Source organism: Primulina eburnea, chromosome 13 (genome assembly GCF_022965805.1).
Source record: "Primulina eburnea isolate SZY01 chromosome 13, ASM2296580v1, whole genome shotgun sequence".
In the NCBI taxonomy this organism is placed as follows: domain Eukaryota; kingdom Viridiplantae; phylum Streptophyta; class Magnoliopsida; order Lamiales; family Gesneriaceae; genus Primulina; species Primulina eburnea.
Genome location: NC_133113.1, coordinates 9,354,142 through 9,426,230, shown reverse-complemented (window position 1 = coordinate 9,426,230; position 72,089 = coordinate 9,354,142). Strand labels below are relative to the sequence as shown.

Below are 72,089 nucleotides of genomic sequence, written 5' to 3'. Positions count from 1 at the left end.
GCACAATATCAATATCTAACTCAATTAACTACCTGTTCTGATCAATACTCAAATCAAAATACAATCTGATCAATGTCAATCGATATACGGTACTACAATACAATCTCAACCAATACAGAATTTGATCAATATCAATTTACGGATGTTTTGATGGCATAATAATACAATCTCGATAACCCCGTCAGTCCCAACATCAAAGATATATTACTAGAACTCATAATCACTATCGATATAACTCATAATTTCAACGATAATGCAAATCTGATATCGAATCTCAATCAAATCGACTCTGAAAATCATAACAATTACATAAACATGTTGTTCTTTAATCTGACTTCAAATATACGATGTCCACTGTATCAGAAACACCATATATGATTCATATTCAATTCTGACAATATCATAATTTCAAACAATATCAGAACTCCATAAAACTTACGTCCCGCTGTAGCTGTCGTGGCTAGGAACACGGTGTTGTGCTCGGATTCAAAATCTGACGGACTTATTTCTCGCAAATCACAATTTAAAATCAAGAAATTTTGCTCAGGACGGATTTAGCGCTAAGAAAGTAGGAAGGGGTTTTCCAGCGATCTTGGGGCCTTTCAACCATCTCTTTCTCTCTCGTGCGATGCAACTCGACATATGCGCGCCTTCACGCCGCGCATGTGCGCCAACTTCTCTGCCCTGCTCGCGCATATGCGCCCGTTCACGTCGCGCATATGCGCCGAGCACTCCCCTAGGCTACTGGACTGCTCGCGCATATGTGCGAACCCAAGTCGCGCATATGCGCGAGACCTTTTTGTCACGCATAACACACCTCGCGCATATGCATGAGGCCCTCTTCCTATTTCGCGCATGTGCGCGCATCAGTGACGCGCACATGCGCGAGGGCTTCTGTTCCTCGTATACATTCATGTATTATCTTGTCTTTCCCGGTCCGATCTTTTCTGTCTATAATCATATCAATTAATCAATAGATCATTTCAAATTAATCTCGGATTACGGTAATAAAATCTCGGGCCTTACATTTCTCCCCCTCTAAGATATGATTTCGTCCTCGAAATCACAGGCAATCAAATCATATATAGGAAGAAATGTATAATAGAGGTTAATTCAGAAAAACTCATTCTATAAAACCATTCCGAAATCTCAATCTGATATCAGATTCTGTCTCTTAGGTAGCTTCTTTCAATGCCCTGCCAACTTACTGTATTTTCAACAGCAGAATAGTCTTCACTCTGAATTTTCATTCTTTTACGCATCCCTGATTTCGATCGGAAGAAGAATTCAAGAAGTATAATATCATCATACTACTTAAGATCACTCTAATAAAATCAATTGCAAATACTGGCTAAACAACATCCGTATATACCAATTAATGGCTCCTAACAACTCCATCTCGGCTTTAATTACCAACAGTCATTGCCCGACATTGGCTTATGTCATATCAATTTCCGAACTCTCTTCATTTGCTTTTGAATCAGCTTCATTTTCTTTATCAAATCTCTGATCCTATCAAATCCAATCTCAGGCATCACCGCAGTATCATACTCATACGAAGGAAATCCGCAGTTCTCATTGTACAATACATCGGCTAAGCTATTTCGATACTCATCTAATAGCTATTATTGTACAATAATTCATAAAGTGACGAGACATCAAATTACTAGTGCTAAAATCCAGCACTACAGTTTCTGGATATCCTCCAGTATCTAGATAGTTCGCTCCGACTATCCTTCAATCTATAAACCATAGATGAAAAATCATGCTATACATTCTGCCAAAAGTACAAAATCAATCAAAAATCACAGCATGATATAATCAACTCTGGCATTCAATACAATCTGACCCCTTTTCTGACATACCTCTTAGTCGTCTAGTCATATTTGTACGTCATCCTGTACAATATAACATATACAGATTTGAACAATCGTTTAATCATAACCACATCCTGGTACAGTCCTGGCAAGATTTTTGGTAAGTCTATCACCATATCCATAGAATTGTACTCCTATTTCTATTCAGGAATCGATAATCTGTATAACCAATCTCCTGGTTTCTGTCTTCCTTTCTTCATCTGTCAGCGATTTAGACATTTCAATACAAATTCTGACATAACTGATTTCATTTGTTTATATCAACATTGTCTGTTCGAATTATCACACATTTTCTGTTACCAGAATAATACTGAATCTACTACTGTGTGCATCTGACAATACCTGTCATTTCAAATTCGAAATATTTGGCACAAACAAATCAGCTAATTATATAAAATAAAGCATTACCTACCTGGTATTCTGATTGATACACTGTTCTGGCTATCGGAATCAAGTTCTGAACAATTTGATCAAACTTCTGAACTGCTGTAATTTTCAAAATCAGCCCCGAGTCGGCTTGAACTGTATATAATTCCAGCGGTTCATAATAATCGGTATCAAATACGGATTCAGAATAACAACAATATCGGATCGGATTCCAAACACCAATCATTCATACTGATTTAGTAAACTCATAAAACTCAATTTCTGACATTTCTGAAGTCCTGAAATTTTCCATATTGTTTTCAGCCACTGATCACGGTCTCAACTGTGCTACAATCAATCAGTATACTATCTTCAGATATCACAGACTCTGAATACAATCTGTTGCAATCAAGATTCATACCCGAACCATTCTGTATACCACAATCTCAGTTCCCAGAATATTCCATACAAATATATCAAAATATCATAGATAAAACGAGCATAAAGTCATAACAACACTCCTGAACACCGGATTTATCAACTCATAACCATCACTGATACATCCCAAAGAGGAACAATCAATCCGATGTAACTCTCGACTAATAAATCTTCTATATGATATTTCAACTCCATCTGTATCAGTCTGTATAGAGTTCTAAAAATAAAACAGTACCTGATATCGAATCCAAGCTGAAATCAATTTTCCTGATATAAGACAAACCTGAAATCTCATCTGAAAAACTATAGCAACTCTCCTGCTACTGATAAATCAGTCCCCGATAGGCTCAGCTTTAGTAATCAACTGAATACCTAAGGAATTACTCCATTCTTTTCGATAATCATCGAGTCATAAATAATATGGATATCAAAGGAGTTTTAAATCAAAATCCTTATCGCATATTATTTATTATTTTTCCATTTCAGGTCCGAATCTTACCTTCTCCTAGCAAGAATCTACAATACTTCTGTACTTGCTAACACATCAATACCAGTAATGTGGTTAGAATCGGACACATGTACCATCTAATATAACTCAATCTTATTCTCATTTTACTGGAGTATATGATATTTACAAAATTCACTGATAACAATCTTTTCCCCCAAAAGATAAAGGACTCAATACTAAGGTACACACAGACCCAATAGGTGCAACATATGTCAACGCCATTCATACAAAATCATGTATAGGATGTATGAGTACTTCACAATACATATTCAAAATGATCATAAAAGAACAGTTACCTGTTACAATCTCATCAATTACATCATGGGTCTGTCTCTTGGTTCTTACACCCCAATGATTCAGCTCCATGAGATCTCCGGGAGCCTTTTTGTGGGAAAACCCTAGCAAAATGTCCTTGCTGTTTACAGAAATTGCATCTACTAGTCACTCCATGACATTGCTCCGTGAGATGTCTCCCTCCGCAAGTTCTGCAATAAATTCCCGTATAACTCGGGCTAGAACCGCTGGAGCTAGATGAACCGCTCCCTAACTTCTTGAACTGCTTCTTTTGAACTTTCAACTGCTCTTTCTTTCCACCACCGCTGCTACCAATCTCGATTCTGGACGGCAGTTGTTGTGGTATCGGTGTTGGAAGAACATATGAAGCTTCTTTTTGCCTCATCAGAACGGTTTCTGCTCTTCTGGCTATATTCAGAGTATCAGCAAAGTTACTCGGTTGTTTCACATTCACCAATGTGCGTACCTCTGGATTCAATCCCTGGATAAACTGATCAGATACAGCGGTATCATTTCTAGCCACTTGAGGGGCAAAATGTAGCAAGGTGAAAAACTGGGCCAAATACTCATCGACATTCAACTGAACCTGTCTTAGATTTGCAAACTCTGCACTTTTATCCTGTCGGTATGATAGAGGTACAAATCTTTGATAAAATTCAAATTTGAAAATTTTCCACGTAATCGTTGAACCACGTTGTGCTATGGCTTCCCTGGTTACCAGCCACCAACTCCTAGCGACCTCCCGTAGTTGATTTCCAACCAGTTTAACTCTACAATCATCTGTAAAACCAAGAAATTCAAATAACATTTCTATATCCTCCAGCCAATTCTCACAATCGACTGGCTCCTCAATACCCCTCAGAATCGGCGGTTGAAATGACTGAAATCTCATCAATTATGTTTCCATCAGAGTTTCTGACACATCTATCGGATCAGTCGAAGTACTACCTTGTTCTGGAGTTCTTCTAATAGTAATATCTGATAATCACAAGCATTAGTAGTAATAGGAGACAAATCCGTCTCAATCCCAATCCTGATCAGCTTACCTCTGATCAAGAATTGGTTCTGATCCCGTTTCAAATAATATATATTACCAAATCAACTCAGATATTCAGGTATCATGTAATTTTCTAAACAATAGCATATACAATGTAATTTCAACATTATATTCCAGATATGCCATGTCACTTTAGGCAGTAAAACATAACATCATGCTAGCATACACAATGTAATTCCACATTATAATAAATCACATGCTAGCAATCACATGCAAGGAAAGAAACTACTTCTACCCCGCTCACTAGCTTCTATCTCAGTCCAGGAACCTACTGTTCTAGAACCTAATGCTCTGATACCACCTGTTGTGAGGACCTAGACGCTAATCATTCCTTTAATCGTTTTTAATATCAAATGGAACAATTAAGTAATGTGGGACATAAAGTTTTTTTTTTAACATACACAGCGGAAACATAATGTAAATCAATCTAATTTACATATTAAAGTTAAAGTCCATGTCTAGTACTTAATACATTCCTATTAAACTAGATTTCAATTACTACAGATCAAGTACTGAATCCTAGTCCATTTTTGATTCATGTTTCTGATTTTGATACATGTTAGGAATAGCTGTTATATGCTTTTATATTGTTTTTATGATTGCATGTATACATGGTTTATACTAAGAATGTAATTCTCACAGGAGTTATCCGGCTGTTGTCTTGTTTGTATGTGTGCATGCGCATATGCGCGACGTGAACGGGCGCATATGCACGAGCAGGGCAGAGAAGTTGGCGCACATGCGCGGCGTGAAGGCACGCATATGCGGGAGTTACATTGCACGAACCCAAGTTGTGCATATGCGCGAGACCTACTGGTCACGCACAACACACCTCGCGCAAATGCGCGAGGCCCTCTGCCCATTTCGCGCATGTGCGTGCATCAGTGACGCGCACATGCGCGAGGGATACTGTTCCTCGCACACATTCATGTATTATCTTGTCTTTCCCGGTCTGATCTTTTCTGTCTATAATCATATCAATAAATCATTTCAGATTAATCTCGGATTACGGTAATAAAATCTCGGGCCTTACACCTAGAGAGTGAGAAGGACTGGCTGAGATTTTTCCTCTATTTTTAGATTTTTGATCCAACGGTCGATAAAATCAAATCTTATATCTGTTCCAAATAGAGTAGTCATTGGTCATGTCGTTTTCCACATCATTGTCCTTTATGATAAAAGTACACTGAGAGTAGTACTTGCGAAATTCTAACATTCTATTGGGAATCAAAAATTGTTAGTATGGAGACCTTTATCCGATAATTCAGCTGGACGATGCCTTTTAACACTGAATAAACTGATAATTTTCATGGAATGTTTGGTGATATAAACTAACTGGTAGACGGAGAAAATCTGCTGCATAAGTTGGTCTTTTTGATCAAATTAACTATTAGTGACTTTTTTACGTTCAAATAATAAGCTATCAGTTTGTCTAAGCAATTGTAGGTCTATGATTAGCTTTGGAAACATATGCCTATGAATAGTTATTTTCTTTCCTGTAATTATCCATAGGATTAACAACCTTATAAAATTACCAAAACGTAATTGTTCTAACATCTCTTGTTCTAAAATGGATCAGTTCATTCATGATCCTCGACGCACAATCATCTGTCATGTTTCCATCTTTAGGTACTAACCACCCATATTACAGATCATGTACTTGTTGGATCTCGGTTTTCTACGCGCCCAAAAGCAGCGGAAGTTTTAAAATTTTTTTATTTATTTTGACAATCAAATTATGTTTTGCTTTGAGCGCTCGTATGATTTTATCATAAACATTCATAGGGAGTGAAAATTATACCTTTGTGAATTAAATCACTTGGCTCCAACTAATCTGGTATGAACGGATTAGCTCTTGATAAATCCCTACGAACTTTCTTCGATGATCTCTTTTTTTGATCTTCCTATCAAGTCCACGACTAGATCGCTAGATCCTCTTCCAAATTGTACTAGAGAATATGAAAGAGATTTTACGTAGGAGAAAAATATTTGAGAGCCAACTCAAAATCTTTCTCAAAAGAGGTGGCCGATTTTTATTTTTCTTTGGAGGAGGTGTTCTCGAAATTTTGGCTGTGGTGGTTGCTAGGGTTTTGACATCTCACTTACTTATATTTAACCCATGACCTAATACATATAATTAATATTAATAGGCTTGATTAATTAATTGGGCTAGTCAAACTAGTTTAATTAATTTAATCCAAGTCCATTAAACTTTAATTATTAAGTATGTTGAATTTGTACTCCTACAAGCCCATTAAATACACTTTCCACTAATTTTAATTTAATATTTAATCAACTCAAATTTTGAGCTTAATTAATTAAATTCATTATAAATTCAACATTTAAATTTATTATTTAAATTTTAAATCCAACTCCTTGAACTATATCATCTCCAAAATTTAATATCTAATAAACCCAACATTTGAGTTTAATAAATTAAATTCTCAAATTTTATAAATTCAACTCTTTGAAATTATTCTCTCAAAATTTAATTATCATAAATTCAACTCTCAAATTTACTATATAATATAAATTCAACTTCTTGAATTTATTCTCTCAACGAGAACAAACGATCCAGTACTTGTGTGACCCTCAATGGTTCAGGGATATAGCTAGCCGTGGGTTCACAACTCTTTGTGATTCAGGACATAATTTTTTATTCGGACTTACCCTAGTTAGCCCTACTCATTTCTGATTGCACCCATCGGATAATGGTAAGAGTGTCTAGTAGCATCGCCCCATTATCCCCTAGGTATCACTGATAGTTCCTGCAAGAACCAGTCGATTATGATTAACGCACAGTACTGTCCCTTCATCTCATATATCCCAATCGAATCTGTAACCATTGGTTCATTGAGGGTTGCATATTAATTCGACAACTATGTGATAACTATAATAATGGCATCGTGTGAACTATTGGAGAACTTCCTTCTCCAACGTATGTCTAGTACTCTGGCCAGAGATTCAATGCACTATTATTTCATCAGATCACATAGGATATCCACACCCGCAGGTGAGCGGTGAATCCCCGACTACAATACACTGGATCCTATATTTGTCGCAACTGTACCCAACCTTGCCACCTAATAACTCTCTTGGAGCAGGTAAACGAGTCAAAGCACAGCCCTAGCATATAGAGCCTTAGTGTTGTCCCGGGTCGTAAGGACTAATGGTTTACAATCATAACCACGGACTTATCCTCTCGATGAATGATAACCACTTGGAAAGTCCGGGGGAGGGTTGTTCGGTATAATCATCATATGACTACACATCTGCATGTTTGGACATCTCTATGCTCATACCAAGAAACGGAGTACACAACATCACAGAAGCTAGTCTCGAGCTCAAGCGACCTTTATCCATGTTTTAGGTGCCTGAATCGATTAGGTACGGATTTAGATCATATTGTGTTTACAACGAGTTTCAACATCGAATTACGATTCATTTGTATTAAAGTATAATCAAGGTTTTTATCTATGTTGTTCACATAGGTATACAAATAAAGAAATAACAAACCATAAAATAATGAATTATATTAAAATAAAGATTTTTTATTACAACTGAGTCAATAAAATCCCTAGCCAACAGTTGATTTGCAGGGCATCTAATCTAACAGTACTGCCCTATGATCTTTGGCTCCGAGTGTCATAAGACATCACTTCACAATATTATGGATGATTATTTTCTTTCCGATTGCATGTTTGTTTACGTTGAGTGGGAGTTTGTTTGTTCAATAAACAACATACGAGTTTGATGAGAAGTCTCTTAGAGCGAAACATAGTATCAATGAAATTGTTTGATTGTGCTACCTCGTATCTTTATTATATTTTGACTTATACATTTATATATTTGCTTGAGATAACATTTGTGAAGGCCCGAAAATCCTTGCTTGAAAAATTGCGGAAAATTAAAAATTTTCTTTTTAAAAGAACTTAAATGGCCTCATTCATAAAATCAACTGATGAATCGAGTTCAATGTTTAAAATATAGCAGCGGAAGAAAATAAAGTTTGCCAAAAATGACAATTTAAAAATATCCAACGATTGATAAAATTGTTTGCGGAATAAAATAACAAATGCTGGACTGAGGTCCTCGGGTGCCACTACTGCCGACCCAAGCTGGCTCACTGGTCCCCGCCCTCGGCCCTGGCCTCATCAGTACCTACAACAATCAAGTCTAGTGAGCCTAAAGACTCAGCATGCATATATCGCAGGTAACGAGTAAAAACTGAAGTAAAAAGTGCATGGGATAAAATATCATGTCATGAGGCGTGCTGAAAATAATCTGTACTGAGCAATTATAATACGTGCATAACTGAACTGAAAATCACAGTAAAAATATTTGCTCCTTGGAGCCCTGTACTGAAATAACTCGAAAAATTTTCTGTTGAGATTATGTTTTACGCCTGTGGCCACTGCACTAAGCTGAACTGATCGGTAACTGGCTACCGGGGAGTCTGAAACTGAACTGAGCTGGCCGGTCACTGGCGACCGGGTGGTACCAAACTGAACTGAGCGGTCACTGGCGACCGTATAAAATAATACTCCCACATAGTGAATGAACCACAAGCCATATCGCATAAATCTCAAAAATAATCATTTTCTGTTTTCATGCACGTAATATAATTAACTGGCATAATGAAAAATCCTGTAATTTTACCAACTGGATTGGATTGGATCGTCCCCAGGCTCGCTGCAACCTAACTGTGCTATGAAAAATATGCAATAGCTTAAACATGACCAACTACGCAAATTTACGTTCAAAAGATGCGACTATGATGCCTAATGACTTCGCATTTAATCATGACTCCGAACCAACCTGAACCGACACTGAACCGACATAAAGTCATGATTAAAATACGCTTAAAATACTGAGATAATGCTCCTATAATGATGAGGGTCGAAATCTAGGTGAAATGGAGGCCAAAACATGAAACGCTCTTTCGAGAGTCAATTTGGCACATCGCACCGTAAATTCTCGTATGACCCCAAAAATGATCCGAATCACAAACGGTCAAAAACATGACCTTCCTAACTCAATGGGGCACTGTCCAGTCCAAGGCCATAGGCTAAAAGCCGACCGAGAACTCTAACGAGCTTCCGAACCGACACAGCAACTTGCTGTAATTTTCCAGCAGCTGCAACCTTGCATGCATCGGGTCGTTTGCGAGACTTTTGGCCATTGGGGCTTGAACCACCGACCAAAGCCTCTCCACAATGTCCCAAGGAATGATTCGAACCATGGCTAAGGGCCCTAGGCCAGCCACAATCCGCATCACACCATAACTCAACCGAAGGATCCAACCGAGAACTTGCGTGTATGCGTGTGTAGTGTTTTCTTTTGATCGATGTCTTGTGTCGTTCCAGTGGCCATTTGATTGACCATGGCATGATCCAGACATCTAGGGGCATGGTATGAACCGTGGCTAAGGGCCATAGGCCAACCAAGATCCACACCAAACCAACCAAACCCGAAGCACAAGTGCTGTCCAACCGAAGGGGCGAGAATGGGAGGGGCTGTTTTGATGTTTTGCGTAAAAACCGATGAGCCATGGACCAAGCCACCAAAAGGTCGACTTAGTCACGTCCTAGACATGGTATAGAAGTGATCTAACCATGGCTATAGGCCCTTGGGTAACCAAAATCGGATCCCTTCTCCTTGGACAAAAATCTGAATTTTTGAAGCTCAATATGACACTCATGGGGGATGTGCTGTCATTGACGAATTCTATTGTGTATGGGGCTGGAACCAACATTCTATCATGACCCTAAAATGTCCTAGTACATGTCCATATGCAGCTTTGATCCCCTGGAACGATCCATCCCTGAAATAGAAACAAAACATACCCACACGTGAAGCATGAAAGTCGATAAAAATCTGTGCAGAATTTTCGTTTCTTGTCTACTGAAATTTTAGGTTTTTGCAATGATAAAACCTGACCATGTACTGAAAAATAATTGGTAATATGACTTGATTGAGGTTTGAAAGAAATCTAGACATGCCTGGTTTCGTTTCGAAAGAAAACAAACGAAACGACGACGACGACGCGGCACGGAGGAGTGGAGCGCTTCTCTTCCTTTCCTTGCTCTCGGTTATTCTCTCAACTTTCTAGCTATGGTTCTCACGGTTTTTAGCTCTGAAATACTCTCAGATTTCGTGCAAGGGAGAGGGGAATAAGTGGTTAGGGGAGTGAGGAAAGTGAGTGCAAGATAAAGGGGATAATGCAAGACCAAGTCTCCTCTCATTTGAATTTTGAATTGTTGTTTGATATCAAGTCTTTGTTGGGTGTTTCTAGCATGTGATGGCCGATTATTCCCTTGCTAAACTAGACTAGGAGCATGCTTATTATTTAATTAATTGGTGCTAAACAAATTGGAGGAATTATCCTACTAATTAAATACCAAGAAGGTATCAAAGGTGATGAGTTGGCAAATGAATCATCTAGCAACTAAGGGGCCGAAATTTTAACATTAAAATTGAATGGGAAGTGTTGTTTATTTACTAAATTAATAACTCTTAAAAGCCTCACTAATCTCTTAAATAATTTAGTGAATTAATTCCTTAATTAAGTAACTTAAATGAGCTTATTTCTTATTCACCTCAAGTAACTTAAATAATCACTTAAACTTCCTTTTTAACTTAAATGAACTTACTTGCTAGCTAAAATAAAGTCTGGAAATATTTATCGAATCTTAAATTCTATCTCAAAGCTCCAACTCGAGTTCGGTCTCACTGAATTTAACTGAAATGATAAAAATCAAACTACTGCACTGAAATAATAAAATAATTAAATTCAAAGAAATGCATTAAAATAATCATGCAATGAAGTCAATTTAAATTTAAAAAAATCTAAAATTATGCATGGCTTATACGTAGACTGATTTACGGGTTCTACAACATTCATCATGATATGATATATTTATGATGTGCTTTGATATATTATTTTTATTCAAGTTGTTTTTAGACAAACTTATGATCGGTCCCCATGAGGTAAATTCCTAGTTCCGTCCTTGCCGTTGCCTGTAAAGGTTGATGTCCTTTGGATAATGCACCTGGTTGAGCAAATATGCTATTCAAATGTTGGATCCCGGTTTTCTACACGCCCAAACGCAGCGGAAGTTTAAAATTTTTATTTATTTTGACAATCAAAATATATTTTGTTTTGGGCGCTCGTATGATTTTAACAAAAACATTCATAGGGTGTTGAAATTTTATACCTTTGTGAATTTATCACGTGGCTCCAACTAATCCGGTATAAACAGATTAGCTCTTGATGAATCCCTACGAACTTTCTTCAAGAACTCTTTTCTTCTAATCAGGTCCACGACTAGATGATTTGTTCCTCTTATAACTTGCACTAGAAAGTGTAGAAAGATTTATCGTTGGAGATTAAAAATCGAGAGACGGCACAACCCCAAAAACTATTCATGGTGGCCGAAATACTCATGCCTTTTGAGAAGGAATTTTTGAGAGAAAAAAATTCTCTCCTTGGAAGTGCCGAAAAATCCTTTTTAAAAATGAGAATCTCATTCTCATGATTTCATGTCATTAGAAAAATATTCTAATTATCTTTCTAATCCATTATTTACTTAATTAATCCAATTAATTAAGTAAATATAAGATTCTAAAATGCATGCCTTATCAAATGCAATCTCGATGTATATCTTATGGAGGCTAGGTTTTTAGGTCTCCCATTTAAATAAAACATCTATGGCCTAATTACCATAATAAAACAATTGGACTCATTTAATTAACATTAATGAGCTTGATTAATTGGACTAATCCAACTAGTTTAATTAATTAATCAAAGTCCATTAAACTTTAATTATTTAATATATTGGACTTGTACTCCTACAAGCCCATTAAACATATTACCCATCATATTCAATTTATTATTTAATAAACTCAACCTTTGAGCTTAATAAATTAAATACATTATAAATTCAACATTTGAATTTAATATTTAAATTATAAATTCAACTCCTTGAATTTTATCACCTCCAAAATTTAATATTTAATAAACTCAACTTTTGAGTTTTATAAATTAAATTCTCAAAATTTATAAATTCAACTCCTTGAATTTATTCTCTCAAATTTCATAAATTCAACTTCTTGAATTTACTATCTCATAAATTTAACTACTTGAATTTATTTTCTCAAAATTTAATTATCATAAATTCAACTCTTTGAATTTACTATATCATAATATAAATTCAACTCCTTGAACTTATTATCTCATAATATATATTCAACTCCTTGAATTTATTCTCTCAACGGGAACAAATGATCAAGTTCTTGCGTGACCCTCAATGGTTCAGGGATACAGCTAGCCGTGGGTCCACAACTCTTTGTGATTCAGGACATAATCCTTTATTCGGGCTTACCCTAGTTAGCCCCATTCTTTTCATCAACACCTTGATCAAGAATGTCAGAACTCATTTCTGATTGCACCCATCGGATCATGGTAAGAGCGTCTAGTAGCATCGCCCCATGATCCCCTAGGTAACACTGATAGTGCCTGCAAGAACCAGTCGATTATGATTAACGTACAGTACGGTCCCTTCATCTCAAATATCCCCGATCGAATCTGCAACCATTGGTTCATCGAGGGTTGCATATTAATTCGATAACTATGTGATAACTATAATAGTGGCATCGCGTGTACTATTTGGAGAACTCCTTCTCCAACGTACATCTCGTACTCTGGCCAGAGATTCCATGCACTATTATTTCATTAGATCACATAGGATATCCACACCCGTAGGTGAGCGGTGAATCTCTGACTACAATGCACTGGCTCCTATATGTGTCGCAACTGTACCCAACCTCGCCACCTGATGACTCTCCTGGAGCCGGTAAACGAGTCAAAGCACAGCCCTAGCATATAGAGCCTCAGTGTTGTCCCGGGTCGTAAGGACTAATGGTATACAATCATAACCACAGACTTATCCTCTCGATGAATGATAACCACTTGGAAAGTCCGAGGGAGGGTTGTTCGGTATAATCATCGTATGAGTACCCATCTGCATGTTTGGACATCTCCATGCCCTTACCAAGAAACGCAGTACACAACATCACAGATGCTAGTCTCGAGCTCAAGCGACCTTTATCCATGTTTTAGGCGGCTGAATCGACTAGGAACGAATTTAGAATATGCAGTGTTTACAAATGAGTTTCAACATCGAATTACGATTCATTTGTATTAAAGCATAATCAAGGACTTTATCTATGCTGTTTGCATGGGTATACAGATAAAGTATAACGAAACCATTAAAAGGTAAATTATATTAAAACAAAGATTGTTTTTTACACTTGAGTCGATAAATTCCCCAGCCAACCGTTGGCTTGCAGGGCATCTACTCTAACAATCTCCCTCTTGACCTAGAGCCAACTACCCTTAATCCCATTGCTTCGCGATACTTTTCAAACAATGGTCCTGGCAAGGGCTTTATAAGTGGATCAGCAACATTATCTGCAGATGGGACTCTTTCAACTGATATGTCTCCTCTTCCCACCATCTCCTGTATGATGTGAAACTTCCTTAGCACATGTTTGGATCGCTGATGAGACCTTGGTTCCTTTGCTTGCGCAACGGCACCAGTGTTGTCCCAGTACAACGGGACTGAATCAACTCCATTAGGAATAATGTCCAACTCTTGGACCAAATTCCTCATCCAAACTACCTCTTGGGCTGCATCAGATGCAGCAATGTATTCGGCTTCAGTGGTGGAATCCGCAACGATGTCTTGCTTGGAACCTTTCCAAGTGACAGCCGCACCATATAGCATGAATACAAAACCAGAGGTCGATTTCGAATCATCTACGTCACATTGGAAGCTAGAATCAGTGTAGCCTTCCGATTTCAATTCTCCACCCCATAGACCATGAACAAGTTCTTAGTCCTTCTCAAGTACTTAAGAATATCTTTCACGGCCTTCCAATGCATTGGATCAGGGTTTGCCTGATATCTGCTTGTAACACTCAGAGCGCAAACAACATCAGGACGTGTCTATATCACACTATACATGATACTACCAATGGCTGACGCATATGGAATACATGTCATCATCTCTATCTCTTCATCAGTTTTGGGACACATAGCTTTAGATAGAGTAATACCATGACACATTGGTAAGTATCTTCTCTTGGACTCTTCCATAGAGAATCGTTTAATAATGGTATCGATATAGGTGGCTTGGGTGAGTCCGAGCATCTTCTTTGATCTATCTCTATAGATTTGTATTCCCAATACGTAGGATGTTTCACCCATGTCTTTCATGGAGAATTTACTTGCTAACCATACTTTAGTTGATTGCAGTAATCCTACATCATTCCCAATGAGCAGGATGTCATCAACATAAAGTACTAGGAATGTCACTACACTCCCACTAATTTTTTTGTACACACACGGTTCCTCAGGATTCTTAGCAAAATCAAACCCTTTGATAGTGCTATCAAATCTGAGGTTCCAACTCCTTGACTCCGGCTTGAGACCATATATTGATATCTGAAGTTTACATACCTTATGCTCACTTCCTACTGATGTGTATCCCTCAGGTTGAGACATATAAATTTCCTTTTTGATGTCTCCATTGAGGAATGCAGTCTTTACATCCATTTGTCATATCTCATAGTCATACCATGATGCTATGGCTAGTAGTAATCTAATGGACTTAAACATAGCAACTGGTGAAAAATTTTCTCATAGTCAACTCCTTGCCTTTGAGTATAATCTTTTGCAATCGGCCTTACTTTGAAGGTCACTACCTTCCCATTCGTCCCAAGCTTTCTTTTTTAGATCCATTTGCACCTTATAGGAATGATTCCCTCAGGTTGATCCACCAATTTCCAGACTTGGTTTGAATATATAGAGTCCATTTTTGACTGCATGGCTTCAAGCCATTTGGTTGAATCAGTATCGGATATTGCTTCTTTAAAGTTCATTGGATCATATCCAACACAAGACTCAACATGGCCTTGTTCATGAAGAAGCGTATATCTTGCAGGTGGTCTAATAACCCTATCAGACCTTCTAAGAGCTTGTACTTCAACTACTGGTTGTTGGGGATTAGGTTCAACTACTATAGTTGAGGGAGTATCTTGAATTTCTTCAAGTTCTATCGTCTTGCCTTTTTTATCCAATAGAAATTCCCTTTCCATAAAGGTGGCATTTCTTGAAACAAACACTTTTGCTTCATTGGGATGATAGAAATAATATCCAACATAATTCCTTGGATATCCTACAAAGTAGCACTAAGTGGATCTACTATCCAATTTGTCTCCCACTATCTGCTTCACGTAAGCAAGACATCTCCATATTCTCTCGTAAGAATATTTGGGAGTTTTTTCCCATCCATATCTCATATGGTGTTTTATCCACTGCTTTAGTATAAACATTATTCAACAACATTGCCGCAGTTTCAAGCGCAAAGCCCCAAAACGATGTAGGCAATTCAGTGAATCTCATCATTGATCGAACTATGTCCAACAAGGTTCGCTTACAATATTCAGAAACACCATTCAATTGTGGTGTTGCTTGTGGAGTCCACTGTGAGAGAATCACATTCTATTTTAGATAACCCAAACATTCAGCACTTAAGTATTCTCCACCTCGATCAGATCGAAGTGCCTTAATAATTCTTTTTAGCTGGTTTTCTACTTCAGATCTGAACTCTTTCAACCTTTCAAATGCTTCAGATTTGTGTTTCATAAACATACCCATACCTCGAATGGTCATCAGTAAAGGTAATGAAGTAGATTGCCCATATTCTGTGCTAACACTTAGCGGATCACAAATGTATGTGTGGATCAAATCCAGTAGACCATGTGCACATTCCACGTTTCCATTGAATGAAGTCTTAGTCATTTTTCTTTTTAGACAGGATTTACAAGCAGGTAGAGAATTTATGTCTGACGAGTCAAACACGCCTTCTCCCACTAGTTTGTGCATCCTTCTTTGGGAAATATACCTAGTCTAGCGTGCCATATTTGTGTGGAATTTGGATCATCTAACTTTCTTCTGTTTGTTGTTGAAATCATGTTTATTTGGACATTCACTTATAATTTCCAGAACATTTCTGGCGCATACAATTTCTCATGTCCTGACTTCTTGCAGTGCAATAAATATGTTCTGACTTATCGAGCTTTGTAGGCCCTTTAAGTGTACTTCAGAGTTTGCCTCTTATTGGGTTTGTTTTTCTTGTCAGGGGCAGAACATTTCTTTTCCTTACCTTGTGGGCCATTTTTCGTCTGACGAGAGGCCCACAAAAAATAATGGTTATCTCATAAGTTATAAGCGTATTGACTAGCTCTTCAAGGCTATCATCTATCTTATTCAAATTGAAGTTCACCATAACCCCGTCAAATGAGGAAGAGAAAGACAACAAATTGATGTTATCTAGTAACTCGTTTGAATCACATATTCTAGGCCCACCACATTCTTAATAAGCTCAATCATACGCACACCACGCTCATGGGCCAAAGCTCTATCTTGCACAAGTGTAGTTATGAGTTCCTTGAAAGTGGTGTGCATCATCGTACGACTTTCATGCACCATGCAACTCTTGCACATGCATTCGAATGTTAGCAGCTTTAAACATTTTCTCAAACTGTCCCTACAGTTCATTTGACATAGAAGCGAGCACATCACACTTTAGCTTGCATACTATGGTCCTACCTTCTTGCATGCTTCGTCAGTTCAGCAGGACTGACATTAGTGTGTATGTCATTTTCTCTGAATTCAGAACAATTTTCCCAACCAGTCTTGAAAATTAGATTTGATTAGCTTGTTAATAATAAAAATTTATTACGTGACGAAATCGAAAATATACTGATACGGAAACAGAATAATAGTTGCTGATTATTTTAAAATAATTTTAAGATATAAAATATGGATTTTTATTTTATAAATTCCCTCCCACTATTTTGGCATTTCCACCACCCTCTGATGAAAAAGGGAAATCGTATTTCTTTAGTAGGCACGTAGAGTCTAATTAGCCAATTATAATCCCGAATAATATCAGCCAATTATAATTTCTAAAAGGTAGAGTCCAATTGCATCCCTATGCAACCTCCGCGTGTTTTGCCTCATGTTTAATAAGGACCCAATAATATGACGTCGTTTATTTTTGCGTGTCAAACCAACCCATCAATATTGAATTGTAGTAGACGGTCGCCATCCCCAATAATATAAGCCGAAATCATGGGAGTTCCACTCAATTCATATCATATGTCCGGTGGAAGTCACAGCTTCCGGCGTGCAGGCCTCCCCAATAATATGAGCCAGACAATGTCCGCGGGTAGCGATCAACATGCAACCACGGTTGATGGAAGGCAAGGAAAAATTAAACTCCTATAATTTTTACTTTTTCGGTTTGATATAAATTTTGAATCTTATTCAAAATGAGGGATTTTAATTTTTAAAATTGTCTCATCATTTTAATTTAAAAATCGCGTGCCACGAGTTTGTATGTTTGCCGGATTCATGCAACTATATTATATAATAATATACATACATGCATACTACTATATATCACATATATCATAATATGACATTCAATAATAATTAAGGATGATCGATCGCCAACACTATTAGATCAATGTGAGCCATACATGGATCCATGTCCAAACCTAGGTGAATGCAGGGATGCAAATGCAACTATTACAAGAGCTTCCAATATTTTACATGTCTTCATCTCGTTCATCGGGCCCACCATCTTCCAGTCTTGATCTCCCACTATTTCTAATATTACATTTAAATAGCCATGGCACATAAGGGATACATCTCATGGGGTGGGAATGTGGGGACCCGGACGCTAATCGTAATCATAATCGTCATTGGGACTAATTAATCAATTCTAAAACAGGGTCTAAATTTTTTTCTTTTTAAAATGTGAAACGTAGTGAAATCAAACTAATATACAATTCAGTATAAAATAAAGTACATGTCCTGTACCGTCTACAAACTAGTAGAACTAAGGTTCAATATCTATATATCAAGTGTCACACCCTATATACATCAAAGTCCGGAGCCTCCACTCTATCACGATCTCTCCTCATCTCCTGGACCCTGATCATGTCCCACCTGTTGTCATGTACACATACAGACAAGACAACAGCCGGATAACTCCGGTGAGAATAAATCCCAGTATAAATCAACGAAACATGCAATCATATAACAAATATAAAGCATGTAATCCGGTAACAGATATATGTATCCAAATCTGAAACATAAACAATCATAGACTGACGACAATGCTCATAACTCTATCATTCAGACTAGACTCAATCCTAGTCTAGGGATCCCGGTTTCCAAATGTGGTGTTCCTGTATCGAATTCCGTAATAGAAGGAACTCTGATCCTATTACTCGATATAACCAAATTGTTAGAGTAGGTGCCCGTCGAGCCAAGTGTTGGCCGAGTGTTCAAAATGAAACTCTATGTATAAGCAATCTTTATTTTAATAATATTTGAAATTATTGTTTTGGCAAATCTTTATCTGTATACCCATGCTAGTTGCATAGATAAAGCCCTTGAATATACAAATAATAGAAAGAATATGAGATGCTCATATGATGAGTATCATGAAACTCATATTTGGAATACTGTATATTCTAAACAGTTCCTAGTCGATTCAGCAGCCGCTAAGAAGGATATAGGCCGCTAGAGTTCGAAACTAGTATCTGCGATGTGAGTACCATGTTTCATTGGTAGGGGACATTGTGATGTCCGAACATGCAGATAAGTGTTCCTTGTAGAGTGCACTGAACAACCCTCCATAAAAGGACTTTCCAAGTGGTTCTCACTTATCGAGTGGAAACGTCCTAGTTTATGGTTGTACACCATTAGTCCTTATGACCCGGGACAACATTGAGACTCTATGTGCTAGAATTACACTTTGACTTGTTTACCCACTCTCATGGGGTCATCAGGTGGCAAGGTTGGGTGTTCTGTCGAAACATATAAGAGTCGATGCATTGTAGTCGGAGATTCACCGCTTACCTTCGGGTATGGATATCCTATGTGTTCTCATGTATGTGTAGGTTGAAATCTCTGATCAGAGTATGATGGTAATTATGAAAGGGGTTTCATAGATTACACCATCGATGCAACTACGACATGACACATAGTATCGATTCATCGACAACTCTCGATAAACCAATGGTTGTCGAATCGGTCGGGATATATGAGTTGAAGTGACCGTACTGTACGCTAATCATAATTGAATGGTTCTTGCAGGCACTATCATTTGATACCTAGGGAATCATGTAAGCGATGCTGCTAGGCGTTTAACATGATTGGTTGGGTACAATCAGACTTGAGTTCTGACGTTCTTGTTATCAAGGTGTTGATAAGTAAGAATGGAGCAATTGGGGTATGCTCATATAAGGACATGTTTAGTCCGAATCACATGGATATGTGAACCCACGGCTAGTTGTATCAGTGAACCATTGAGGGCCACACAAGTACTAGCTTTCTAGATCTCGTTGAGAAGTAAAAATAGTTCAATGTGTTGAACGGCTTATAAAGGAGTTTTTAAGCGTAAGGAAAATTTGAAGTATGACTTCTATAAAGGACAAAATAGTTCAATGTGTTGAACGGCTTATAAATGAGTTTATAAGCGTAAAGGAAAAATAGAAGTATGACTTCTATGAGAGAAATATAAATTTTAATTTATGGAAGTGTTCCTAAATTAAAAGTTGGCCAAACAAATAATGTATTTGAAAATTGTGATTTTCATAAACATTATTATGGACTAAATTAAATTAATTCAAGTGTTGAACTAATTAAACACTAGTGGGCTTAGTAGAGTCCAAATAATTAAATTAATTCAAGTGTTGAATTAATTAAACAATATTGGGTCTTGTAGAGCCCAATTAAAATTAATTATTAGACTAGTGGGCTTGAGTAAAATCAAGCAATGGTTAAATGGTCTCAAATGTGTTTGGGACATTTAAATAAAAGTCCATGGGCTTTGTAATTGTTACAAACCCAAATAGAAAGGCATGCAAGGGAGGTGAAAGGTTGGGAGACAACTTTTTGTATAACCAAGGCTTGGCATGCAACTTTTTTACTTTAAATTTTCCCACAACCAAAAAAAAATGTCTCTCCTTCTCTCCTAGCATGAATAGTGGCCGAAAATACTATTCATCCTCTCCAATTTTTCTTTCTTCAATTGTTGAGGAAAGCCTACACTTCTCAATGAAAAATACTCTAATTTTTATAGTGCAAAATTAGGGTGGTTCTAGCTAGTTGGTGGTGGGCCTAATTTGAAGGAAAGATTCAAGAACAAGGAGAGCTTGTAGATAGTTTCTACCATTGAAGAGCTAAGGTGTTTACACCTTAGTTGGAGCCATACATCAATCATTGTGATTGATAGGTACATTTCTTAACACACTATGAATGTCATTTTGTGTTTTATTGTATTTGCTACACACTATCCTCATGGTGGCCGAAATTTTTCTTGTAAAAATCAAATTTTTTAACTTCCGTTGCGCTTCCGGTCAACGTAACCGATCCCCTTTCACAAATATGGTGTTCCTATATCGAATTCCGTAATAGAAGAATTCCAATCCTATTTACTCGATATAACCAAACATCCGGTGTCCTGACCTAACCGTCATGGACTGTAGCTCTATCGCTAATATCCTATCTTGAGACATCGTGCAATGTACCCGTGGCGATCCCGCCACTATCAGGCACCTCCGTCCCAAGATTTCTATACTATCTTGTGACATCGTGCAATGTGCCCGTGGCGATCCCACCACTATCAGGCACTTCTGTCATAAGATTACTCGTCTAATACCTGCTATCTATAATTCAAAAGAACAAGTACATCAGTCAAATCAATGCAAATATCAATGCAATAAAGTAAAGTATGTGATCTAGGGAAACTCAAGTCTAACCGACTCAAGTCGATCTCTCAATACCACATTGACTTATACCTTTCTTTCGTCTGTTTCTGGCTCAGTCGAAGTCCCGAACTCACAGCCTGTCTGGCAATGACAATACCAATAATCTCATGTCAATATACCTTTCAAATCAATAACAATCTGGATTTAATTCAAAATCAACGGCATGTCAAAACGTAGTAAAACTTACGTCCAGTTGTAGCCTACGTTGCTAGGAACTCGGTACCGAAGTCTTCGAAATCAGACGGACGGATTTCTCGCAGAAGGCGTAGGGATTTTCAGCAAATTCCCTCATACCTTTCTTGATTTTTGCTGAATGATTTCGAAGGAGTTATGTTCTATATATATCGGTGCATGCATGTTATGAGGTGTCACAATTTTCGCAAAACACGTAGCACCGCGGGTGCGGTAACTACATGACCGCGGGTGCGCTCATGCCTCGGCAGTATTTCCATTTTCTGAAATTCGACGACCGCGGGTGCGGTCTTGTTTGCACCGCGGGTGCGGTCCTGCACCGCGGGTGCGGTCTTGTTTCTCACCGCGGGTGCGCTGAGGCTACTGGAATTTGCCCCAACTTTCTGTCCATGCACCGCGGGTGCGGTGTCTTCCTGAGCGCGGGTGCGGTGTTGCTTCGGCAACACATTCTAAAATTCAGAATAAATGGCCGCACATTATCTTAAATCGTGTCTCAGTTGGCCCTTTCATAATCACGTTAAATTATAAGTCATTAATCTTTGATTGACAGTGATTAATTCTCGGGCATTACAGGGAACGGGCCATAAACCAAGCCCACTTTAATAATATAAAATATTAAAAAAAACGAATAAAACAGTAAAATATCCTAACATAGACCTAACACATTGGTCAAGGCTCTCGATCATCCTTCATACATTTAATATCAAATATTAACATCAATTAATTAAACAAATTTAATTAACTGATAAATCATATATCTAATAATTTTATTACTAACCACCACAATTATTAAAGAATTTAATAAATTAAATAAATTCTTTTATTTAATTTTCAATTAAATCAATAATAATTGATTTCTTGTAAAAACTCATTTTTACCATAAATAATTAAAATCATATTTTAATTATTTATTTCATAAGAAAATTATTAATTTTCTAAAAATCAATTTTCCAAAATAAAATTAAATCAATTTTCAAAAATATCAATTTTACCCAAAAATTTGAAAAATCAGAAAATCGTACCCTAGGCCCAAACAATTCAAGCCCACTATTCAGCGCGCTTCCCGAGATGCTCCCGGGCAGCCGTTTGGGCAGCGGCAACGGCCCTGTGCGCGCAGGCGTCCGGCGCCTGCGCGCGGACTGCCCGGAACAATTCCGGGCAGATTTAATTTTTTTTAAAAAAAAATTTCGAAAATCTGGAAAAAATAAATTTTCGTGGTGCTAAATTTTCTGAAAAATTTTCTTGTGTGGTTAGAAATAAATTATTCAATATCAAAACCATACGATTTAGAAAAAACTGGCTCTGATACCACTGTTGGATCCCGGTTTTCTACACGCTCAAACGCAGCGGAAGTTTAAAAATTTTAGATTTTGACATTCAAGATATTTTTTGTTTTGGGCGCTCGTATGATTTTAACAAAAACATTCATAGGGTGTGGAAATTTTATACCTTTGTGAATTAATCATGTGGCTCCAACTAATCCGGTATAAACAGATTAGCTCTTGATGAATCTCTACGAACTTTCTTCAAGAACTCCTTTCTTCTAATCATGTCCACGACTAGATGATTTGTTCCTCTTCTAACTTGCACTAGAAAGTGTAGAAGGATTTATCGTAGGAGATTAAAAATCGAGAGACGGCACAATTCCAAAAAACTATTCATGGTGGCCGAAATACTCTTGCCTTTTGAGAAGGAATTTTCGAGAGAAAAAAATTCTCTCCTTGGAAGTGCCGAAAAATCCTTTTTAAAAATGAGAATCTCATTCTCATGATTTCATGCCATTAGAATAAAATATTCTAATTATCTTTCTAATCCATTATTTACTTAATTAATCCAATTAATTAAGTAAATATAAGATTCTAAAATGCATGCCTTATCAAATGCAATCTCGATGTATATCTTATGGAGGCTAGGTTTTTAGGTCTCCCATTTAAATAAAACATCTATGGCCTAATTACCATAATAAAACAATTGGACCCATTTAATTAATATTAATAAACTTGATTAGTTGGACTAGTCCAACTAGTTTAATTAATTAATCAAAATCCATTAAACTTTAATTATTTAATATATTGGACTTGTACTCCTACAAGCCCATTAAAGATATTACCCATCATATTCAATTTATTATTTAATAAACTCAACCTTTGAGCTTAATAAATTAAATACATTATAAATTCAACATTTGAATTTAATATTTAAATTATAAATTCAACTCCTTGAATTTTATCACCTCCAAAATTTAATATTAAATAAACCCAACTTTTGAGCTTTATAAATTAAATTCTCAAATTTATAAATTCAACTCCTTGAATTTATTTTCTCAAATTTCATAAATTCAACTTCTTGAATTTACTATCTCATAAATTCAACTACTTGAATTTTTTTTCTCAAAATTTAATTATCATAAATTCAATTCTTTGAATTTACTATATCATAATATAAATTCAACTCCTTGAATTTATTATCTCATAATATAAATTCAACTCCTTGAATTTATTCTCTCAACGGAAACAAATGATCCAGTGCTTGTGTGACCCTCAATGGTTCAGGGATACAGCTAGCCGTTTTATTCGGGCTTACCCTAGTTAGCCCCATTCTTTTCATCAACACCTTGATCAAGAATGTCAGAACTCATTTCTGATTGCACCCATCGGATCATGGTAAGAGCGTCTAGTAGCATCGCCCCATGATCCCCTAGGTATCACTGATAGTGTCTGCAAGAACCAGTCGATTATGATTAACGTACAGTACGGTCCCTTCATCTCAAATATCCCGATCGAATCTGCAACCATTGGTTCATCGAGGGTTGCATATTAATTCGATAACTATGTGATAACTATAATAGTGGCATCGCGTGTACTATTTGGAGAACTCCTTCTCCAACGTACATCTCGTACTCTGGCCAGAGATTCCATGCACTATTATTTCATTAGATCACGTAGGATATCCACACCCGTAGGTGAGCGGTGAATCCCCGACTACAATGCACTGGCTCCTATATGTGTCGCAACTGTACCCAACCTCGCCACCTGATGACTCTCCTGGAGCCGGTAAACGAGTCAAAGCACAGCCCTAGCATATAGAGCCTCAGTGTTGTCCCGGGTCGTAAGGACTAATGGTGTACAATCATAACCACAGACTTATCCTCTCGATGAATGATAACCACTTGGAAAGTCCGAGGGAGGGTTGTTCGGTATAATCATCGTATGAGTACCCATCTGCATGTTTGGACATCTCCATGCCCTTACCAAGAAACGCAGTACACAACATCACATATGCTAGTCTCGAGCTCAAGCGACCTTTATCCATGTTTTAGGCGGCTGAATCGACTAGGAACGAATTTAGAATATGCAGTGTCTACAAAAGAGTTTCAACATCGAATTACGATTCATTTGTATTAAAGCATAATCAAGGACTTTATCTATGCTGTTTGCATGGGTATATAGATAAAGTATAACGAAACCATTAAAAGGTAAATTATATTAAAACAAAGATTGTTTATTACACTTGAGTCAATAAATTCCTCAGCCAACCGTTGGCTTGCAGGGCATCTACTCTAACATCGAAGGCATTAAAGGATCCATTTTTGTTCTTATATTTTGTTTTTCATTATTAAAAAAATACTATACACATTATATATAAATAAAATTTGATTTTACAAAAAAAAAGAAAAAAATTTAATTCAAAACTAATAAAAATGATGCATTCTCCAATCCCATTTGATATAAACTTAATTGGATCCAAAATTGACCCATTATTAATTTTCCAAAAACAAATATATCATAATTTCAACGTTCATTTTAAAATCACGCAATTTCTCAAAAGTTATTCCCTAATTGTATGAATTAATCAAAGTGGATTCTTTATTCCCAACACAACATTTATGTAATACTTAATTTTTAGCCTGAATTTCTAGAATTCAAGCGATAAAGCTAAATAAATCACTTGCAAATGCCTTTTTGGGTTATTAGAAAATTATTAAAATCCAGTCAATTAGATATCATTTTTTTTCGAATTTTCAACTATTTAAACTCAATTAATTTCCAACCGTAATTAGTATAAGAATTCGATCGAGAAGAGTTTATATCCTATCCATGGCAAGAAACATTAATCTCTCTTCTTTCGCTGCAATTGTTTATGTATGTCTTTGTTTATACTTGAGTACAATTCATACAACATATGTCTACGCTATACGAGAAAACCCTAAACTTGATGATAACGAGAAACACATTGTAAGTAAATTTTTTACTTAAATTCAACGATATTTTCTGTACGACATACGAGTTAACTAGGTATTTTCTGTTATTTACTAATGCAGCAACTCGAGTTTTGTGTTGCGAAAGAAACTGCACCGGTTAACTTGTTACAAGCAATTTTAGACTACGCTTGCTCGAGTTTCGATTGCAGAGATATACAGCCGGATGGTCCGTGTTTTCTTCCCAACACATTGATAGATCACGCATCATATGCGCTCGATCTCATCTACAGAGCTAGTGGAAATTGCAGCCCCGATATTGCAAGAAAAACGTTTATGAGTCCTTGTAAGTTAAATCTATATTTCGTTCCGAACTAAAATATTAACCATGTGTTTGGAAGCAAGGATTGGGGGGATTTGTGAGGATTTGGATTTGTAAATCTTGGTTTTAATCGTTTGCAAGGTTAGTTGGATTTTAAAAATAGAAATGGATTTTAAAGTATTTGACTGAACTTCATTGTGTATAAACAAATATTCTCAAAACTGGTCAGATTTGATGTGATTTAAATTTGAATAAAACAAAAAAAAAATCATAATTTTTTTAATTATTATCAGTCTACCGTCTTTATATGCAATGGTTGGATTAAAAGACCGATTTATTTATTTTTTATTTTGTATATTTGATTCTTGATATCTATTTTTATAGTTGTCATGAATATTGAGCAATTATTTAATAATAATTTTTTTCTATTTATAAAATTAGGATGTGGTTGAATATTTAATTTTGAAATAATTTATTTCGTAAAATTTAAATTTGAAAATTTAGATTTTAGGTTTGATTATTTTATTTGAATAATTCATTTTGTCTTCTTTAAGATTAATTAATTAATTATATAAGAGTTTATGTAATTTGTATAACACAAATATATAATTGAAATGATACAGAGAAATATATGATAAAATTAATTTTATTTCTTCAGTTTTTAATCATGTGAATAATATGCTTTAAATCTTGATTTTTGTAAAAAATTATTGAGATTATTTTAGTAAATTATAAAAAATTTCATATTTAAATTTTGTTTTTTTCAAACAAGAAATATTGTATAAATAGTTCCATATAATTATTTTTTTTATAAAAAATATAATTTTTATATATCAAATTAAACTTAATCTTTTTTTTTTTTGGCTTTTAAATACCTTTAAACAACTCGATTATATTTATATATATCAGTACGCAATCAATTAATGATATAAATTTCATTTGTTATATTACTTTTTTCGTTTTAATTTCCAATATAGTTTTTGAGATGTAATTGTACATTTACCATTTTGGTGCAGCTCACGATAAATGCCTCTTCCCATGAGTGGCGTGGATTCGCACAAAGACAAGGGTAGAACCGTCTAAACGCATTATATTCGTGATGAGGAGCGCTGGCTCTTGATTTAATAAGCATAATTAAATAAATGTACCATTATGAATACAATTCATTTAAACTTTGATCAATTTGCAGTAGTTGCATACAAATTTAAAAATTCTCCATGATAATATGATGATATTCGAAGACATTTTATGATTTAAATTCTTTGAGTGAGTTTCATGTGAGACCGTCTCACGGATCATAATCTATGAGACGGATCAACCCTACCCATATTCACAATAAAAAGTAATAATCTTGACATAAAAAATAATATTTTTTATGGATGACCCAAATAAGAGATCTGTCTCACAAATACGACCTGTGAGACCGTCTCACACAAATTTTTGCCAAATCCTTTTACATTTTATCTATGGAAAAGTTTATTAATTTTTTATTCATTGTATACGGATGTTAGTTTATATTAGCATGATTTTTTCAAAATAGTGAAGTAAATAGGAAAGTGTTTAAATTATAAAAGAATTTGAAACCATAATAAATACTCCCTCCTTCAAAATTCTATAGCTCGCTTAGGTTTTTCACATAGATTTAAAATGCTATTGGGAAAACAAATTATACAAATAAATTTTCAAATAAACTTTTAATTAATGATATTTGGAAAATAAATTATACTAATCAACAATGAATTGAATATAATTATGCGCATTAAATATGGGTATAACTGTGAGAACCTCGATTTTTTAAGGAATAAAATTATTTATTGTATGATCCAAAATGCGATAACGTAACATAAATGCATGCGAATATAGGGAAAATTGAAAATTTCTAATTAAAGGATTTTAATTACATGAATTAATTATAGGGTGCATGTTTATATGTTTAAAATACGCATTTCGACACGAATGCATGAAAATATGTTTTAAAAACTATTCGAGATGCGATCGAGGAACGTAGACCGATGACTGAAAAAGGAAAAATATTTTTATTAGATAGTTATTTAAAATATGGCATATGCTATATGTTATTTTCGAACGTGGGGGGTGTTTGGAGGCGTTTTTATACGCTGAGTCTTATTTTTAAACGGTATTCGATTTTCGACGAAAATATGAATTTTTTGAGAACTCGGAAAATATTTTCACGAATTTTCCTAAACAAAATATTTTAAAAATTACCTAATGGGCTTAATGGGCCTATTATACTATGTTAATGGGCCTAAACTTACACCACTTGTTTTATATCAAAATAAAAACCTAAAACCCTACACATAACCCCGTTAAACCCCTACACATAACCCCGTTAAACCCACGCCCCACCCCTGATAATCATACAAGGACTCCCCCTCCCCCTCACCACACGTACACATGAGATTTTGAAGAAGGGAAGCCATGGTTTTGAGGAAGAATTCAGCTTAGGGTTTCTACGTTGACGTTCTTCGCATCGCCAACTCGTTTTCGCGCTTAATAAACGGAAAGGTACGCCTAAACTTTATTTCAACATCCTTCACCATATTATGTAGATTTGATTATATTTTCATGACAAATATGTTGCCTTGCATTTATTTTTGTTTTATGCCATGCTATGCCATAAATTCATGTTTTTTATGATTCAAAAACTCATGCTAAGGATACCTAAAAGGTCTGCCATGATAGGGACACAAAAAATGATGAATTTTAGAGAGTTTAGGAGCCACATAGGAGTCGGCATAAGTCCTGGACGTGAGGGCTTCATGGCTGAACGTAAATAGATACATTGAGGACTAGGGTTCGACTTTTCTTTCCTAGGGGAACACAACACTTAATTGTGGTTAGGGTCACGTCCATGAGGCTTAAGGGGATTGTATGAGGGTACTAGGGTTGCCGTGCAGGGGCTGGAAGCAAGCTAGGAGAGGGACCTCACGGTGGTGGGACTCCTAGATATAGTCGCGGCTTTTGAAGAACAAAGGGAAGGCGGCTGCGCGGGACTATTTCATGGTGAAGGGCTGGACTCGTGAGAGTCCTATCCATGAGCCAAGAAGGTCCACACATGGTTGGAAGGACAGGAAGGGGAGGCGCGCATGGCTAGGACTCTTCTTAGCCGCGGCCGAGAGCTTAGGAGGAAACCTGCATGTTTACGTGCACGGGCTAGGGGGCTGGTCTAATAGGGTCATAGAGGATTTGGTTGGAGTCCTAGGAGGGTTGAATAGGGTCTGGACCGAATGATTAAGGGCTGGAGTCAAAATAGCATAGGTACGGATCACAATAGAACTAGGACTCTTGTGCAGGAAAATTCAGCAGCTTCATAGGCATGTTCAAGGGACTGGATTGGCTTGGTTTGGGTTGAATATGTTTTATTTAGGTGTTATTAAAGTTTGTTAAGTTTTGGTTAAGTTTCGATTCAATATAAGAGTCAAAATCGGGATGTACGTCTAAGTTAAAAACGAATCGATGAAATTATCAAAAACCTAAATTTTAAGCCTAAGGAATATTTAAGGGAGTGTTTTAAGGTAATACATTAAGTTTGGAATGATTTGGGACATTGTTTTGAGGTCTAGGGATAAATATGGAATGTTATGCTTCTAAGGGCAAAACAGTCATTTTACACCTAAAAATTATTAGACGCCCTGGTAGTGAAAATACGTGTTTGTTGGAAACTGAATTCTGGAGTTTGACAAAACATAAACCAATTAACTAAACCAACTAATCCTTGAAAGCATATTCGGCAGCTGAACATTCAACTAAAATCAGTTGACACAAACTGATCAGTTGAGAACTGATCAGTAAAACATTCAGCCGAATATATTAAAGCTTCTCGACTGAAGATACCTCGGGAAAGATCATTCAAACAGACAAAAAGACATATCAGATAGCAACTGAATGTGGAAAGCCGCACTGCATAGAACAATGTGTTTCGGCTATCAAGATTTATACGCCGTCTTGTGATAAATGATGAAGCGGCAATCAAGAACATTGTCCAAGAAATAATAAAGTGGCAATCAACGGATACGAGAATTCAAAATTACCGTTGAAAGAGAAGTCTATAAATATGACAAAAGAGCAGTTGACAAAACAACGCCATTGACCAATCTTAAACTTGCCATTACTCTGTCAAAATCTCTGCTCACTCGTATCAGATCTATTCGTAGCAATCAAGGCTACACATTGAGCAAATTAGCACTGTGAAATATTGAAAATTCAATTAAGTGCTAAGTTCAGTTACTTACAGAGATCATTGTATTATACTAAGAGTTTCAGTTCAGGCAATAGATAAGTCCTAACTGAAGTGGGTCTGTACAAGCGTTGTACTCGATCAAAGTCTTTTAGTAAATATCCTATCCTTGAGATAGAAGGGGTGACGTAGGAGTTATTCAATTCTCCGAACATCCATAAACATACCGTGTCATCTTTACTTCAGCTTTTCATTTTCAGTTAGATATTCTATCTATCAAACAGTTTATTTTCCGCAACTGCTTATTCAGTTTAACTGGTTGATATTGACTGACGGGATACTTAGTTCAGTTTGTAACAAGACTAAACTATCTTTTTCAAAAAACATTTAAATTCCTATTAGTGTTTATTCAACCCCTCCTTCTAAACACTAATTAGCCAATAACCGATCCTAACAAGTGGTATCAGAGCAAGGCATATCCTGTCAAAAGATTATCTATCCTCAATCTAATCATTATGTCTTCATTCAATAAGATTCCAATGTTCTCCAGGGAAGATTTTGATGATTGGAAAATCAGAATGCATGCTCATCTAGCTGCACAAGACGATGACATGTGGTACGTCATAACTGATGGACCCATGAAAATTTTGAAAGCAAACACAGCTGTTGCTATTACTGAAGGGGCACCTCACCGAATTGAAAAGCCTCGAGATGAGTGGACTACAGAAGACAAGAGAAAGGCAAACCTAGACAACGTTGCAAAAGACATACTGTATAAGACGCTGGACAAAGTAACATTCAGTAAGATCAAAATGTGCAAAACCGCCAAAGAAATTTGGGAAAAGTTAATTCAACTTTGCGAAGGAAATGATCGAACTAAAGAAAACAAACTCTCAGTCGCTGTGCAGAAGTTCGACAACATCATAATGAAGATGGGTGAAACAATGGATGAGTATGATGAAAGAACAAGTTGTATTATCAACGAACTAAATGCACTTGGAAAGGTGTATACAAATAAAGAAGTAGCGCTGAAAGTAATCAGAGGACTTCCCAAAGAATGGGGTGTCAAAACTATGGCAATGAGGGAATCCAAAGATCTTAACAAAGTTGAACTTCATGATTTATTTGCAGATTTAAAAGCATATGAGTTTGAACTTCAAACTCGAGAAGGTGAACCATCCACTCCAGCAGCAACTACTGCCTTGACTGCTGTTAGAAATGAATCAACTGGTTCAGTTGAGAAAACTGCTGATCAACTGAGCAACGATGCCATGTCTCTATTTATTAAGAAATTTGGAAGATTCATGAGGAAAAATCAAGGAAATTTTCAGAAGAATTATCAAAGAAACAACTCAAGAGAAGAATCTAATGTATGTTTCAACTGTGGCAAATCAGGACACTTTATTGCAAACTGTCCAAAGCCTAAAAAGGACAATCAAATCTCAACTGAAAGAAAGAAGAAGATATATGAGCACAAAAGAAGATCTAAAGACGAAAAGAAGCCTTACAAGAAGAAACATGAAGTACTGCTAGCTGAAGACAGCAAAGCCAAATGGGCAGAAACTGACAGTGAAGAGTCAGATCCAGAAAGCTCTTGCAGTTCAAGTGATGAGGAAGAAGTAACATGCTTAATGGCAGATAACATAGAAGATCAATCAAGCTGCGAGCAGGTATTTGATTTCAGCTGTATTGATTTTACACGAGAAGAACTCATTTCCACTCTTCATGACATGGTCAATGAGTATCAAAAGCTTGCTTCATCATTTGAAAAACTCAGAGCAAAGAAAGATGATCCCAAAGACGATAAAACAAAAACTGATGAATCAGTTGAAATGTTGAGTCTAAGAAGGGAGATTGCTGAACTAACTGATGAAAGAAGCAGGAATCAATCAATGATTCAAAAATTGTCGCTTGAAAATACAAAGCTCAATGAGCTCATTCAAGTCTGGAACAAATCATCAAAAGCTCTAACTAATATACAGAACTCTCAGAAATCAGTTGATGATAAAACTGGTTTAGGATTCTGTAGTAACGATGATTTGTCTTCCCAAGATACTCAACCAAAACTGGATACGAACAAAGGGAAATATATTCGCTTTGTAAAATCAGTTATGGTACAAAATCAAGAAGAGTCGAGCAAACCGATTGAACAGCCATCTCAGAATATGAATAAAGGCATGAGATGTGGCATTGGATATACTCCAAAGGGTAAGACTGATTCATGGAATCAGCAACCAAAAAATCTCAGCAGAAAATATTCATATGGCTATTCAAACTATCACAACTGTAAGCCGGTTCAGAAAAGATATCGACTGAACAATCAGTTGAAGAAGAACAAAACACATGTAAAATCATCCACACAATATACACCAAGCACACACAGACAGGGAAGGACCATATGGAATACAGCAACAGGACAGTCAGTTAAACTGATTCAAGTCTGGATTCCAAAAGGACTAATGAACTATGGACCCAAATAGAAAAGGGTACCAGAATCTTATTTTGTGTTTAATTGCAGACAATAGGAACAAGCATTGGATCAATATGGTACCTGGACAGTGGATGCTCTCGACATATGACAGGAAATTCAAACTTATTGTCCCAACTGGTCAAATACAATGGTCCAAACATCAGTTTTGGGGATAACTCCAAAGGTAAAACCGTGGGTAAGGGTAAGCTTATCCATGGTAATTTCACCATTAATGACATTTTATTAGTCGAGAATCTTAAGTATAATCTGATAAGCATTAGTCAGTTATGCAATAATGGATTCTCAGTGCAGTTTGACAAACATTCTTGTTCAGTCAAAAACTCAACTGAAGAGATTATTCTAACTGGCAAAAGGTGTGGAAACACTTACAAAGTCAGTTGGAATGATCAACCTAATACGCCAGTATGCTTTATTGCGTCTAAATCATCTCAAAACTGGTTATGGCATAAACGATTAAATCATTTAAATTTTAAATCTCTTGCCTATCTGAGTAAGCATGAACTTGTAACTGGTTTGCCTAAAATAAATTTTTCAAAAGAAAAACTTTGTTCAGCATGTCAGTATGGAAAACAAGTTCGATCATCTTTTAAAAACAAAGGCTGTAAATCTTCATCCCGATGCTTAGAACTATTGCACATGGATCTCTTTGGTCCAATACCAGTCATGAGCTTAGGGGGAATGAAATACACCTTAGTGGTAGTAGATGACTTTTCAAGATTCACTTGGGTTATATTTCTCAAATCCAAAGACCATACTGCTGCACAACTGATTAAACTTTTCAAAAGACTTTTAAATGAAAAATCAGTTGGGATTGATCGAATCAGAACTGATCGAGGAACTGAATTCATCAATCAAACACTTTCAATTTTTTAGAAAATGCCGGAATCAAGCATGAGCTCTCAGCAGCAAGAACACCTCAGCAAAACGGTGTAGCTGAGAGAAGGAATCGGACTCTTAAGGAAGCTGCTAGAACAATGCTTGCTGATTCAGGTATTTCTCAAAGATTTTGGGCAGAAGCAGTAAACACTGCATGCTACACTCAGAACAGATCGATGATTAACAAAAATCACATGAAAACACCATATGAGATCTGGCATGGAAGAAAAAGCATAATCACTTATTTCAAAATATTTGGCTGTAGATGTTTCATTCACAACAATGGTAAAAATTATCTAAAAGCATTCGATGTCAAATCAGCAGAAGGAATATTCTTTGGATATTCATCGGTTAGCATAGCTTACAGAGTATTTAATAAGCAAACTTTGAAGGTTGAAGAATCTGCACATGTTAATTTTGATGAAACTGCACTAATTGATAAGCCAACTGATCCAGTTGAGCTAGCTGATCGTTTTACAGATATCAGTCTGGAAGATGATGACTCAGACGAAAATCGTAATAATCAGAATATCTTTCATACACATGAACCTGAGATATTGGATCAACCAGCTGAATTAGAAGCAAATCTTGACAATCAGCTCATGGAGCAAACTAATGGAAATCAATTATCAGCTGAATCAGTTCCAAATGAAACTGAGAACATTCAGTTACCCAACGAAGAATCTGCTGGCTGTGAAGCAACAAATGCTGAATATAGATGGAAGAAATCACACCCTCCAGAACTGGTAATAGGTAACCCATCTGATCCAGTAAGAACCAGAAATCAGATGCTTAATCTTTTTATTCATTCAGCTTTTGTATCTCAATTAGAACCAAATAAAACTGACGAAGCTCTTGCTGATCCTAATTGGATTAATGCAATGCAAGAAGAGCTAAATCAGTTTGTTCATAACAATGTCTGAAACTTAGTTCCAAGACCAATTTCTAAAACTGTTATATGTACAAAGTGGGTATACAGGAACAAACTAAACGAAGACGGTTCAGTTGTGCGCAACAAAGCCAGGCTCGTAGCACAAGGCTATAGACAAGAAGAAGGGATCGATTATGATGAGACATTTGCACCAGTTGCAAGACTGGAGGCAATAAGAATATTTCTTGCTTATGCATCTTTCAAAAACTTTAAAGTCTATCAAATGGATGTGAAAAGTGCATTCCTAAATGGCCAATTGCAAGAAGAAGTTTACGTTGAGCAACCCCCAGGTTTTGTCAATCATAATTTTCCTAATCATGTTTATCATTTGAACAAAGCATTATATGGTCTCAAACAAGCCCCACGGGCTTGGTATGAAACCCTATCAAAATTTCTAACTGATCATGATTTTACTGTTGGATCAGTTGATAAGACTTTGTTTAAATTCTCGAAAAATGATCATATCTTACTTGTTCAAATTTACGTTGATGATATTATTTTTGGGTCAACTAACCCCAAATTATGCAAGAAATTTGCTAAGTTGATGCAGGAAAAGTTCGAGATGAGCATGATGGGTGAGCTGACATTCTTTCTTGTTTTACAAGTGAAGCAACTGGATTCAGGAACATTTATTAGTCAAACCAAATATACCAAGGAATTACTAAGAAAATTTGGCATGGAATCTTGTTCAGCAGCAAGCACTCCAATGAGTTCATCAATTAAATTAGACACTGATCAAGGGGGAATATCAGTTGAGACGACACTATACAGAGGATTAATAGGTTCTTTATTGTACCTAACTGCTAGTCGCCCTGATATTATGTTTGCTGTATGTATATGTGCAAGATTTCAAGCTAACCCCAAGCAATCACATTTTTCTGCGGCCAAACGTATTTTGAGATATCTTAAAGGCACAGAAAATGTTGGTTTATGGTATTCAAAAGACTCATCTTTCAACTTAGTTGGCTATTCAGATGCAGATTATGCAGGATGCAAGCTTGATCGGAAAAGCACAAGTGGATCATGTCAGTTTCTAGGAGACAGACTGATCTCTTGGTTCAGTAAGAAGCAAACATCCATAGCAACTTCCACAACTGAAGCAGAATATCTTGCTGCTGGAAGCTGCTGCGCACAACTGCTTTGGATTCAGCAACAACTGAAAGATTATGGTGTCGATGCAAAGGAGTCACCGATATTTTGTGACAACACAAGTACAATCGCTATAACATATAACCCAGTTCTTCATTCCAGAACCAAGCACATAGATGTCAGACATCACTTCATCAGGGATCATGCACTGAAGAAGAACATCAGATTGGAGTATGTCTCAACGGAACAACAAGCAGCAGACATCTTCACAAAATCGCTACCAGAGGCTAAGTTTTCTTATTTTCGAAATATTCTTGGTTTAATTGATATATCTTCTATGCCAGAATTAAATACAAAAAATAAGAACAAAACAAATTAAGAATAATATTTTATTAAGAATACCAACGTTCCCAATTTACAGCAGAAATCATAGATCCAACTGTATCTAGCCATTCTCTAACCCAATCATTCAACTCATAGATTCGAACTCTGGCAAATGCCCTAGACTTCGAAATCTTATCAACAACATGCCACTCCTTCCATAGCAGTGCCTCTAAAAGACATTTATCTTCTACCAACTCTCTAACATGGCTAACCTCAAAACGAGCAAGAAATTTTTGTGCTCTCCTTTCCTGAGCACGAGTAGGAATGACACCACTGTCACTCACATTCTTCAAATCTTGAATCTTCTCCCAGGTTGTCAACACCTTGTGAAAGACATATTTCTCCATTTTTATTTTAATCTCAGCTAAACGATGGGCTGACTGTTCAGTCATATGAACATGAGTGCTACTGCCCGTATCAGAATCAGACATATTGAAAGTTTAACTGATAATATATCACATTGTGATCACTACTTATAGGAAAAATGAAGAAGCCGAAGCGTTTTAAGTCATTAAATATGTCTTTCCTATTTACCAATGACTTTAAGTTATTAGTTAATAATTAATAACTTGTAACCAAATTATTAAAATTAATCCATTATCAGTTTATCTATTTATCACAACTGATATCAGTTAGCGTTTAAGCGTTTATATCTCATACCAGATCATTGTGCACAAAAACAAAATAAAATGATACATTAATCAAAATAAATATTTCATTTATCCATAAATATTGGACAAGATTACATGATCATAAGTTTCTTGCACACTACCTATCCACATTCTCATCCAAACAGCTAGTGCTGAGGATGAAGTTTTGCAGAAATTATGAGAAGATGCGATGCTGTTAAGAGTCTCCAACTCCTTACGCAGCATCAATTCATAAAGGTGGCCCTCCTTGAAGGCATCCACCTCAGCAGAAATTTTTAAGTGCTTTCGCACTTCTCTTAACTGGGCCATCCGCCTAAAGGTGGTGACCCTTCCTGAGTTGTACAGGAGCTCTAGCTCCTGTAACTCTTCCCAGTAGGGAAGATTAGCATAGAAGACCTCGTCTTCTATCGCAGCTTTTTGTGCCTCAAGTGTAACTGGAACGACGCTTGAACTACTTGCTCCTGCCATTTCTTCTTAAAAGTTTTCTGCTGATACTTGTGACTAACTTTTCAGTCTTATTTATAGGCCATGACAAGGAAAACGAAAGGACACTTCTCTCTGTGACGTTTGATATGCCAAGCACTATACTCGTCTTTAATCATTACTGTCTATTGCCGTCATTTTGTTTTTATGCATTTATTTAGGGGGAATGATGGTTTAAGAGATTAACTGAGAAGACAGTTGTTAGTGAATTCCTAACTGAAAAGACTCAGTTTTTCCTAACTGATCGTTCAGTTGAAAATTCTACTAATCTTCTCATCAAAGTTAATAAATTAAACCTATTATATTCCAAATCATATGACGTGACTATCTGCTAAATCATGATGAATTTTAAGTTTACAACGTGTACACGTTTTTAACCGCTCAAAATTGCACACACATGGCACGCGTACACTATTTTGAAAAACACAAATTACTTCGGACTGACACGTGTCCAAAAATTTGAATAGTCACAAACATATGTACAAATGCCCGCCTCATTTCAGTTCGATTATTCACAAACTGCCGAAAGAAAGAACACATATTTTCTCCAAATTTCTCTTTCAGCAAATTACCCAGTACGAAATGACGACTCAGATTCCCGCTTACATGCTTAATGCTATGACAATCAATTTTGGATCCATTTTATCTTTCGGAGATGAAGAAGTCAAAAAAGTGTTTCAAAAACTCGAAAATGCTGGTCTGAGAAAATTTCTGGGACAACAATCGCAGGATATATCCAAAAGAACTTCAAGATTTCTATTCATCTGGCAAGGTTAACTCAGAAGGTATAATAAATTCTACTGTCAATAATCAGTCGCTGACTATATCTGAAGATTCTTTTGGGGAATTATTCTCTTTACCTTGCGATGGATTAGCACAACTTTCTGATGTCAAAACGTCTGATATTGATGAAATGCAAATCCTTTTATCTGCTGATGGACGGAAAATTAAAGTTTCTGATCCAAAGAAGGAACTGAAACATGAAATTCAGTTGCTTGCTGATATAATTGCTAAAGGGCTCTTAGCAAAAGCAGGATCATTTGCTGCTCTTACATTGGAAAAGTTTCAAGCTATTACCGCTATTATGACTGATCAAAAATTCAACTGGAAACGGATCATCTTCAACATACTGAAGAATATGTTTTTGTCGTCAAAACAATCCAAGGGTTTTGCCGTACAAATCAGTTATCTTTTTAAAGTAAGAGGTTTAGTGGATGCTGATTCTGAAAGATTATCGAAATTCAAGGTGTTCAATGCAAAGAATACCATGCCACCAAAAATCACCATGGACATTTCTCCTGCCAAATTCGTCAAGATTAAGAAGGAGATTGGAATTGATCAGACGACTACAAAATCAGAAAAGAAAGTAAAAAAAAAAACTACCTCCACGGAAGATCACTAAAAGAAAATTGATTTTTAGTACAACTGATTCAGAGAGAACCCCATCACCTCAGATTGTCAAGAGAACAAGAACTCAAAGAGTGAGGTCAGTTGCTGAAGTCACCATTGCTGCTGATCAGTCAATGCCTACAGAGAGTCAGCAACCGATAGAAGCTGTTCCCTTGAACATCATTCCACCTGATGATTCAGCTAGCACAAAGAGGGAATCAGTTAGGGCCAAAGCTCCCTTAACTCAGATATCTCGACCAATTGGTGTCGCACCTGCACGCCCGAAAGGCATCAAGTTTGTAGAAGTGGTGGATTCAACTCGAACTGGATTAGAAATTCCACACCTCATGAGTTCTGACAAAGGAAAGAGGAAGATGATTGAAAAATTCCGACCAACAAATCCGATTCAGACCCACATTGACCTTGTTTGGGCAAAGGTTAATGATTTTGCAGCTTCAAAAATCCAAGTCTATGATGATTGGAAGGCCTACCGAACTGAAATTTTTGCCAAGAAACTGAAGAACAAATCTCAACTGAATAAATTTATTAAACTGGAAGATTATGTTCTGAAAACAGTGAAAGCAGCCTCCATTACTCTGGCTATGCAAAGGAAAAACTACTTATTTGATCAAGTGCTAGCAAAGAAGTTGGCTCAAATTATCAGCAAATTGAAGAACAACTATATTCCTACAAATCCAACTGCCTATGCTGATCAAGCAGTGATCACTCAACTAGATTCTGATCTGGTTGGGTTGCTATCTCAGATAAAATTTTGGGAAATGGATCAGAAATTGGTTATTCATCAAGGAAACTAGACACTGATGATGAAAACGAAGATGACGAATCACTCACTGAACAGCAGCAACCGTCGTCTGAACTGGCCCTTATTACAACTGACGTACCAGTTATAGAAAAGCTTCAGTCACCTCCGACTGAACAACAATTATACACCGAAGCTGAGCTTTCTTTTGCTCCCATCGACGAGATCATTTCAATAATCGTTCAGGATTCTCACTTGAGTAAATCTACAAATGACAAAATTGATCATCCAGTTGATCAAACTGATGAAGAGGCTCCTATCTCTGCAAAAGAACCAATTCAGCAAGCTTCATCTGCTGACATAAATACTTCAACAGAAAACCCTCAGGCTTGTCAAGATCCTCCGCTACAAGAACCGGTGCTCAATTCTCCACCATCTGTTATTCTTCAGACAAGTCATTTTACTGAACAGAATTCATCTCCTCCCCTTACAGTTCAAGGAGAAATAATTGAAACTGATGTTTCAATTCAAAATGTTGATGATCCAGTCTCAACTGATCACACACTAGTCGTTTCTGAACACATCACCAAAGAAACAGGATCATCCTACCAATCTCCTCCTCAAAATGCTTCAGATATTGATCTTATTCTGGAAGAAGTTCAGCATTTACACAATAATATGGAGCAAATGATCTCTGCCATTTCTAAAATTCAGAACACGCAACTATCTCATACTCTAAAATTGGATCATCTACATGAGTCCAACTTAGAGAAATTAAATGCTCTTAGAGTCAAAATGGACTCTCTTGTCACAACTATGGATCAAACAAAGCAGGGGTTACTCGATTCCTTATCGACAGATCAAAATGTAAACAGTCAAAGATTTCAGCGACTGGAAACTTTTGTTTCAAAGCAAATGGAGTTACTACAGATCTCCTTCAACACTTTTACTTCAAGCATCACATCAGACGTCAAAATTCTCTCCCTTCACGTTCAAAAGCTAACGGACAAAATGGAGGTATTTGACAAAAAGGGGGAAAACAGCTAAAGAATTATCTGAATGAATCAGATTATCAACTGATGTTATTTTCTCCAACTGATGTTATTCTCTCAGAATTTATATTATCTACAAGGAATTCTGTTATCTTATGATTCAGTCGCACAATCCATTATCAACAAAGAGCTGAGTCAAATCTCTTGGTTTTGTCAAACACCATAAAGGGGGAAATTGTTGGAAACTGAATTCTGGAGTTTGACAAAACATAAACCAATTAACTAAACCAACTAATCCTTGAAAGCATATTCGGCAGCTGAACATTCAACTAAAATAAGTTGACACAAACTGATCAGTTGAGAACTGATCAGTAAAACATTCAGCCGAATATATTAAAGCTTCTCGACTGAAGTTACCTCGGGAAAGATCATTCAAACAGACAAAAAGACATATCAGATAGCAACTGAATGTGGAAAGCCGCACTGCATAGAACAATGTGTTTCGGCTATCAAGATTTATACGTCGTCTTGTGATAAATGATGAATCGGCAATCAAGAACATTGTCCAAGAAATAATAAAGTGGCAATCAACGGATACGAGAATTCAAAATTACCGTTGAAAGAGAAGTCTATAAATATGACAAAAGAGCAGTTGACGAAACAACGCCATTGACCAATCTTAAACTTGCCATTACTCTGTCAAAATCTCTGCTCACTCGTATCAGATCTATTCGTAGCAATCAAGGCTACACATTGAGCAAATTAGCACTGTGAAATATTGAAAATTCAATTAAGTGCTAAGTTCAGTTACTTACAGAGATCATTGTATTATACTAAGAGTTTCAGTTCAGGCAATAGATAAGTCCTAACTGAAGTGGGTTTGTACAAGCGTTGTACTCGATCAAAGTCTTTTAGTAAATATCCTATCTTTGAGATAGAAGGGGTGACGTAGGAGTTATTCAATTATCCGAACATCCATAAACATACCGTGTCATCTTTACTTCAGCTTTTCATTTTCAGTTAGATATTCTATCTATCAAACAGTTTATTTTCCGCAACTGCTTATTCAGTTTAACTGGTTGATATTGACTGACGGGATACTTAGTTCAGTTTGTAACAAGACTAAACTATCTTTTTCGAAAAACATTTAAATTCCTATTAGTGTTTATTCAACCCCCCTTCTAAACACTAATTAGCCAATAACCGATCCTAACAGTGTTGTATGTTTTATTTAAAAGAAAATGATTTATATATAAATATATATGCATGAATTTTTATAAGTGATGAAAATATGAAACGTTGGAGGAGGTGAACTGATTGTGACTGATATGATGATATGATTAGAGATATTGTGAGGGAAAAGGCCCCAAAGGAAGCCCGTTTACGAGAGGGAGCCCGACGATCGTATTTCCATCGACATGATATGATGATATGTAAGACCAAGGCTCAGTTGACGGGTGAGAGTGTCGCTGATGTCCCCGCCGCCCAATACCGTGGTTACACGTAGATGGATCCATCGATCTTCAGCTGAAACGAAAGTCACAATTAAAGATCCGAATTCAATAAAAGAAAAACATATATGTTTATGATGAAAAAGAAATGCATATGATGAAAGGAAAAATTTATAAGTTTATCCAAGTTCATGAAAAGTTAATTTAAGTAAAAGTATTTTCAGTGTTGCATTTGAATGTATATGTATTACTTGTTATCATGGTTAAGGTTTCCTGAGTCAATAGACTCATTGGGTGTAATCGATGCATGTGAGCATGATGTTGATGTTAATGAGGGACTTGATGGTTTATCTTGCTGGACTGAAGGTGCACATAACGCGAGGATCATTGCTAGTTTTCCGCAAATAAATTACGTTTATGACTTGCGTTATGACTTATCCGTTTGAGGATGACAAGTAGTAGAAAACAAAAATTTTGTGCCAAGTTTAGCCCACAAAGTTTTACAAATTTAACTTAAAAATTTAACATCACAGTCAGAAACAATAGTCTTAGGCATATCATGCAACCTAATGATTTCTCTAAAGAACAAATCCGCAATGTTAGAAGTAGAAGCATCATCAGTTTTGTGACAAGCAATAAAATGTGTCATTTTTGAAAATCTATCCACAACAACAAATATAGAATCCCTCCTATTCTTTGTCCTAGGAAAACTCAAAACAAAGTCCATTGAAATATCAACCCAATGTTCACTAGGGACGGGAAGTGGTATATACAATCCACGTGGTTGTGTTCTAGACTTAGCTTGTCTATATGTTATGAACTTTTCACACACTCGTTCAACGTCACGCTTCATATGTGGACAATAAAAATGTTCATGTAAAGCATTCAGAGTCTTTGCCACACCAAAGTGTCCCATCAAACCACCCCCATGTGCCTCCCTAACAAGTAATTCACGAATGGATGACTTAGGGATGCACAACCTATCTTCTCTTACATGATTCAAAAAGAATTTGTCATGTGGACCATGCATACATGTTTCAAACATAATCTTAAAATCCTCATCTAGTACATATAACTCCTTCACATGCTCAAACCCCAAAATTTTAGATTCCAAGGTAGAGAATAGTATGTACCTTCATGATAGCACGTCGGCCACTACGTTTTCCTTACCTTGCTTATATTTGATCATGTAGGGGAATGTCTCTATAAATGCCACCCATTCGGCATGTCTTTTGTTCAAGTTCTACTACCCCTTAAGATGCTTTAAGGATTCATGATCCGTATGAATCACAAACTCCCTAGGCCTCAAGTAGTGCTGCCAAGTCTCTAGCATCCTCACAAGTGCGTACAACTCCTTATCATACATCGGATAGTTCAGTGCTGCTCCATTGAGCTTCAAACTAAAGTATGCCTTCGACCGTCCACCCTGCATCAAAACTCCATCAATACCTACACCTGAAGCATCACATTCAATTTCAAAGGTATTAGCAAAGTCAAGCAAAATAAGTAAAGGAACATTAATTAATTTTGTCTTGATAATATTAAAAGACTTCTCTTGCTCCTCGCCCCAATGGAATGGAACACTCTTCTTTATCACTGCCGTCATCGGTGCTGCCAGTGTTCCAAAATCATTTACAAACCTCCTATAGAAGCTTGCAAGACCATGAAAACTTCGGACTTGACCAACAGTAGTAGGTGTTGACCAATCTCTAATAGCACTTATCTTGTCTTCAGCCACTTGTATCCCCTGTGAACTTACCACAAAACCAATAAAGACAAGTTTGCTTATACAAAAATCACATTTCTTCAAGTTAGCATATAAATTTTCATCCCTTAGTGTGATTAGCACAAGCCTCAAGTGATTAACATGCTCATCCAAGTTTTTGCTATACACTAGGATATCATCAAAGTAAATCACAGCAAATTTCCCTACGTGTGAACGCAAAACATGGTTCATTAACCTCATAAAGGTTCTAAGAGCGTTAGTTAAGCAAAAAACATGACCATCCACTCCTATAACTCGTATTTGGTTTTAAAAGCTGTTTTCCACTCATCACTTTCCCTCATTCTAATTTGGTGATAACCGCTATTTAAATCAATTTTGCTAAAAATACATGCACCATGCAACTCATCTAACATATAATCTAGTTTAGGCATGAGATGCCTATACTTAATGGTTATGTTATTGATTGCTCTACAATCCACGCACATACGCCATTAGCCATCTTTCTTAGGGATTAATAAAACATGTACAACACAAGGAGGCATGGACTCACGCACAAATCCCCTGTCTAGCAACTCACTTACCTGCCGTTGAAGCTCCTTAGTCTCCTCCGGATTGCTTCTATAAGCTGGACGGTTTGGCAATGCACTCTTGGGTACAAGATCAATTTGGTGCTCAATTTTCCTCAATGGTGGTAGTCCTTGAGGTAGCTCCTCCAGAAATATATCATCAAACTCCTGCTAAAGTGAAACAACAATGCTCGGAAAGAACACGGCTATATCACTTGTGTTAAAGAGGATCTCTTTATAAAGAATCAACACAAGTGGATCATGCGTAAGAAATATTTGTTTCAAATCACTCTTTTGGGCCATATATGTTTTCTTTTTTTGCCTCTTTCCCCTCATTTGACTCTTTTGATCACTCTTTTTTTCAACCATTTCTTTTTTGTTCTCAAAGGCCATCTCACGTTTGTATTCATTCTTTTTTTCAGCCTCATCTCTGTTCTTTTTTTTTCAATTGGTCCTCCAACACTTACTTTGGGTACAATGGAAGCAATACAATGTGTTCCTTCTGCAATACAGATGAATACCTATTCTTGAACCCGTCGTGAGTCACTTGCCTATCATATTATCATGGCCTACTTAGCAAAACGTGACAAGCATGCATTGGCACCACATCACACAATACCTTATCAACATACTTCCCAATTGAAAATGCAACTAAAACTTTCCTATTAACCTTCACTTCGGCACAATCATTCAACAATTGAATCCTATATGGTTGAGGATACATCAAGGTAGCTAAACCCAACTTCTCTACCATCTCAACACTAGCCACATTAGTACAACTTCCCCCATCTATGATAAGATTGCAAAGTATTTGATTTACAAAACACCTAGTATAGAATAAGTTCTCTCTTTGGTTAGTCTCCTCCTCCTTGACTTGGGCACTCATGATCCGCCTAGTCACTAGTGCTTCACCTACAACCGCTTCATATCTCTCATCAGGATCCTCTAATGTAGGCATCTCATCGTCATCACCCTCACTTTGCGACTCATATTCACCATATCCATTATATATCATTACCCCGTTATTAGGATATTGACTAGCAATATTACCAGCCTCTTGACACCTAAAACATTTAATATCCTTAGAACGACTAAGAGGAGTTTCAGATTTACTTTGCACTCCTTGTTTAGGCGTCTCTTTTTTTGTCTCAATCTTGGGCTTGGTCATCACCTTATTCTCCTCACGTTTAACCACATTTGATCACCAAAAAGATGATGAACTCCGAATTTGATTGGTGCGGCCAACTCCTCGTCTCTTGAGTTGTTGCTCCACCTTTATGGCCATTTGCATCATCTCGTCTAGATCCTAGTAGTGTCTAAGCTCCACTTGATCTTTAATCTCTCTGTTCAAACCACAAAGAAAACGTGCCATCGTCACCTCACTATCTTCCTCTATGTTTGCCCTAATCATGACTACTTCCATCTCTTTATAGTAGTCTCAACACTCTTTACTCATTGTCTCAAAGTTTGTATCCTCTTAAACATCTCTCTATAATAGTGATTGGGCACAAATCTCTTCCTCATGACTCTCTTCATCTCATCCCAAGTTTCAATGGGTCTCTCATTATATCTCCTCCTAGTGGTCACTAGTTGATCCCACCAAATGAGAGCGTAGTCTAGAAATTCAACCACCGCCAACCTAACCTTATTTCATTCGGAGTAGTGGTGACATTCAAACACAAAATCTACCCTCTTTTCCCACTGTAAATATGCCTCCGGGTCAGATTTCCCATAGAACGATGAAATCTTCATCTTAATACTACCCATGCTACCATCTTCACTATCATCGTATCTACCCCATACGGATCCTCCTCTTCCTCTGCCAAATCCTCTACCTCGTCTATTCCTACCCCAATTTTCATTTTGGCTCTCCTCGTCTCCTCCCAAATCATACTCTTCCTCTTCTTGTCCTCTACCCAAATCTTTAGGCTTAGATTTACCTCCACTATTACTAACTTCAAGCCTACTCATCCTCTCATATAACGGCTCCAACTCAACCCTCATCATCCTAGTGAAATGTCCAAACAACGCCTCCATTTTAACCTTAGATAACCTTTGGTTCAAACTATCTCCTACATCCCTCTCCATTTTACTTTCAGATTTTGTACATGCAAGAAACGTTAGTAGAAAACAAATTATTCCTCACTCAAATTCTCTCGGTCACTCCAAAAAAAATTCGCTCATCTATCCTCTATTTTTTTTCTCACTACAAATACTCACCAGTCACTCCAAAAAAAATTCACTCGCACTCAAGTATTTTCACTCGAATTCGAGAGTTCCTTTAAATGGCTCGAGCTTTGTATTTGTGTATATCAAACTATCAAGCTCAACTTGTGGTTAATTGTGATCGACTCACTTACACTGCGTAGACAAGAAATTTGAAAAAATAATTTTTTTTGACTGTGAGAGACTATTGAATATGACTCACACAAGAGAATAGAACAAAATATCAAGACCAAATTATGGCAAATTTTCGCAATTTTTGTACTATTTTTATTCCTTCTTGCACAAGGCTGATTTGTGCGCACGAAAAAATCACAAAATTTCGAGAATCACAGTTTCACGAAAAGGACGGAGAACGATCAAACGACGCAAATCTGACAAACAAACGAAGGATAATTGCAGATCTGAAAATTTTAGAACGAGATACTTATTTGAATTCAATGAACCAAAGTTTTGATACTAAATAATATGAATCCTCGTACGAAGAAAGGCAAACACGATTAATTAGAATCACGTCCTCAATTCAATAACAAACAAGGATCATTGTTGTGTCCCGATCTTTTGAATCAAGTGTGAGTTTTGTGATCTTCACCTCTAAGTTAAGAAACTTAGAAACAAATATTCACGACTAGACAATTGAGAAACAGACAAACCTTCAAAGAACTGGTCCGTGACAATCTGTATGAGATGAATCGACAAACGCCACAAGAATTAAATCCTTGATAAGTTTGATTTGAAGAACAAAGCAAAGCTTCGAATGTTTTGAGAGAAAAACTCTAAAACTTTTGAATAAGTTCAATAATAATCTGAATTGTGTGTAAAAATTCGTCCAAAATATGTTTACATACTCAAAAGATATCAATATGTAGTTGCAAAAATAATTAAGACTCTAATCAAGACAACAAGAATTTTCTCGTAGCTAAGGCGCGCTCGGGCGGTAGGACCTCCCAGCTCGAGCGCCGAGGGTTCTGGACAATTGGCGCTCGGGCGGTAAGATTTAACCACTCGAACGCGAGTTGTTCTGGAAATTTTCTTCTTGGACAGTGGCGCTCGGGCGCCGAAGCTTCTGGACTCCACATCATTTAACACTTCAATAAGGTTCCTATGACTCCCAAACTCACTCCCATGCATCACGAACCCTTCGGCACTTTGCACCTCGTTTGTAAGCCTTTTTTGATTGCTCATAAGCCCATGCAATGCTTCCTTGAATTTTTTCAGGCGCACCCTCGTGATTGGTCCCTCCGACAACTCTAAAGAATCCGATACCTTCCTTGACGCTTGACCATCCGTGTTCGCATCAGAAATTGTTTGATTGTGATACCTCGTATGTTTATTATATTTTTGACTTGTACATTTTTATATTTTCTTGAGTGATATGATATATTTATGATGTGCTTTGATATATTATTTTAGTCAAGTTGTTTTTAGACAAACTTATGATCAGTCCCCATAAGGTAAATTCCTAGTTCCATCCTTGCCGTTTCCTGTAAAGGTTGTCAGGTTGATGTCCTTTTGATAATGCACCTGGTTGAGCAAATATGCTATTCAAAGGCATTAAAGGATCCATTTTTGTTCTCTCTCAAGCGTTATATTTTGTTTTTCATTATTAAAAAATACTATACACATTATATATATAAAAAAATTGATTTTACAAAAAAAAGAAAAAAAATTAATTCAAAACTAATAAAATGATGCATTCTCCGATCCCATTTGATATAATTAAACTTAATTGGATCCAAAATTGACCCATTATTAATTTTCCAAAAACAAATATATCATAATTTCAACGTTCATTTTAAAATCAAGAAATTTCTCAAAAAGTATTCCCTAATTGTATGAATTAATCAAAGTGGATTCTTTATTCCCAACACAACATTTATGTAATACTTAATTTATTACTAAATTTCGAGAATTCAAGCGATCAAGCTTAATAAATCACTTGCAAATAATGCCTTTTTGAGTTATTAGAAAATTATTAAAATCCACTCAATTAGATATAATTTTTTTTCGAATTTTCCACTATTAAACTCGATTAATTTCCAAGAAAATAAAACCATATACTTAGTACAAGAATTCGATCGAGAAGAGTTTGTATCCTCTCCATGGCAAGAAACATTAATCTTTCTTCTTTCAGTGCAATTGTTTATGTATGTCTTTGTCTATACTTAAGTACTATTCATACAACATATGTCTACGCCATACGAGAAAACCCTAAACTTGATGATAACGAGAAACGCATTGTAAGTAAATTTTTTACTTAAATTCATCGATCTTTTCTGTACGACATACGAGTTAACTAGGTATTTTCTGTTATTTACTAATACAGCAACTCCAGTTTTGTGTTGCGAAAGAAACTGCACCAATTAACTTGTTAGAAGCAATTTTAGACTACGCTTGCTCGAGTTTCGATTGCAGAGATATACAGCCGGATGGTCCGTGTTTTCTTCCAAACACATTGATAAATCACGCATCGTATGCGCTCGATCTCATCTACAGAGCCAGTGGAAATTGCAGCCCTGATATTGCAAGAAAAACGTTTATGAGTCCTTGTAAGTTATGTCAATATTTTGTTCCAAACTAAATATTAACCATGTGTTTGGAAGCAAGGATTTGGGGGGGATTTGGATTTATAAATACTGGATTTAATCGTTTGGTTAGTTGGATTTTAAAAATGCAATTAGATTTTAAAGTATTTGACTGAATTTCGTTGAGTATAAACAAATATTCTTAAAACTGGTCAGATTTGATGAGATTTGGATTTAAATAAAACAAAAAAAAATTCATAACAAAAAATTAGGATGCGGTTGAATATTTAATTTTGAAATAATTTATTTCGTAAAATTTAAATTTGAATATATAGATTTTATGTTTGATTATTTTATTTTAATAATTCATTTTTTCTTCTTTAAGATTAGTTAATTAATTATATAAGAGTTTATGTAATTTGTATAACACAAATATATAATTGAAATGATACAGAGAAATATATGATAAAATTAATTTTATTTCTTCAGTTTTTAATAATGTGAATAATATGCTTTAAATCTTGATTTTTGTAAAATATTATTGAGATTATTTTAGTAAAATATAAAAAATTTCATATTCAAATTTTGTTTTTTTTCAAACAAGAAATGTTGTATAAATAGTTCCATATAATTATTTTTTTATAAAAAATATAATTTTTTATATATTAAATTAAACTTAATTTTTTTTTTTGCTTTTACCTTTAAACAACTCGATTATATATATCAGCACGCAATCAATTAATGATATAAATTTCATTTGTGATATTACTTTTTTTATAGTAGTGATATAAATTAATCATTTGTTATATATATCAGCACGCAATTAATTTTAATTTCCAATATAGTTTTTGAGATGTAATTGTACATTTACCATTTTGGTGCAGCTCACAATAGATGCCGCTTCCCATGAGTGGCGTGGATTCGCACAAAGACAAGGGTAGAACCGTCTAAACGCATTATAGTAGTGATGAGGAGCGCTGGCTCTCGATTTAATAAGCATAATTAAATAAATGTACCATTATGAATACAATTCATTTAAACTTTGATCAATTTGCAGTAATTGCATACAAATTTAAAAATTCTCTCATGTGAGACATTTGCAGTAATTGCATACAAATTTAAAAATTCTCTCATGTGAGACCGTCTCACGGATCTTAATATGTAAGACGGGTCAACCATACCCATATTCACAATAAAAAGTAATATTTTTTCATGTATGACACAAACCAGAGATCCGTCTCACAAATACGACCCGTGAGACCGTCTCACACAAGTTTTTGCCTATGATGATATTCGAAGACAGTTTATGATTTAAATTCTTTGAGTGAGTCTCATGTGAGACCGTCTCACGGATCATAATTTGTGAGACGGGTCAACCCTACCCATATTCACAATAAAAAGTAATACCCTTGGCATAAAAAATAATATTTTTTTCATGGATGACTCAAATAAGATATGCGTCTCACAAATACGACCCGTGAAACCGTCTCACACAAGTTTTTCATAAATTCTTTTACATTTTATCTAAGGAAAAGTTTATTGCTTTTTTATTCATTATATACGGATGTTAGTTTATATTAGTATGATTTTGTCAAAATAGTGAAGTAAATAGGAAAGTGTTTAAATTATAAAACAATTTGAAACCTTAATAAATACTCCCTCCTTCAAAATTCCATAGTTCGATTAGGTTTTTCACATAGATTTAAAATGCTATTGGGAAAACAAATTATACAAACAAATTTTCAAATAAACTTTTATTTAATGATATTTGGAAAATAAATTATACTCATCAACAATGAATTGAATATAATTATGCGCATTAAATATGTGTATAACTGTGAGAACGCCGATTTTTTAAGGAATAAAATTATTTATTGTATGGTCCTAAATACGATAACGTAACATAACTGCATGCGAATATATGTTTAAAATACGCATTTCGACACGAATGCATAAAACTATGTTTTAAAAACTATTCGAGACGCGATCGAGGAACGTAGACCGATGGCTGAAAAAGAGAAAATATTTTTATTAGATAATTATTTAAAATATGGCATATGCTATATGGTATTTCCGAACGTGGGGGTGTTTGGAGGTGTTTTTATACTCTGAGTCTGATTTTTAAACGGTATTCGGTTTTCGACGAAAATATGAATTTTTTGAGAACTCGGCTAATATTTTCACGAATTTTTCCTAAACAAAATATTTTAAAAATTACCTAATGGGCTTAATGGGCCTATTATACCATGTAAATGGGTCTAAACTTACACCACTTTTATATCAAAATAAAACCTAAAACCCTACACATAACCCCCTTAAACCCACGCCCCACCCCTGATAATCAAACAAGGACTCTCGCCCCCCTCACCACACGTACACATGAGATTTTGAAGAAGGGAAGCCACTGTTTTGAGGAAGAATTCAGCTTAGGGTTTCTACGTTGCCGTTCTTCGCATCGCCAACTCGTTTTCGTGCGAAATAAACGGAAAGGTACGCCTAAACTTTATTCCAACATCCTTCACACCATATTATGTAGATTTGATTATATTTTCATTACAAATATGTTGCCTTGCATTTATTTTCGTTTTTGTGCCTAGCTATGCCATAAATTCATGTTTTTTATGATTCAATAACTCATGCTAAGGATACCTAAAGGTCATTCATGGTAGGGACACAAAAAAGGATGAATTTCAGAGAGTTTAGGAGCCACATAGGAGTCATCATAAGGCCTGGACGTGAGGGCTTAGTGGCTGAGCGAAAATTAGATACATTGAGGACTAAGGTTCGGCTTTTCTTTCCTAGGGGAACACAACACTTAATTGTGGTTAGGGTCACGTCCATGAGACTTAAGGGGATTGTATGAGGGTCCTAGGGTTGCCGTGCAGGGGCTGGAAGCAAGCTAGGAGAGGGACCTCACGGTGGTGGGACTCCTAGGTTTAGCCACGGCTTTTGAAGAAAAAAGGAAAAGCGGCTGCGCGGGAATCTTTCATGGTGAAGAGCTAGACTCGTGAGGATCCTATCCACGAGCCAGGAAGGTCCACACATGGCTGGAAGGGCAGGAATGGGAGGCGCGCACGGCTAGGACTCTTCTTAGCCGCGACCGAGAGCTTAGGAGGAAACCTGCATGTTTACGTGCACGGGCCAGAGGGCTGGTCTAATAGGGTCATAGAGGATTCGGTTAGAGTCCTAGGAGGGTTGAATAGGGTCTGGACCGAATGATTAAGGGCTGGAGTCAAAATATCATATGTACGGATCACAATAGAACTAGGACTCTTGTGCAGGAAAATTCAGTAGCTTCATAGGCATGTTCAAGGGATTGGATTGGCTTGGTTTGTGTTGAATATGGTTTATTTAGGTGTTATTAAAGTTTGGTTCAAGTTTGGTAAGTTTTGGTTAAGTTTCGAGTCAATATACGAGTCAAAATCGGGATGTACGTCTAAGTTAAAAACGAATCGATGAAATTATCAGAAACCTAAATTTTAAGCCTAAGGAATATTTAAGGGAGGGTTTAAGGTAATACATTAAGTTTGGAATGATTTGGGATGTTGTTTCGAGGTCTAGGGATAAATATGGAATGTTATGCTTCAAGGGGTAAGCAGTCATTTTACACATAAAAATTGTTAGACGCCCTGGTAGTGAAAATACGTGTTGTATTTTTTATTTAAAATAAAAAGGATTTATATATATATATATATATATATATATATATATATGCATGAAATTTTGTAAGTGATGAAAATATGAAACGTTGGAGGAGGTGAAGTGATTGTGACTGATTCGATGATATGATTAGAGATATTGTGAGGGAAATGGACCCAAAGAAAGCCCGTTTACGGGAGGGAGCCCGACGACGGTATTTCCATCGACATGATATGATGATATGTAAGGCCAAGGCTTAGTTGACGGGTGAAAGTGTCGCTGATGTACTCGCCGCCCATTACCGTGGTTACACGTAGATGGATCCATCGATCTTCAGCTGAAACGAAAGTTACAATTAAAGATCCGAATTCAATAAAAGAAAAACGTATATGTTTATGATGAAAAAGAAATGTATATGATGAAAGGAAAAATTTATAAGTTTATCCAAGTTCATGAAAAGTTAATTTAAGTAAAAGTATTTTACTGTTGCATGTGAATGTATATGTATTACTTGCTATCATGGTTAAGGTTTGCTGAGTCAATAGACTCACTGGGTGTAATCGATGCATGTGAGCATGATGTTGGTTAATGAGGGACTTGATGATTTATCTTGCTGGACTGAAGGTGCACATAACGCGAGGATCATCGCTAGTTTTCCGAAAATAAATTTTGTTTATGACTTGCGTTATGACTTATGCCAAGTGATTTAAGTTGTTTTTTTTAAAATTTTATGGCTTGTGATGATTTTGAGAGGTTTTGGAGATGATAATAGAGTTAAGTTATTGTGAAAATGTTAAAATTAGGATGGTAGACGTTTTACGAGTTTATGGTTGAATAACTTTTTTTTGGATCTTCAAATAATAGTTGGTTCATTTATTTTTAAATAGTGTCAAATGATTTTAAAAATTAATTTATATATAGATATAGTTCGACCGAAGCTTTTAAAATTTTAAAAAATTTCTAGTATATTTTTAAGAAAAACGAGTAGTAGATGTTTCAGTTCGTATTAGACCAATGTTGCTGCAAAGGGTTGTGCCACCGCAAGTTCCGGAAAGCTCAGTCATCAAGCCTCAAATCTGTAAGTTTAATTGCTTCACATGCTTATTATGATGATACCTGCATGTTTATATGGTTTACATGCTTACATTACATGTTTAAAATCTTTTTGAGGTTAAATGTTATATATATGCTTAAAATTTGCTCATATAGGGATTTGTACATGTTGCATGATTAGAAACTTAGATTCAAATGCATGTTGGTTACGTTTAAAGTTTGAAAAACATTCAGATATAATGCCTCCTAGACGCGCACCTAGTACTGATAGGCAAGCCGAGAATACTAAGGTTTGTCAAGGGAATGCACCCCCACCTTTTAATGGGGATGATGCTATTCGTGTAGTGGAAGGTATGACACGTTTCTTTGAGCAAAAGTTTCAGCAGGCTCCAAGGCCACAACACGACGTTTATGATCAGTTCCGAAGGCTAGGTCCGAAGTAATTTTCTGGAACCACCAACCCATTTGCTGCTGAGGGTTGGAGTCGATCACTTGAGGCATACTTTCATTACTTGAATATGGGAGACGCTGACCGTATGTAGAGTCCAAAATCAGTACACGTAAACCCTTGCATTTATTAAATGGTTAAAATTATTTATTTAATTTTTAAAATGATTTTAGCGATGCATGATTTATGATATTTGCATTATTTTAAATTATTATATGTTTAATTGATGCATGTTAAAATGTTTTCTTGAGTTTTATGTTTCAAACGGATATTTGATACAGGATCGGGAAAATAGACCGTGACGATTTAGGCGATTATTGAAAATGTGGTATTTTATTTCAAGTCAAGAAAATTAGTATTTTGAATGATTTATGATTTTTTAAAACATTTTTAATCATAAATTACTTTATTAAGTGATTTTAAAATTTTAAACTTTTAAAGTGTATCACATGTGTATTTTATTTTTAATTAGGAGATTTTAGTAAAGTTAGTATTGGGTTAGTATTCTAATTAGCATGTTAAATAGTTAATTAAGCAATTTTTAACTTAATCTGACTCATTTAATTAACCACTACACACACACACACATTCTCACGCACACACACCTACACGACACCCACACACACAATTTTCTTGTGTTTTGTTTGTTTGTTTTTGTTTTTGAGAAGTAAGCTTGGGTTCTAAGTTCTTCAGCAGCCACCCTTCCCCTTCGAATTATTTCAGCGAATTCACGTCCTTTTTCTTCAGAAATCGTGCCATAAATCTCCGCAGATCGGCCCTCTCATCTCTCCGCTTCTGTATCATCGAGTTGTGAGTTTTAAATCATCAAAGGAATGTATATTTTTTCGTTTTCATATCGATCTTGTCATAGTATATGTTTTGATGTTTATTGGGTATAAAAATTCATGTTTGTTATGCAAAATCTGAGCAAAAAATGTTTGGATTGCTTTTGAAACGATTTTTAGATCTCAAAACCAAGTTTGCTGTCATTTTGAATTCTGTGAATTTCTGGTCGATTTGTGGAAAACCTTTAAATATATAAAACGTAGTACTTTTTTATGTCTTCAAATTGACAGTAAATTCATAATTTTTGATCAAGATACGAGGGAGTTATGATCATTTTCGTGGGACTTCTCAAACTGCGATGATATAAAAATGTGTCATTTACGTGTTCTTGAGAATTGTTTGTTGCAGGCTTCGTTGGGAACCGACGAGTGGTCACTGCTGCATTTAGGTATATTGTGTATGGTGTTCAAATATATTTTGGTGCTTCGTTTCGTGTCATTAAGCAATTGGTTGTATTAGAATTTGTAGGAAACATTTTGTGTCAAAAATTTGTGTTTATGGGTTTTGTTGCGTTGCATGTCGTGTGTCATTGTTTTGGGGCGTCGGCGAGAGTTTTAATCACGGCTGTAGTGTCTTAGGATGTCTCTCGTTGCATCAGTTCGAGTCGGTTGGGCGTGGCATAGAATTTGCATCAAATTTGTTCTTTAGGGATGAGTTAGCCGATAGTTAGCGCCTCAGCGCTCTATGGGGAGCGCCACAGCGCCCGGCTTTCGCAATCCTAGCGCCGTGGCGCTGCCCTGGTGGTGCCGTAGTGCTAAATATGTGGCAACCGCATCTCCACGGTGATGCCTAGTGCCTAAGTTATGGAAATTAAGTGCTTGAAATTTAGTTATTATGTGCAGCAGTAGCCCAAGAGATATCCAACGAATCCCTCAACGCTATGTAAGTATGTTTGACGTGCAAAAAAAATATTTTATGTTTTTGAGGTATGCTAATTGTCTTGTGACCAAATATGAACGGGGTTGGAAGCCGGAGAACGTGTCCAGGGACCTCTCCAGCCCGGTAAACTATGACCGGGTTTGTTCATGATTGTAAAGTGGTAAAGCATGACCAGAGACCAATCCACCCAGTAAATATGACCGAGGATCTTATGGATGTGGTAGTGGACATCCCTGCCAGCACAGTACTGTGGTTTAGTATGATTAGGCACAATATGTTATGAGTCACTTGCTTTGAAACATATCTCTATGTAAAATGATGATGATGATGCATGTGTAAGTATGTAGATTCAAGTACGTTATGAAATTTTTTATGAGTTGATGACACATCTATGTTATGCTAGTATGTTCAAAGTTAAGTATGTATGTGTAATTTTATTGCATGTGGATTTTATTACATAATATTTATTATTCTCGGTTTGTAGATGTTGAGTCTTTAGACTCACTAGATTTGATCGATGAAGGTAAGGACGAGTTTAAGGAGACAAGAGGTGGGGATCAGTGAGCTGGCTCTGACTGTGCGGTGGACTAACCCGAGGACCTCTTAGTTTTTCAAGGAATTTCGTGCATGTTATTTCAATTACTCTGATTTTTAGAAAATTATTCCATGTTGTTTAAAACAATTACTTGTTGCAAGTTGAGTACAATTTCAAATATTTGTTCAATCATTTTAATTATTCGGCATTTTGAATGAGAATTTCTTATTTAAGAAAAAAATTTATTTTTGGAAAAATTTAAGTATGTTTAAAAGTACGGTACGGTACACTGTATTAGGTGTGCTACTTATATGCTTAGGGATGATGCTTCCCTTTGATGGGTAGGGGCAGAGCATGAGATTGATTTGGCTACACTTACCTGGGCACCATTCAAGGAAATATTCTATGAGAAGTACTTTACTGCCGATGTCCGAGGGCACCTGAAGAGGAAGTACATGAGTCTCCGCCAAGGGTACACGACTGTTGCTGAATTTGTGAAGAAGTTTGATAGAGATTGTCACTTTGTGCCCCTCATTGCTAGAGATGCTGCGGAGAAACTAAGACACTTCATGGATGGCCTTCGACCTACCATGCGCCGTGATGTGATGATGATGCGACCGGCGGACTATGCAGCTGCCACTGCCTATGCATTCCAAGCTGAGCAAGCCATGACAGACATCGATTATGAGATGCAGCGCAAGAGACAACAACACCAACAGAACTCCTAGCCGAATAAGAATCCATTTATGGTACCTCCTAGAGCTCAAGATCAGCAGAAGATCCAAGGGAAACTGAAGAAGCCATGAACACCAAAGCCACCACAACCAGGAGCACAAAAACCTGCAGAGAGACCACTGTGCAAAGAGTGCAATCGCTCACATTTTGGCAAGTGCATGTGGGGGGACATATAGGTGCTTCATATGAAAGGAGTAAGGGCATAAAGCCGCTGATTGCCTAAAGAAAAAAGCATCCATTGTGGGGAGAGCTTATGTTATATATGCCGAGGAAGCAGAGGAGGAGCCAGACACAAATTCAATCACTGGTAACTTATTATTTAACGTTTTTATATTGATTTTATTGCATGAAATGTTAAATTGGTTATGAGAATTGATTTGGGATGATAAAGAACATAGAAAAAATTAGGTTGCATGCTCTACAATATATGAATGTAATGAATGAAATTAGAAATTATGGAAATTGAGCATGAAATATGAGCCTTAATAATGCAAAAGAGATAATTAAATCCAAATAAGGATTTTAAGGCTTAAAATTGATAAATAATCAAGAATAAGGACGTGCATGGAATTTTCGAAAATTTGAGGACCAAAAAACAAAATCCGAAACTTAAGGGACTTAATTGCACATAACCAAAATTCAAGGGGCTAATCCGAATTTTTGAAGAGTCCAAGGTATGTAATTGAGAAAACCGAAAATATTGTGGTGAAATAGGGAATTTTTGAAAAATTCAGGGACTAAACTGCAAAGTTTAGAAATTTCAGGGGATATTTTTGAATACTTAAGTATATAGGGATATTTTCGCAATTTCTGGATTCCTAAGGGTTAGAATCATGATTTTTGAAAGTTTAGGGCTCAAAATGATGAAATTCGAAATTTATGGGGTAAGGATAAGAATTGTCGAAAATCTTGGGGGCTAAAATGTAATATTCGAAACTTTTGAGGATGATAAAGCTATTTTCGAAAAAGTTGAGGGGCTAAAAATGCAATTTTTAATAGAATATTGCGATCCAAGCATAAGATATTCAAAAAAAAACTTTCGAAAAATAATGATTGAAATTCCTTAAGCACCAACTCAAATAGTTTTGACGATGTATTCGTCGCATGAATGATATTCATACTAGGTGTAGCTACCTACGCAATTTTGGATTCAGGAGCTACACACTCATTCATATCCGAGGCATTTGTCAAACAACTAAATATTATACCCGAGGATATGAGTTTGGACTTCAAAATTTTTATTCCTTCTGGTGATCTAATTATCACTTCGAGCATTGTGAAGAATTTAGAGCTTCATTTGCAAAAAGATGTGGTTCAGACATATCTTATCGTACTCTCAATGCCTGAATTTGACATCATACTTGGCATGGATTGGCTATCATTGAATGGATCTTTGATAGATTTTCGGCAGAGGTCAGTGTCTATTCGACCGCCCAGTGAAAAATCTTTTGTCTTTGAGGCAGCAAGGAACAAGCAAATGCCGCACATTATCTCTTGTATGTGTGCGAGGAAACTTATAAGACGTAGATTTCAAGCTTTCTAGACAGTCGGAGGCTAGAGGATGTTGAGGTCGTCAGAGACTTTCCTAGCTTCTTTCCTGATGACGTTTCTGGAATTCCACTGGACCGTGAGGTTGAATTTTCTATTGAGTTGATGTTGGGCACTATACCAAAATTTCTAAAGCATCCTATCGTCTAGCACCCACCGAGATGAAAGAGTTAAAAGATCAAATTCAAGAATTGTTGGACAAGGGTTTTATTCGCCCTAATTGTTCTCTGTAGGGCACGCCGGTATTGTTTGTGAAGAAAAAGATGGTAGTATGCGACTTTGCATCCACTATAGAGAGCTGAATCGGGTCACTATTAATAATAAGTATCCAATGCCTAAAATTGAAGACTTATTTGATCAATTACAATGATCATCGATATTATAAAAAATAGATCTTCGTTATGTATACCATCAGTTAAATGTTAAGGAGTCGAATGTTTATAAGACATCGTTTAGGATTCGATATGTGTATTATGAGTTTATGGTCATGCCATTTGGGTTGACCAATGTACCAGCGATCTTCATGGATATCATGAATTACGTATTTGGATAAATTTTTTATAGTCTTCATCGATTATATTTTGATTTATTCGAAAAGTAAGGAGGAGCATAGTCAGTATTTTTGAGAACTACACTGCAAATACTGCAAGATAGGAAATTATATGTTAAGTTCAGCAAGTGCGAGTTTTGGCTCGAGAGAGTGGCGTTCTTAGGTCACATCATTTCTAGGGATGGAATTGAGGTGGATCCGAGTAAAGTTGAGGCAGTGAAAGAATGGCCCGTACCTAATATCGTAACCGAGATCCATAGTTTCTTGGGACTAGCTAGCTATCACCGAAAGTTCATATAAGGATTCTCTCCTATTTCAGTACACTTGGCCTCCTTGACAAAGAAGAATGCAAAGTTTATATGGGGATCCGAGTACCAAGAGTTTTGACAATTTGAAGCAAACTTTGATTTCAGCGCCAGTATTATCGATGTCATTGTGGCAAGGATAGTATGTTCTTAATACAGACGCTTCGAAACTAGGTTTGGGCGTAGTTTTGATTCAAAATGATCGGGTTATAGCTTATGCGTTTAGACAGTTGAAAATTCACGAGAAAAATTACCCCACACATGATCTTGAGCTCTCCGCAATAGTATTCGCATCAAAGATTTGGATAAATTACTTATATGGGGAGAACTGCAAATTTTTCACCGACCATAAAAGTTTGAAGTCAATCTTCACCCAAAAAGAGTTGAATATTAGGCAACGAAGATGGATAGAGTTGGTAAAGAACTACGACTATGATATTAGCTCCCATCCGTAAAAAGCTAATGTAGTAGCAGACACATTTAGTAGGAAGACAACAGTCATTACTCAATTATCACTTCAAAGAACACTATAGTCAGAGATACAGTGGTTTGTGCTGGCAATATATGCTAGGGGCGAGGCCCCTAATCTTGTCACCATGAAAGTACAGTTGACTTTGAAAGATAGAATATGTGAGGGACAGTCTATTGATGAGAAATTGCAAAAATGGAGATTGAGAGATAAAGCTAAGGGCCGGAAGTTATATTCTGAAGTGGATGGTATAGTTCGATATCGAGATCGAATTTGGGTTCCTAGTGGTGATTCTTTGAGAGAAATCATATTATGAAGGAAGCTCATGATACTCCTTTTCTATTTATCCTGGAAGCACGAAGATGTACAAGGATATTCAATTATTGTATTGGTGGTCGGGCATAAAGCGAGATATCCTGCGATTTGTATCTGAATGTCTGAAATGTCAACAAGTTAAATCCAAGCATCAGAGGCCAGCTGGAAAACTTAAGCCACTTTCTATTCTGGAGCGGAAATTGGAAAATATCACTATGGATTTTGTTGTGGGATTATTAAGAACTATCAAGGGGTTTAATGCTATATGAGTGATAGTTGATCGTCTTACGAAGTCAGCAGACTTTCTACCTATTGAGACGACCTTCACCATGACACAATATTCAGAGCTGTATATACGAGAGATAGTTCGACTGCATGGGATTCTAGTATCCATTGTTTCTGACAGAGATTCGAGGTTCACATCGTCTTTTTGGAGGAGTCTGCATGCAACGATGTGGACTAAGTTGTTATTCAGTACAACATTTAATCCTAAAACCGATGTTCAGTCTGAAACGGTGATTCAAATATTGGAGGATCTACTTCGAGTTTGTATGATTGACTTTCAAGGATGTTGAGAGCCTAAGTTACCTCTAGTGGAGTTTACCTATAATAATATCTATTAATCATCAATAGGAATGGCTCCTTACGAGGCACTATATGGGAGGAAATGTAGATCACCCATACATTGGGATGAGGTTGGGAAAGAGGAGAATTTGGTCTGGACTCGATTAAACAAATAGCAGAGCTAGTAGTCAAAATCCGAGATAGGATGAAGACTGCACAAAGCCGACAGAAAAGCTATGCCGATAATCGTCGAAGACAGTTGGAGTTTGCAGTGGGTGACCATGTGTTTGTGAAATTAGCGCCTCTGAAGAGTGTTATGAGGTTTGGCAAGAAAGGCAAGCTTAGTCCGAGGTTCATAGGGCCATTTAAAATCTTCGAGAGAGTTGGAACACTAGCCTATAAAGTGGCATTGCCACCGATTCTAACCAGAGTACATAATGTGTTCCACATCTCAATGCTGTGAAGCACATGTCGAACCCTTCACATGTATTAAATTATGAGCCCTAACTCCAAATATGTCTTACAAGGAAAGACCCACACAAGAAGACAAGAAAGAAGACTCCGAAACAAAGTCATACCAATGGTCAAAGTCAAGTGGCTAAATCACTTGGAGGAAGAAGCTACTTGGGAAATCGAGAGAGACATGAGAAGTCGCTACCCATAGTTATTCGGTAAGTTTTAATTTCAAATATTAAATTTCAGTTAAGGGAGGGCGGAATTGTAAGATCCAAAATGCGATAACGTAAAAAAACAGAAAATGTCTAATTAAAGGGTTTTAAAAGCCTAGGATTTCTACGTCGCCGTTCTTCGCTTCGACAACTCCTTCTCATTTGTAATAAACGCAAAGGCATGCCTAAACTTTCTTTCAACATCCTTCACACCATATTATGTATATTTGATTATATTTTAATGAAAAATATGTTTCCTTGCATTTATTTTCGTTTTTATGCCATGCTATGCCATAAATTAATGTTTTATGATTCAAAACTCATGATAAGGATACCTAAAGGGGCTGCCATGGTATGGACACCAAAAGGGATGAATTTAAGAGGGTTTAGGAGTCACATAAGGACTGGACGTGAGAGCTTCATGTTTGAACGAAAATTAGATACATTGAGGACTTGGGTTCGGATTTTATTTCCTAGTGGAAACGACACTTAAATGTGGTTAGGGTCACGTCCATGAGACTTAAGGGGATGGTATGAGGGTCCTAGGTGGCCGTACAGGGGCTGGAAGCAAGCTTGGAGAGGGACCACACGGTGGTGGGACTCCTAGGGCTGGGTGCGACTTTTGAAGATTAAAGTGAAGGCGGCTGCACGGGACTATTTCTGGGTGAAGGGCTGGACTTGTGAGGGTCCTAGCCACAAGCCAGGAAGGTCCACACATGGCTGGAAGGGCAGGAAGGAAAGGTGCACAAAACTAGGACTCTTCCTAGCCGCGACCGAGAGCTTAGGAGGAAACCTGCACGTTTACATGTATGGGCCAAGGGGGGCTGATTTAATAGGGTCCTAGAGGGTTCAGTTAGAGTCCTAGGAGGTTGACTAGGATTTGGACCGAGTAGTTAAGGGACGTAGTTGAAAGGGTTCGGTTAGAGTCCTAGGAGGGTAGATTAGGGTTTGGACCGAGTGGTTAAGGGCCGGAGTTGAAATAGCATAGGTACGGAGCACAATAGAACTAGGGCTCTTGTGCAGGAAAATTCAGTAGCTCCTAAGCTTGTTCAAGGGAATGTATTGTCTTGGCTTGGGTTGAATATGGTTTATGTAGGTGTTATTAGGCTTTGGGTCAAGTTTGGTAAGTTTGGTTAAGTTTCGAGTCAATACGAGTCAAAACCGGGATGTACGTCTAAGTTAAAAATGAATCGAAGAAATTATCGAAAACCTAAATTTTAAGCCTAAAGAATATTTAAGGGAGCATTTTAAGGTTATAGGTTATGTATGGAATGATTTGAGACGTCGTTTCGAGGTCTAGGGATAAATATGGAAAGTTATGCTTCAAGGGGTAAAATTGTCATTTTACACCTAAAAATTGTTAGACGTTCTGACAGTGCTCTGAATCTTGTAAATAATGTTAATATGTTTATTTTAAATATTTATGAAATTTTATGATGAAACGTTAATGCTAAAAGACGTGTTGCATGATTGGTTTAAAAGAAAAATGATTTATATATATATATATATATATATACATGAATTTTTATAAATGATGAAAATATGAAACGTTGGAGGAGGTAAAGTGATTGTGACTAATACGATGATACGATGATATGATTGTAGATATTGTGAGGGAAAAGGCCCAGAGGAGCCCGTTTACGGGAGAAGACCCTAGAAGGAGCCCGACGACCGTATTTCCATCGACATGATATGATGATATGTAAGGCCAGGCTCAGTTGACGGGTGAGAGTGTCGCTGATATCCCCGCCACCCAGTACTTTGGTTGCATGTAGAGAGATCTATCGACCTTCAGCTGAAACGAAAGTCACAATTAACGATCTGAATTCAATAAAAGGAAAACGTATATGTATATGAGAAAAGGAAAATGTATATGATGAAAGGAAAAATATTTAAGTTTATGCATGTTCATGAAAAGCTGTTTTAAGTAAAAGTATTTTCACTGTTGCATGTGGATGTATATGTATTACTTCTTATCATGGTTAAGGTTTGCTGAGTCAATAGATTCACTAGGTGTGATCGCTGCAGGTGAGCATGATGTTGATGTTAATGAGGACTTGATGGTTCATCTTGCTGGACTAAAGGTTCACCTAACCCGAGGACCAGCGCTAGTTTTTTGCAAATAAATTACGTTTATGACTTACGTTATGACTTATGCTAAATGATTTAAATTGTTTTTTTTATATAGATTTTATGGCTTATGATTATTTTGAGAGGTTTTGGAGAGGATGTCAGAGTTAAGTTATTGCGAAAATGTTAAAGTTGGGATGGTTGACGTTGAATCACTTTCTTTTGAATCTTCAAATAATAGTTGGTTGATTTATTTTAAATGGTGCAAAAAGATTTTAAAAATGTATTTATATATAAGTATAGTTCGGCCGAAGCTTTTAAATTAAAATAATTTCTAATATATTTTTAAGAAAAACCAGTAGTACGGATGTTTCGTTTATAGACATGTATAAGCTTGAATATTTTTGAATTCAAGTGTCATTATAAAATTATAGGAATTTATATCAATCATATTTGGAAGAAAATGATACATGTAAGGCAACATTCACACAATAAGGAAGTAATTCAATTCAATATAGTCTAGATGCGTCATGAACATGTAAAAAGGAAGCAGTCTATATGCAACTGACAAACCATTATGTTAATTTCGAAAATTATACTTGGGGACGAAGTTTTGAGAACTGGCAAGGTATGTATATATAGAAGAAAAATCTCAAAATCATGGAAAAATATCTCAAAAGTTAGAAAAGATATCAAACGAATTATAGTTCACCCCACTCCAATAAATAGGAGGAGGCTCATTCTCGATTTTTGCACCAAATTATATCACGCAAAATTCGTGAGTGTGCTCCCTGGTGCTGTCAAGATTCTGAAGTATTTTTTTCCCGTCGAAGTTTTGTCCAAGTGATGTAAAGAATTAGACCATATTTTGAGGTTTACAAGCCAAGAAGTCGTCCCCGCTCACGTTTTTAGTTCCAAGATTCAAGCTAAGTGGGCTTATATTTTAAAATAATTCATATATGAATTGTTTTTTTTTCGAATGTTTTGTTCGAGCATGAGTTACTCGTTTCTTGTTGAGTTAAAAATACCCTATGTTTTGAGCACTATTAGAATTCAAGTTAATATGGTAATGATTTCTGAAATATGATATGTTATGGGCCCTTACGCTATGGGATTGTAATCGTTATATGGTCTCGCCCTCTTAGAGTAGTAAAAATTAGATAGTGATATCGGTAAATTCTGGAAACAAGATGAATTCCGGTACTATAAGAGTATGAGATGTGACGACAAATTATGACATGAGATATGTTATGAAATTATGTGTGTGTGTGTGTGTATGTTGTTATGTGTCTCGAACGGATCGCGCTTGTTGAGTGATGACCATATCTTTCACACCTTACTCTCCAACCCAGATAAATATGAAGAGTGGGTGTAGAGGAATAAAAATATCAGTTTTGGGGCTGGTTATGAATTAAGGAATAAGTTTTATTTTTGTTTATTTTTAGTTGTAAAATGCTTCAGCGGATTGTTATCAATTTTAAGAATTTAAGTTGCAAAGAAAATGTTATTTTATGGTTTATTTATAAAATAAACTGGTTTTTGTTTATACAGTGCCACGAGACTTGATCTTTGATGATTATGTAATTGTTAAACAACGCTAGTATCGACTAACCACAGGCGTAGAACGTGGTATTTAAGTTGTATAAGAGAGGCGAGGTTCATAATTCGGCTTGGGAATTTGATAGACAAAATTGTGACTAAAAGATCTTGATGATCTTTGACAAAATCAAGCATCTTGGAAAGTTTATAGCCACTTGAGGAAATAATTTAGTCTAATTAATAAGAGATTATGAGAATTATTAAAGGATATATGATAATAACCTTATTAGGAAGCCATATGGGCAGAATTAGGGTGTATTTAAACACATGGAACTTCGAAATTTATACCCTACCATATCAAGCTCTTCAGAACACCTACATATAACCTTTGTAAATGAATGAATGAGAACACACCAAAGCAAGTCTTATACCTTGAAATTTTAAACTTCCTCCTAGTTTCTCAAAGCTCATCCTTCAAAAAAAGTTCAACTCAAGACATTAGCTTGAAAAATCTCGAACTCGAGACAACTCAAGAATCCTTTTACAAGCTTACTTCGTGACAAAGACGAGTCGAAGGAAATTAGGGACCACATTCAAATGGAAGTGAACCAACTTGCTTATGATAAAAAGTTTGTTGAGAAACAACTCAAAGATTATAAGGAAAAGCTGCAAGTGGCGCAAAAAGTTGGACATCAAGCATCCACCATGGTCGAGCATGGTTCAAATAATTGTCAGGTCACGAAATAAAATTAGTGACCAACTCCAACAAGAATTAAATACATATAAGCAAACAACGAAAAAATATGACTCAGTTGGTGATTAGCAACCATAACATGGCTACAGAATTCATCCACCCACAAGACGAAATCGAACACTTGCAGCAATTACTGAATCCACATGAGGAATAAACAAGCAGAGATGGTAAGGGATGGAGAAATCATATATTAGTATATTATCAATGTTCTATTTTCCAACCTAATTTCCTTAACATTACCTTTCATTTTTGTTTCTTGCATTTCGTTGTATTCTGAAATTTCCTCAGGGAAATAAATGATATTTTGTTATCCACGTGTTTTGATTCATGTCTTCATTTGACATTCAAAGAGATCTGAAAAGAGACCGAGAATTTGGCTCAGTGGTCTCATCCGAGATTTCCTTGTGGAGATGCCCGAGTTCGATCCCCACCCATTTATATTAAGACTCTAAAAAAAAAGATTTAAAAATTTACGTCTTTGTAGAGAAATGACCGGAAATAACAGTTACATTCGCAACAACCACAACCTCGAAAATGAGAATCCCCCCACCACCTGACTTCAATCTTAACCATGCTAAATTAATGGCCATAGCAACTATAGTGACAACGACCCTTCAAGGATTTGGAAATGTCAATGATACCCCGGTATGCCCCGAGTCATGGATAATGCCCGGGATTTTCCGGGCCATGAATCCGGGCCATGGGAGAGGATGTACTGTTCCCGGGTCAACAAGGCGACAATCTGAATCGATAACCCGATCTCAGGCTGACCGGTGCGTTGGGAGTAGGACCTGCCAGGAAGAATATATGGAGAGGCCAGTCAGTCAAGAGGCCGGGCCATGGAAGCACTCGGGGCATCATCTTCCCGGGCCATTGTATACGCGGGCCCTCAGGTAGTTTCTCGAGAAGCATTCTACTCGGGTCACTTCGATATGAGTGCCGCATTTAATAACACCGACAAAGTAGAGTGTATGTAGCCGACCCATCTTTGACACCAATACAAGTGGTTGAAAAAATCAGGTAGGCGGGATGTGATTAGTATAAGATTTTACATGTCACAACAATAGGATATAATCAGCCGTCCTACTATAATTAATGCTCCGCACAAAAAACGAGGTCATCATTACATCTCTCACTATAAATATCAGGTTCTCTCTTTGCATTTACTCTCTATTCAGAAATTTAATACACTCATTTATTGAGCATTTACTACTCACCTTCCACACCAATCTCACAACCATCACTTGGTTACATTGGTTTCTTACTCGAGTTCTTCACTGACTTAAGCATCGGAGTGGTCACGCCAGACTTTCCTCTGAAGCCCATTCACGTGGTTACTTTCTTGGTTGCAGATCTTCACATCTATTCTGGGAAGCAAGATTTTAAGCCAGACGTCTTGCTCGTATTTTTCCCAAAATCTTGATAGTAGATTCGGTGGAGCATCCGACCCGACTCATCCATTTCACCCGGATCGCATCATTGGCGCCGTCTGTGGAAAAATTCTGAGTTATAAGGCATTGATATGGCTCCTACTAGGAGAGCAAACCAAGACACTTCCCCGATCCAGGAAGAGAACAACGCTCGTCTCTCTGATATGGGTGGTCATCCACCCAATGGTCCCCAGCCCACCATCCATTTAACACCTAAGGAATTGACCAAAATTGTAGCGGATGCTGTTAAAACAGCCATGGCAAAGAAAACCTCTACTCATCATTCCAGCCACCCCGAGCGGGAGCGTGAACAGTCGCAGGAGGAAAATAGAAGGGAGGAGGAGAGGGAGTTAAGTGCATGTTCTAAATCTCCTACTGTGGCAGAGGAGTTAGAAGAGTTGAGGAAGAATGTGAGAATTTTGGAGAGACACGTTGGTTCTAAAAGTAGTGCTCAAATTGCCAAGGGTTGCCCATTTTCCGATATCATTCTTCGATAACCACTTCTCGGGCACTTCAAGTCGGCCAAAATCAAAGATTATGACGGGAGTACAGACCCCGAAGAGCATCTTGCTCAATTTGAAAACATGACTATGTTACATTTCTACGGAGATAAAATCAAATGCAAAGTATTCCTGAATACCCTGATCGACTCGGCCCAGAGATGGTTCAAAGGGCTGGCACCTTAGAGCATTCATTCTTTTGAAGACTTTTAAAAAATATTCTTGCACCAGTTCAGTAGCAGCAAGTAACACAAGAAAACTGCCTTCAGTCTTTTTGAAGTAAGGCAGGGCCAAGATGAAACTCTGAGAGCCTACATCAAGCGATTTAATCGAGTAGCTTTAGAGGTCCCTGCATGTGCTCCAGAGACAAAAGTTACAGCTTTTATGCAAGGATTGTGGGAGGGATATTTCTTTCGATCCCTAATCAAAAAGTTGCCCGAGAACTTCGAAGATCTCTTGTCTCGGGCAGAAAAATACATTAACATGGAAGAGGCGCAGAACCAAAAAAGAGAAGCCTTGAAAAAGGCTAGAGGAGACCGGGTTGTCAGACCCGAGGAAAGAGTTCACAAGAAAAGTGGTCCAGGGCATTTCTCCCATGTCCCTCTGAGAATTGCTCAGGATCGAGAAATCCAAGAATGTAGCTCGGACATGACTTCTCAACCAAGTTCAGCAGTACCACCATCAAGTCCAGAAAAGAAAGGGTTCTGTACCCTTCACAAAAAATTTTCTCACAACACAAGCGAGTGCCGAACTCTAAGGAAAGAATCTAGTAAACGTCTTGTGCCAGAATCTCATCCCCCTCGAGATAGGTCTAGACAACTGCTCTGGTTGTCTTGACGTCCCAGACCTAATATTCCCCGGAAAACAGCAGATATCCCGAGTGGAAGTAGGAGAGAGGAAGGAACTTCCCGAGAAGAAAGAAGTAGACAGCCTGAGAAAAGAAATGCCTCCTTAAGTCGAGGAGTAATAAAGATGATTTCAGGAGGATCTACAGATGGTGACTCCAACCAAGCTCGGAAGGTGAGAAGCAGAAGGGATTGCTTGGAAGTTGATGGGAGGGGGAGGAATGATCCAGTTATCAGTTTTGGCCCAAAAGACCTTAGGGGAGTCAATCTACCCCATAACAATGTTCTCTTTATTCAAGCCCGAGTGACTAATTACGATGTATTAAGAGTAATTGTTGACAATGTCAGATCTGTCAATGTTATATTCAAATAATCACTAGTTCAAATGGATTTGCACGAGTATCAGTTAGAGGCGGTCGAGACTGCCCTGTATGGATTTGCTGGTCATGCCGTATACCCTGAAGCGGAAATAACCTTGCCACTGACCCTGGAAACTGGGGACTTGAGGAAAACAATCATGACAGTCTTTATAGTGGTGGATGCCCCGTCCTCATGCAATATCATTCTTGGGAGGCCGGCTATGAACGAGATGAGAGCTGTGATCTCCACTTATCATCAAAAAATTAAATTTCCAGTACGAGGACAAGTCGGGGAGGTTAAGGGAGACCAACCTTCATCTCGGAAGTGTTATGGGGAGACTGTCTGAGTGGATCAGAAGAAGGCGAGAATGGAGGGAAAGGGGAAGGAGAATCAAGATGAGGTCGCCAAGGAAAGGGAAGTGCATTTTGTTGCCAAGGAAGAACAAGAAGCACTGGAGATTGAGCTCGGGAAACGCATCCGGATGGCCCGAGACATCAATGCGCAAACCCGAGGAAAACTCTTAAACTGTTTAAGAGCTAACATTAATTTTTTCGCCTGGTCTCAATAGGAACTAGCCGGGATCTCGCCCCAAGTGGCCGATCACAAACTAAATATCCTCCTGGGATCCCGGCCCGTGAAGCAGAAAAAGAGGCACTTCGGTCCCGAGAAAGATAAAGTCATTGATGAATATGTGGGAGAGCTTTTGTGGGTCGGCCACATTAGAGAGGTCCAATTCCCTACTTGGCTCTCCAATGTGGTCCTTATTCCTAAAGCCATTGGAAAATGGAGGATGTGTGTAGATTTCCGGGACCTGAATAAAGCCTGCCCCAAGGAGTGTTACCCACTTCCCCGGATTGATCAACTGGTGGACTCAACATCCGGATGCGAGTTATTAAGCTTTCTGGATGCTTATCAGGGGTACCACCAAATCCTCTTAGCTCATGAAGATCAAGATAAATCCAGTTTTATCACTTCCGGGGGCACTTTCTGCTACGTGGTTATGCCCTTTGGATTGAAGAATGCTGGAGCCACGTATAAACGCTTGATAAATCATGTTTTTCAGAAGCAGATAGGCAGAAACATTGAAGTGTATGTGGATGATATCCTGATCAAGACCCGGGAAGTCTCCTGCTTCATTGATGATCTGACCGAGACCTTCACCACCTTAAAACAATATGAAATAAAGCTCAGCCCGGAAAAATGTGCGTTCGGGGTCAGGAATGGAAAATTCTTGGGTTTCTTGGTGACTGATCGGGGAATTGAAGTAAACCCTGAAAAGATCAAAGCAATAGTTGACATGCCTTCCCCCTGCTCTGTCCGGGAAGTACAAAAATTGACCGGGAGAAACGCAGCCCTGTCACGTTTCATCTCCCGGTCTGCTCATCGAAGTTATCCATTTTTTTAGGTTTTGAGAAAGGCACAAAAATTTGGCTGGGATGAAAAATGTGAGCAAGCTTTCCAAGACTTGAAGAATCATTTTTACGAGTTGCCTGTTTCTGTAAAACCAGAGCCCGGGGAAAAATTGTAGATTTATTTATCCGCCACTAAGTACGCCGTTACTTCCGTACTTGTCGGGGAAGAAGAAACCGACCAGAAGCCAGTATATTATGTCAGTCATGCCCTTCGAGGAGCAGAATTGAAATATAGTGAAGTAGAAAAAATAGTCTTGGCTCTGGTGATGACTGCTCGGAAACTGAGATCTTATTTTCTCTCGCATCCAATTGTGGTTCTCACTAATTCTCCACTTGGGAGAATCATGACACATGCTGAAGTCTCGGGCAGAATTGTTAAATGGACAATAGAGCTTGGAGAATATGACATTGAATATAAGCCTTGAGTCGCTATAAAAGCCCAAGCATTGACAAACTTCTTAATTGAGATGATCCAGCTGGGAGAAGAGGAAATATGGTGAATTTTTGTTGATGGGGCGTCAAATTTGTCGGGGTGTGGAGTTGGGGTGGTCTTAATTTCTCCATCAGGGGAAAAAATCAAGCTGGCTCTAAGAATCGACTCCAGGGTCACCAATAACGAAGCAGAGTATGAAGCTGTTCTGGCAGGATTACAAGCTGGCCCAGGTACCCGCACCCCGGTCATCTCTCAAGTCCAAGAGCCCGTGCCCTGGCTCGGGGACCCGCACTCCGGTCATCTCTCAAGTCCATGGATCCGCACCATGATTATTCACTAAAACTATTTATTGAGCTCAAGATTCTTAATGTGTTTAGCAAAGATGAGTTAAAATCCATAAGGTTATTTGAAGAAGTTCAATTTATCTACGACACTTGGAAATATTTTAAAACAGTTATCAAATGCGAGAAAGGTAAAGCACAATATCTTAATTAAACAAGGAAAAATTTACAAGGTGCCCAGAAGCCCGGGAAAATAAAATAAAAAAAGAGAGAGAAATTCATAATCTACTTTGGGGGTCTCCTCCTCCTATTCATCATCCGGGAGAGATGCAGCAACTTTCTCCAAATCCGGGAAGTCTGTTGCGTGTTTTCTTTAATGCTCGCAAGCGCATGGCGTCAAGTTATAGTAAAATGTAATTTAAGTACAAGTATCGATCCCACGAGGAATGTAATTTCTAAATTTATACTAATGCTTGTAATTAGAATAGTCTCGATTTTATTTAGAATAATCAAATAACAAATTTGTTCATACCAATAACTGAATTAAAAATAAATTTAATTTTAATACCAAAAAAGAGTTTAACAATGGAATAAAAGATCTAGAGGTATGACTTCACGCAACTATCCACCATGTGATATGTTTGTGTAGCTATATTATAATTGTCCTTCTTATTCATTAGCCAAGAATTCTATAATTATCTACTCCCTCTCTCGAGTGCTAAGTAGATACTAATTATCTAACAAAGGATTGCAACGTCTCCGTCAACAATCGATGATTAAATAACACAACAACAAGCACTAAACTCTTTTTATAGCTTCAATAGCAAAATATGTCCTCTCAAACTATATAGATACCATCGATGTATTTTTCCCTGTCTGGATTATAAATTTCCTTTTTCAAGTGACAATTTATAACATACAAATCATTCAAGATATGGCCAATAAAATGAAAGCATTAAGATTGGAAAAACACAAATGAACAATAAAGACAACTTATATAGCATAAATCAT

At 36.8% G+C, this 72,089-nt stretch overlaps 1 long non-coding RNA gene across 1 annotated transcript; it reads left to right on the top strand.

Annotated features, from left to right (window-relative positions):
* The first annotated feature begins 25,715 nt into the window (after positions 1-25,715).
* Positions 25,716-50,554, top strand: LOC140808875 (uncharacterized). Its single transcript, XR_012113032.1, has 5 exons — positions 25,716-25,881; positions 25,968-26,190; positions 27,183-27,213; positions 49,812-49,864; positions 50,513-50,554. It is a non-coding gene; the product is annotated as an uncharacterized lncRNA (long non-coding RNA).
* The last annotated feature ends 21,535 nt before the right edge of the window (positions 50,555-72,089 follow it).